At 36.8% G+C, this 72,089-nt stretch overlaps 3 protein-coding genes across 3 annotated transcripts; 1 reads left to right on the top strand and 2 right to left on the bottom strand.

Moving 5' to 3' along the window:
- Nucleotides 1-27,654: 27,654 nt before the first annotated feature.
- Nucleotides 27,655-33,351, bottom strand: LOC122416741 (uncharacterized). The gene is made up of 2 exons (XM_043429785.1): nucleotides 33,254-33,351; nucleotides 27,655-29,589 (listed from the first exon to the last, which is right to left on the bottom strand). The coding sequence occupies exon 2, from the start codon at nucleotides 29,587-29,589 to the stop codon at nucleotides 27,655-27,657; it is 1,935 nt and encodes a 644-aa protein (XP_043285720.1). The 5' UTR covers nucleotides 33,254-33,351.
- Nucleotides 33,352-34,203: 852 nt separating this feature from the next.
- On the top strand, nucleotides 34,204-34,629 carry LOC122416740 (homeobox protein 6-like). Its single transcript, XM_043429784.1, has one exon. The coding sequence runs from the start codon at nucleotides 34,204-34,206 to the stop codon at nucleotides 34,627-34,629; it is 426 nt and encodes a 141-aa protein (XP_043285719.1).
- Nucleotides 34,630-67,700: 33,071 nt separating this feature from the next.
- Nucleotides 67,701-68,840, bottom strand: LOC122416739 (uncharacterized). The gene is made up of 3 exons (XM_043429783.1): nucleotides 68,557-68,840; nucleotides 68,064-68,470; nucleotides 67,701-67,720 (listed from the first exon to the last, which is right to left on the bottom strand). The coding sequence occupies exons 1-3, from the start codon at nucleotides 68,802-68,804 to the stop codon at nucleotides 67,701-67,703; spliced, it is 675 nt and encodes a 224-aa protein (XP_043285718.1). The 5' UTR covers nucleotides 68,805-68,840.
- Nucleotides 68,841-72,089: the final 3,249 nt, after the last annotated feature.

Raw genomic sequence — 72,089 nt, 5'->3', positions numbered from 1 at the left:
ATGAATATATTTTTGAGGGAAAAAAAAAAATGTTGCACATATGAGTATAGAAATTTACTTACCGATCAAAAATATATTTTTTATGATTCTTGCTGTTCAGTTGGCTGCTCACTAAGTGGGATAGATCTTTAATCAGTGTAAAGTGGCCTTCCTCGTTTTCAATGTACAACAAATTGACGTGTCTCCCTCTTTTCCACTTGGTAATGTAAAGAGTTGCAATACCACTTTTCGTTATACCATACACATTTATCGAGACATCGTTCAATTGTTCAAATTTTTTTATTTGATTCAGTGTCATCGGAAAGTCAATGTCCTGAAGATTCAGAATCGTCGAGTAGTGGGGATACGAACTTTGACGATCAGCATGCTGTTCAGCTGGGTGGAGAGCGGCAACCACAGCCCATGCAAAACATGCGTTGTCATTTGATTTAACGTTGACAACGGCTCTCTTCAACATTATTTTTCGCGGTAATCGAATGTGACGTCCCGCACGCATTGGATTATATTTAACAGTTTGGGAGCGATTTTCAATTCCGTAATTTTCATGGATTATCATGGGATTTTGGGGTAATACCATACGATGCGGCAAGAGGAATAATTCAAACTATCTTACGCGGCGCTCATACCATCTCCGCTACAGTCTCATGAGGTTGATTGCGGCGTACTCAACGATTGTGCTGTTCGACTACCGAGCGAAAACGACAAATGGTTGGAATTCACGAACGCCAATCGTAAGGAGCGTCTCCCTTCACGATAGTGCAGTGCGTGAAGTAGATGATGTGATGGTTGTTGACATTTCGGAAGACAGTGTCGAAGTTTGTGAGGACAACAATCCTGTAAATTATCATGTGCGTGATGAAGGACACGATGTGATGGTTATTGACATCTCCAACGATGATGACGACGATGTCGGAATTGTCAATAACGACATAAACGATATGCCGGATGAGGATGACGATTTCGCATATCATGGTGGTGGTGGTGGTGATGATATTGAACTCGAGGACAATGTTGAGGACGATGAAGTCCTGGACATGCTCGATGAAATGGAGCGCGACTTTCAATATTACGGTCAGGACGTGGAGTTCCACGAGATCGAGCCGGCGGAGGGTAATCCACCTAACGACGGTTTCGAGTCAGATTCCTCCGTCGATGAAGGAGAATCGACTCAACGGCTGCTGTCACGACCGACGGCGTTGGCCATGGTACCGTCAGACCAGGTCTGCAGAATAAAATCTTATTATGCAGACCGTATGCAGAATCGCATTTGTGTCGATTGTTTCATACGGGACCCGGAAACCTATGGGCGTGCTGTGGCCCACTTTGAACACCACGGCGGGCCCTACGAGGTCTTGGGAGACCTCTGGTGTTACAACTGTGATCGGCCGCTCACACTCTTCATCGCGTATAATACATGCGGAGTGTGTAAAAAATAATGGTGAGTAGTTTTGATCATTACCCTTTTTTTTCGCAATGAAAAAAAAAAAAAAAAACAGAAAATTAAGAATTTGGGTTTTTTTCTTTGTGTTTCAGGAAATGGAGCGACATAGAGTTAAAAAAAAATATATGTTTATCTGTAAATTGTATTATAATGTTAAAATAGAGTAAATAGTATTTTCAATCTATATATTTAATTAATTTACTAATGCAAACGTTCATTCCATGGAAATTTATTGTAAAAAAATTCTAGTTTTTGATAAATTTTGTCAAGCGTATGCAATATTAAAAACAATATTTCCCAACTCCGATTTTCCTTCTCTTTTACACCCATTCATTCATCTCTCTTCTCCACCCCCGCTTGGTGATCCCTCTACAAACTCCCCCACTACAGACCCTGCCACCACCACTGCGGATCATTTTTCCCATCTCTCTCACATTCATCTTCCATCTCTCTCCTGACGGTCCCCTCTACAGACCCCTCGCCCGCTGCAGACCCTACCCCCCGCTGCAGACCCCGCGCTCCCCCGTTCCCGCACCCCCCTGAGATCCCTGGCTTAGAACCGGCCTAGCCCCTATACTGTCGACCTTGTGTTTTTTAATAAAATCGAGTCCCAATATTCCGTCTGTTTTGATTGGAACGTCGTTATCGACGACGAAAAATTCATGAAGAATTTTGACGGCGGGCGTTTCGATCTCGAGTATGACTTTACACAGAGCGTTGAAGGCTTGTCCTCCGACGCCAGTCAGTTCGACGGTTTCGTCGATTATTTCGGTATCTTCTTTTAGGGCGCCCCTTTTAATTATGCTGCATTGGGCTCCCGTATCAGCTTTCAAAAGGAGAGCTGAATTTATAGCGTGCGGTGACGTGATATAAAAATCGCTAGCCATTCCCCAGGAACCGAAAGAATTTATTTCGAGTTTTATTCGCGTTTGGTTTGCCTGAGGTGTGGGTGAGCCTGTGGCTCGCTCGGCCTCCAAACAGCTGACGTGCGCGTTCTTTCGTTCGGCCGTACGTGCAAGGAGACTGAGGTTCAACGACCCTATCGTTTTCTTTTCTTCCGCGTTACCTGACTGATTTTGAGACTGATTTTTATTTTGATTATTTGGATTATTATTTGGACCGTTATTTGGTCTATTACTTTGATAACCTCTGTTTTTACCCCTGCTTCCTTGATTTTCGCGATTATTTTGATTATTATTATTTCTTCTGTTTCCTTGATTTCTATTTTGGTTACTCCGATTATTTCCTCTTTGATCGCCGTTTTTATTTTTCCTGTTCCAGCAGTCATCATAGACATGACCTGGTTTTTTGCAATAATTACAGAAGACTGAATTTATGCTTTTATTTTGGTTAAACTGATTGTAGTTACCATTATTACCGTTATAACCGTTTTTATTCCCTGAGCTTCTACAGTCGCGCGCAATGTGACCCTTCTTATTACACTTACTGCAAATAGTCGTATTTCCAGGTTCTCTACGAGTTCCCTGTTGTATCTTTTCTTCGTCGATCGCGGCTGTGATAGCTTCGTTGAGGGTTGGATATGCCCTAGCTTTAATAATTGTTTGATATTCGCGTTTGAGACCTTGAGTGAAACTCGAAAGGGCTACTTCGCGTATGTGTTTTTCTACCGCCATTTGTTCGATCATTGTCGAGTGCTTTTTTGTACTTGCATCAATTAATTCCATCATTGTGTCTTCTACTCTTCTTCCGAATTCTTTTACTGATTCGTTAAATTTCTGTCGACAAGAATACAGCTCTGTTTGAAGGGCTCCTACGGTTCTCGTACCGGAGAATATTTCTAACATAACGGATTTAAACGTTTCAAAATTTGGAATATTTTTATATCGTACTTCTGCTCGAGCTTTACCAGTTAATTTAGTAGTTAACACTGATTCCAGGAGAATCTCTTGGTCCTCCTCTAAAATATGTTTGTTGACGTGAGCAAAAGAATCTACAAGTTCTCGCGCTTCTTCCGGTTTTGAACCGTCGAATCGAGGAATTAAACTACGCGCTTCTTTAAGAGACATTGAGCCTCGAAGTCTGTTAGTTCGCGAGTGATTTGGCGGGGAATTTTGAGAATTATTTCCTCTATTATTTTCGCCATTATTTCCAGGATTATTATTTCGACTATTTCCAGGATTTCCGGAATTCTGATTATCTCCCGTTGTGTCTAAATTTACTGTTTCAACTATTGTTGATACTAAAGGATTTGTTGTTTCTACTACCGAATTTTCCGACGTATTTTCCGCGTCTAAATAATCGTCTTCCGATGTCGGAGATCGATTTAAAGATTGGGCGATACTTCGACGCCTTCTACTTTGCGAGGTGATTTCGTTTTTTCTTTCGCGATTGTAGTCGAGTTTATCGTCGAAAAATGAATTGAGCGAACGCGAAATAGTGCTTACGCCCGGTAATTTGAGACGTTCAGCGTACTCGTCGTCTGACATATAAATTTTTATATACGATCTGGCTTTGGCGGATTACAATGTTATTTAATAATGTTCCGTCACTTACAGTAAGATGATCGCTAACATGATGTTCGGATTTGTTGTCGTGTTGAATTTCTTCCGTTCCAGCTCCAGTCGTATTTTGGGTTGAATCTTGACGTAGATCGGTCTGCCTTGGATGCGATGATCGGTGATCGAACGTCCGTTCGATATATCAACTTTTCTAGAATTATCGGTCCTCAGCAATTTGAATCCCTTCCGTTTGACTATCGTAGACGTGTCGGATTTCTCGAGTAGTGGCTATCCCACCGCTGTCACCAATGTTGGTGTCCGCGAAGACCGTCGCGAAGGGACGAGTTATCAAGGACGAGTATTTAAGGGATTTAGGCCAAAAGAGCTGAACTCCAACTCGATACTTTTACAACAAGTTAACAATAAGTTTATTTAAGAAGTTACAAATTCGAGGTTTTATTGCCTCGAGACCGATCGTTACAATTCTCGTCAAAGACTGTCGAATTTTGGTTGGTTGGTAAATTTATAGACTTGGGGGTTTTTCCCCCTCTCGCGACAATATGGCGTGATATTCTTTCTCGAAGTTTCGGTGATGACATCGAGGGTCGATGCGCTCGTTCGGGAACGTCGATATTTCGCCGTCGATGCATTTATGCTGAGAACGCTTAATTTATATACTCTTTATTTTAGGAGTGCGATGTACGGGCACAACAACAGATTGAACTTGAAAGAGCAAAAGTCACGTCTGAACCAATTTATGCAGAGGACGAAGGAGAAAAAGCGAAAAATAAGGTAACTATAAAAAATTAGTCTAGAAAATTGAACTTGGTTTAAAAATATTATGATAAAAAAAAAGGGGAAATAAGAAAAACGTAAATAAATGTTAAACATACGGATTCTTTATTCGATGAATTATAAAAAACCATAATTTTTATTTACTTTCAGATGACAAAAATTAAAAATAAGAACATTCAACGCGTTAAGAAACTTGCTGACTCACGGGCCAAGAAATGCCAGAAAACACGAGAAAAAGCTAATAGAAATGGAGCAATATTTCTATTCATTGGTTTCACGAAACATTCAAACTATTCACGTTTTATGATGAAAAAAATTATTTCCATCTCGACTCACGAATACAATCGACGAGTCAAGTCTTCAAAGCCGAAGATTCACCTGTGTTAAAGAAGGTAAAACGCAATTTGTAAGATCATACAATTTTGCTTTATTTTGAATAATGTTGAACAATATTTATTGTTAAGTTTTCTCTTTACAGATGGGCAAAGCCCAGGTGATTTAGGATTGAATCCAAAATGTATCAAACGAGAAGGGATATAATAAGTGGACGACCGGCTGATCTGTCTCCCCACAAATGAAAATTGTAATTAATAATGATAATAATTAAAATACAAAGAAGTTTAAATAAATTATGATTATTGTATAGCCACTAATAATAAAAAAAAGTGTAATACAACTCTAGCGGATTCATCAAATAAAAAACATGAAAAGGATGAAAATATTTGAATCGTCGTTCAATCTTTTCATTCCGGAAGCACTTTTGGCGAGAAAATCAATAAATCTCTAATTAAATTAATAAATCTTCAGAACTATCAATAAATCCCTGGGTAAAATTATGCAATTGGGTGGAAAATTATTTTCATACAACGGCGGAGTTCAATCTTCACATTCAGTGGATCTTGAATCACCCATTTCAAAATGACTTTTGATAGAAAAATTAATAAATCTCGCATGAAATTAATAAATCTTCAGAACTATCAATAAATCCCAGGGTGAAATGATACGATTGAGTTGAAACTTTTTTCCATTCAACAATGGAGCTGGGATCAGCCATTTTAAAATGACTTTTGACCGTAAAAATAATAAATCCGGCATGAAATTAATAAATCTTGAGAACTATCAATAAATCCCAGGGTGAAATGATACGATTGAGTTGAAACTTTTTTCCATTCAACAATGGAGCTGGGATCAGCCATTTTAAAATGACTTTTGACCGTAAAAATAATAAATCCGGCATGAAATTAATAAATCTTGAGAACTATCAATAAATCCCAGGGTGTAATGAGGCATTTGAGTTGGAACGATTTTCCATACAACGGCGGAGTTCAATCTTAGCATTTCAGAAAGACTTTTGGCAGAAAAATTAATAAATCCCGCATGGAATTAATAAATCTTCAGAACTATCAATAAATCAACTAGTAGAGTAGCCAGAAAACTTGATACAGCTACTTCAAGATTTTTTAACATTAGAGGTTATTGTACCAATGCATTAGAGACTGAGAACATGAGTTTTAGTACGTTGAACCAATTGTTAGCCCTGAAAAGGGCCGTTGAATAAATTTTAATCATAAAAGTTTATTTTTATGATATCCATTGTCCCTTCACTGACGGCGTGCTTGGCTGATTTGCCCAGTGATAAGAGACGACGACGAACAGCAGCTTTGTATAAATTTAAGTACGTTGAACTAATTATTAGCCTTGAAAAGTGCCGTGGGATAAATTTTAATCGTAAAAGTTTATTGAGAGCTGCTTTTTTTTGTGATATCCATGGTCCCTTCACCAGCGGCGTGCTTGGCTGATTCACCCAGTGACAAGAGACTACGAATAGCAGATTCGTATAAATTTGAGTACGCTCAACGCATTATTTGCCTTTAGAAGGGCTTTTAAATAAATTTTAATTCGTAAAAATTTATTGAGAGTCGCTATATTTTATGAGAGCCTTGCATCCTTCAACAACGGCGTGTTTACCTCGTTCACCCGGTATTATGAGACGTACAGCCGTGTGAATTTCCCGACACGTAATCGTCGAACGTTTATTGATTCTAACCAAGTTTGCCGCTTCCCCAACAATGCGTTCAAACATATCAGTGACAAAACTGTTCATGTTTTCCATTCCTTTATTCGAAATAATGGCTTTGGGATGAATTTTTTTCAAAACCTTGATGGACCAACTTTCCTTCCTCGCCTTTTTCTTCGGTTTATTCGTGGTGGTGACAGGTTTCTCAGCCTTATCGACTTTCTTCGGTTTACCAGCAGAGCCCATTTTCGGGGGAATGATGACTTGATTAGTGCGTTAATAAATGATCTTTCGTAGTTCGGTGTTAAAAGTACAATATTGAGCGAAGAGAGTAGCGCCGTATTTATACGAGACGGTCTCTCATCCAGCGCAACCAATCGTAGAGCGAGTAGGATAATCCGCCGACCGAACCTTTCCGTGGGGATATTACGATATCTGTGGCCCCAAGTTTTGGCCATGTAGTCTTCATATTTGGCCCGAAATAAGACTTTTTTCAAGAGTAAAAAAAATCGAAATTCGGCTTTTAAGGGGGTGAAACAGAGATTTTAAATTTTTTCTAAGAGAAAGTATTTTTTGGCAGATTTCCTTGAAATTCGACGTTTATATTCTAGAATATATGAGTAATTTAAAAAGTGTTCGGTAGTTATTTGGAACTTATCGAAGGTGTTGCAGACCCACCCAACAATTCCGCACACACATCGAAGGTGCTTCAGACCCACCCAACAATTCCGCACACACATCGAAGGTGCTCCAAACCCACCCAACGATTTGGCACACATATCGAAGGTGCTTCAGACCCACCCAACAATTCCGCACACACATCGAAGGTGCTCCAAACCCACCCAACGATTCCGCACACACATCAAAGGTGCTTCAAACCCACCCAACGATTCCGCACACACATCGAAGGTGCTTCAAACCCACCCAACGATTCCGCACACACATCGAAGGTGCTGCAGACCCACCCAACGATTCCGCACACACATCGAAGGTGCTTCAAACCCACCCAACGATTCCACACACACATCGAAGGTGCTTCAAACCCACCCAACGATTCCGCACATACATTGAAAGTGCTCAAAACTCGCCCAATGATTCCGCACACACATCGAAGGTGCTCTGTGCGCGTCGTCGCGAGTTGGCTACCGCCACACAAAAATGGTGATAAAAATTTTAAATAGTATATTACGACCCTAGGCCCGAAAGTTGGATTTCCTGGCCGCGTGTGATATAAAGGCCGAGGCGAAGCCGACGCGGCCAGGGCATCCAGCATTCGGGGCGTGGGTCGCCCCGATAGCCAAACGTGGCGTTGAAAAGAGCCGAACGCCAAGATGGCGCTAGAGTAGCGTCATATTTTGCAATTCTGTGGCGTTAGAAACGCGATGGTTGCCGGACCATATGTCTGCGTTCTTTGCGTTACAACGTGGCGTTAGCGCGTGGCGCATTAATTGCACAAAGATGGCGTTACTCAGAGCAGTCGTTCGAACAGCATTCTAGCGTTAGGTTGTGGCGCAAATCTGGCGTTAGTTTTGACCAGCATTCTAGCATTAGTTTGTGGCGTAAATCTGACGTTACTTTTGACCAGCATTCTAGCGTCAGGTCGTGGCGCAAATCTGGCGTTGTATTTTAACAACATTCTAGCGTGAGATTTCATAAATATCTCGGATTCATTTTTAACAAAAATTTAACTACTTAAACCTGATAAATTACGAGAATGTGAGGTGAGAAGGAGATAACAATACGCGTTCAATATTGATCTCGGATTCGTTTTTAACAAAAATTTAACTACTCAAACCTGATAAATTACGAAATGTGAGGAGAGAGGGAGATAACAATACGCATTAAATATTGATCTTGGATTCGTTTATAACAAAAATTTAACTACTGAAATGTGATAAATTACGAGAGTGTGAGGTGAGAAAAGAAGATAACAATAAGCGTTAAATATTGATCTCGGATTCGTTTTTAATAAAAATTTAACTACTGAAACGTGATAAATTACAAGAGTGTGAGGTGAGAAGAAGATACCAATACGCGTTAAAGATTGATACAGAAATCTGCGTGTCAAAGTATTAATAAAAAAATTTGCAAATGCATTATTTGCAAATTCATTAGTAGTTTATTTAAAACGACGCCGGCTGAAATTCATAAAATTGAGGAGTGGGGAATTTTTGCTTCATTCTAGAAATGCGAGGCATCCGAAGAACTGAAAAACAGTACCGGCAATGCCTTTCGAGAGTAACCGAAAAATGTTACAAAGGTGTTTGAACATTTCGCAACAAAGTTCAGCACTTTCTCGTGCGTCAAAAACTCGTAAGAATTTTTGACAGGGTACGTGGTGGTCGGCCAGAAGCCAGACAACTCAAGCGAATCAGCGTCGACAATATATAACCTGTAGGGGTACGATGCGCGTACGAGAAACGCCTCTACTCTGCGCGGTGCTGCGGCCGAAAAACGAAGCTCGACGTCCGTGCTCGCTCCACCGCCTCCATCGCAAGTGAAGCATCATTGCGCTAGATTTGCGCACTCACGTGGCGTTCGCCTATAACGTCACGTTGGTGCAATTTTGCCGCAATTTCATTTTTTTCGACCGTCATGGATGAAGCATATCGACTTTTTCGTGATTTCACCGTGACGTGCAAACCAGGCTAAATGATGATTTTATATTTAAAAAATCCAGAAACCCGTGAGCTCGTTTATAATGCTCTTCTTTCCTTTCCAATCTTTTTCATTATCATCTTTTCCAAAACGATAACATATTTTCAAAATAATATTTTTTATGGTTAAGGTTCATTCGTTTCGGCATGTCTCCCTCAATGATACTTTGCAGAATTGTGTCAACAAACGTAACTGACACGTGAGAATTAAAAAAAAAAATGCACGTTTCTCACCAAGGATCGAACATGGATCATCGTACGTCACGAAGCTCACACGCTACGACCTGCGTTATCTGAGCAATTGGGTGAGTGCAAACACTTTCGAATATATGACTTTTAATTTTAATTGCATTATTCGTGATTATCTTACCAGTAAGAACGAGAACAACGAATCTGTTTCGTTTTCGAAGTTGACAAAATTATTATTCAAATTATTTCAAATATTTCGTTATATATCGATGCCAATAATTTTAATAATTACTCTTTGAGGGTTCTATATATTTACCTTTCGAACTTTCCATTCGATAAGTCAATATTATTTTTTGGCCTCTTTAAAAAATATGACATTTCCACGTTTTTTCATAAAAATTTCACGCAAAATTCTTATGAAATATACACTTGCATTGTAAAAAAAAAAATCATCTCGAAACTTGTGGACAAGATATAACTCCTCGTAAATTTTTTTATAGAAATTTTTATGGTGCATAATCCCCCAAAACATAGGGTAATGGGAAACGTTGTTGTGCCATTATCAGATTCATTTTCAATTGGTTTTTTATCGTCTTGTCAGTTGATATTGTACAAATCCTGTCAGATTTTTACAATGTTTGCAAAGAATGAAGTCTTCACGGGCATTTTCATCGAAAAGTCGTACATATGGGAAATTTTTTACCAATATTGATATTTTGTCAGAAATTTCCTTTTATTATAAAACGAAGTCCCAGCATCGAGGAAAAATTGAAAAATTTCTCTTCGAGGGTAACGTAAAATCCCAAACTTTACAATTTTATGAATTTCTCACGATTGTTTTTTAATATCTCGAAAACCATTTTAGTAACAAAATTGGAATTGAGTCTATAAATTGTGTAAAAAATATAATACTGAATTTTCATTTTTATGATTTCGCGAATTCAAAAATTCTGCAAATTCATTATTGTTTGAAAATTTCTTGCACAATATTTTTTTTCCATAGCCCCAAATACCCCCTTCGAAATAGACCCAATCCCATTTTTGTCACTAGAATAGTTTTCTTGGTATTCAGAAAACAACCTTGAAAAATTCGTAAAATTGTAAACATTGAAATTTCGCATAACCTTCGAAAAACCAATTTTCAATTTTTTCTTTTTGGCAGGACTTTCTTTTATAAAGGAAGGAAACGTCCGACAAAAAATCAGCCAATTCGGAAGAGATCGATTCCAATCATTAATATATAGATTTGACACGGAAATGCCAGTTCACCACGTAGTATTAATTCTAAATTACCGAATAGTCGACGATTAATTTAAAGGTGTCCACTAATTTTATTCCAGTCAACGGCCACATTTTTTTCTATTTGCTTTCGGTTTTGTATGGATATTAAATAAAATGTTATAGCAAACAATGCCAGACCGCAACAATGATACCCATTTTCGACAACCTCATGATGAAAATAATTGGTCGTTATGCCATTGTATAAACGGAATATGCCAGCAACGCAGAGCATTGTCGAATTTCCCAACATTCTCGATAACGATATTTAATTTCGAACATACTTCTTCCTCTTTTCAAGACAGTTCGAAAGTATTATTTGAAAGTATGGAGCATTCCATATCAAATTTATCTATGACATGAATTTGCATCTGCAATTTCGTTGCAATTAGGATATGTTTCAGTACTCATCAAGAAACACTTCTGTGATTTTTGTTCTTTTTTTATTTTTCTGGTCGATAGTTGCTGAGATTGTTTTTTTCAAATTCGACGATTTTTATTCCAATCATCCATAAAATTTCAAAAAATTGATCCATTTGGACGGTCTTTTCATCTTTATTGTTGCAATATGTTATTTGAAAAAAATCTTTCCTCATGACGTCGTCGTTTTTTTAATTCAATTTTGTGTTGAAACTCTATTTTCAAGCATGTGTGGCTTCTTCCATTTTTTTTTATCTCAACAAAATATTTACTCAATTCCGAATTTTTTAGGCTTATTCTCATCGCGGGCCAATTACTTTTACTATTTTTTCCGTTTTTTTCAAATATTCGAAAATTCTTTATTTTGTTAATGGAAACACATATGTTCATCAATTTTTTTTGTCGTTCAAATAGTAGATGTATTTATTCTTCATCGAAAATTAATAATCGCTTTACTATAATGGATTTTTCTCCGTTCAGAAAGACTCAATTGAATTTCCGAGTCCTACTCAGTGGCTTTACCCGTATATGTCAGGATTGTAGTTTGTTTGTTTTTCTTAATATATATTTCTCAAATATTTTCTTCGATAATGAAGTATGAAACAAAATACTCTGCAGTCTTTATATTTATGAGCAAGAACAGTAAAGGGAATTAAAAAAATTGCATTGTGTAATTCACCACAGAGATGAATTCATCAAAGTAAAGCAATTTTTAGCCACCGATGACGAGCAATTATATATACTATTTCAACGACAAAGAAGGAGTTAATAAATATTAGTATTTTGAATAAAAATTTTTTCATGGAAATTTATTTATTTTCCAATAACCTCGTGTGGTACCTTCATAATACTTTCCACAGTATTTCCAAGAAAATGAAGATTTTTTGAATATTTCATAAATGCGCATAAAATAATAGAAATAGTCGGCCCACCATATATGATACTAGGTCTAAAAATTCTCGAAATAAATCGAGTTTTCGGAGTAAAAAAAAATTTTGAAGTACCCGCAGGTGCTTAAGAACGGGGTTTCAACCCAAAATTGGATAAAAAACGAAGATGATTCCAGAAAATACTTGTTTCAATTTTTTTTTTGAAAACTACATCTTATAACGAAGAATTAAAACATTAAAACAGCCAAATCAATCAATTTTTCATAATGTTAAGGACAATTAAATAAAAAATAAAACTTGAAAAAATCGATAACTCAGAAAATACCGACCAAAAAATTGCAAAAAAAACATGAGTGTTTTGTAATGGGTACTACAACATGTGCTCATTGCAACGAAGTCACAAATGCAAATATATTGCACAGGGAAATCTTATAATAAGGAGTGCCTCATATCATTGTACACATCAGCAAAGTGTACACCTTATTGTAACAGAGAGTACAATACCCTACATAACGAGATTAATTTTCAGAAATCTCCCTACTCCTAATCGCGTTGGTTGGCATTACTTTTGCGATATGAGCAAGCGGGCTCGCGAAAATTCCGAACCGCAAATAGTGACACTTCAAGTCTCTCTGTCGTGCCATCTTACGCTAATCCACAATTAGTCCCTGTCTCTTTCTGTGTGTGTGTTTGTGTGTGTTACAAGTACCGGACAGTGTGAATTCTTGGACATACATTGAATTTTTCATTCATCAAAAATGAGGTAAGTACAACGTTCTTCTCACGTAATAGAAAACGACAGGCATAGCTGTCAATGTACGTGTTCAAAGACTCTATCGATTCTCTTGATCGCAAGAGTTTCACACTGTTATTTACACTCGAAATCAATTCGTTGGAAATATCTCGAATTTTATATACCACTACACTGAGAAAAAAAAGTAATTGATCCAAAAAAATATAGCATACAATTCAATAAAATCAGTAATTCAATAGCGCCACCAAAATGTAAGATCGTTACAATCATAATGAATATAAAGCCAAATGTAGTTCATTAATTTTCATATTTTTTTCATTAAATAGCAGATGTTCTTGTCCGAGTACTTGATATTATTAATCGAACAAAATAATTGCTCATAAGGACAGAATATGTTTTCGGTACGATAACGCTGAGCACTGAAACAAACGTATATTAGATTGAATCAAATAAATATCTATTTCAAATGAATAAATATGAAGTTCACACTATATTTGTATATACTTCGATCAATTATCAAATCGCATAAATAGAATAAGTGAGATAATTTTAAAAAAAAATTGATTGTATAACAATCAAAATGTGATTGGATTGAAAAATATGATGTAATTCATTGATATATCTATGTGGTTACATCAACCAAACGGGCTTTATTATATCAACTATTACGTGTTCAAGTTTAACTATAAATTTGATCAATTTCAACACGCATTTTCATTTATGGCATTCGGTGAGTTTGAATTACTAATTTTTTTTTTCAGTGTATAAGTTCTAAAAAAAAAAATTGATTGTAACAATCGATTTGTGATTGGGTTGAAAAAATATTAAGTAATCTATATAAATCGAATTATGTAGTTACATTAACCAAATCGGTTTCATTAGATCAACTATTGCGTGTTCAAAGTGCACGACAAAATTATCCATTTTCGTGGTTTAATGATATTAATGTTTATCTAGAGACGCGGCAGCGTCTTTATGTAGTATAACAGTAACAACTATACAATTTAACATTTTCAATTGATAACACATTCAATTTTTGTGATGAATAATGCTATCAAAAAATTGATGACTTTGTTTATCAAATGAATTAATTCAATGAAAACATTTATTAGATCCGAAAAACAATATATTTCAAGCCCGATTAGAGCTATTTACTTGGCTGAATCATGCATGTGTTGTTATTCCAACAACATATTTTTTTATCACGTGTTCGAATTTAAAATCACATACTTTTTGAAACAACTCAATATTTTATTAATTCATCTACATATGTTATTCAATAGACAAAATGTCTGGTTGAATCAATGAAAATTTTTAATATCATCGTGCTATCGACAGTAATTACATTTGCTTTGAAGCAATATTTAATTCATTTCGATCGAAAAACCTTTGTTTGAATGAATCAATTTTTTTTTTTTCAATAACATCAATGTTATTGAATCAACATTATTTTTTTCTCAGTGTATAAGCCGTTAAATCTCAATTGTGACACATCTCAGCTCCAAAATATCTCTCTCCCCCCATTTCCATACTCAGACACATTTCTATTCGTACGGAAACAATTGAAAAGCAAAGAGCTCGATACTATGATAAACTGTCCACGGTCGATAAAATGAAATATCTATAAATTTTGATGATCGGAACGGGGAAAATTGACGTGTAAGTATATCGTAGTGATACATTTGTGTAGTAGACATTTGTGTATAATTTTGCAAGGATCATCCGTGCTAATCTCACTTGCAACAATATTTTTCCTGTTTTTTTGAGATTTAATGCAAACGAGTGAGATTATTAGACGACGGATCTGGTTCCCATGCATCGAAATACGTGAACCATCCATAAAAAAACTTTAAAAAAAATTTTCTTTAAAAATTGTCAAAAAAATTATTTTATAAAAAAAAAATACAGTACAATTCGAAAAAAAATTCACAAATCTAGAAAAAACATTATGTTTAAAAAAAAAATATTCTGTATCTATTTTTTAAAGTTCAAAAAAATCAAATAACAAGTAAAAAATAAAAAACCGAAAAATCGCGTTTGAAATCATTATGCAAACCGATGCCTCATCCTTCTTATTTGATTCGAACAGCTAAATCAATTGAAAAAAATTCCATCTAATTTACGTGCAGCATTAAAATTTATTACATCAATTCGAGGCCAAGTATTTTCTAATGAATTGAAAAAAGTTACCACTTGAGTTACGTACAGCACTAAAATTTATGATATCAATCAGTGGACAAGTATTTTATTAGTAACTCCAAATTTTGACATTATTAAAATGTTCTAAGAAGCTTTTAAATCCAAAAAAAATCACATGAAAGCTAGTCATTCGTTACTCTATGGTGGCAAAGACTTATAAGAAAATCGATTTTTCTCAGACTTTCAGGATCCTTTGGTATTATTCACAAAATTCAACGTCGATTGGATCGATACAAATTATGTTTAAATATGTGTTAAAAGTACTTGTCCGGCCCATCACTTTCCGTTTAAATTGTTTATCCAAATAAAAATCAGGGCTTGTCTAGAACTGATGGTTCACAAGTCACAAGTATTCATGCAGAGGGAATTGAGAGAATTATCTTTACGTAATTTTTACTTAGTTGCACTAATTTAATAAAAAACGGAAACAAATTATTCCGCAATATACAAGGGATTTTATTCTGCATCGATAAATGAAACAAATTGTACATAATATATATGTTCATGCTTCCAAAATAACTCTCCAGTTTATATTCAATGATGTCAATTCTTACTTCCTACTTATTCTTCCAGCGAACGAATTCCATACGGACTAAGAACTAACCTCTACTATTATTAAAAGCATTAAACTAATAATGAATCGCATTTCAACAAATTTTTAACCAGATTCTGCCGTACAATTTCATTTTTTTATGATTGATTTTTTATTGAATGAATAGTGATGGGCCGGACAAGTACTTTTAACACATATTTAAACATAATTTGTATCGATCCAATCGACGTTGAATTTTGTGAATAATACCAAAGGATCCTGAAAGTCTGAGAAAAATCGATTTTCTTATAAGTCTTTGCCACCATAGAGTAACGAATGACTAGCTTTCATGTGATTTTTTTTGGATTTAAAAGCTTCTTAGAACATTTTAATAATGTCAAAATTTGGAGTTACTAATAAAATACTTGTCCACTGATTGATATCATAAATTTTAGTGCTGTACGTAACTCAAGTGGTAACTTTTTTCAATTCATTAGAAAATACTTGGCCTCGAATTGATATAATAAATTTTAATGCTGCACGTAAATTAGATGGAATTTTTTTCAATTGATTTAGCTGTTCGAATCAAATAAGAAGGATGAGGCATCGGTTTGCATAATGATTTCAAACGCGATTTTTCGGTTTTTTATTTTTTACTTGTTATTTGATTTTTTTGAACTTTAAAAAATAGATACAGAATATTTTTTTTTTAAACATAATGTTTTTTCTAGATTTGTGAATTTTTTTTCGAATTGTACTGTATTTTTTTTTTATAAAATAATTTTTTTGACAATTTTTAAAGAAAATTTTTTTTAAAGTTTTTTTATGGATGGATTTATTAGCAAACGAGGGACCATCAATGTACTTGTCCCAACCTTTTTTTTCCTAGGGGAAGTTTATGGTTTGATATCACGTATTTTTTCTCTAAAGTTCCTTATTTATGTTCAGTTGACTATAGGATTTTAGTTTAAATTTCTACGAATTATTTATGATTTTCGGCTTATAACGTTGGTTTTCACGAAAAAAGACCTATTTTTCGTCAAAATAGTACTGAAAATATTTCGTCACAGGTCTGTCCTTGGACTTTGAGGATTTTTTTCCATGTACTCTAATGTGTTTTATCAATTAGGAATCAAAGAGCACGGTCGAAAGCGGGTTGGAGGCTGCGATATGATTTTCGGCTTATATCGTTAGTTTCCACAAAAAAAAGACCTATTTTTCGTCAAAAATGTACTGCAAATATTTCTTCACAGGTCTGTTCTTGGACTTTGGCAATCTTTTTCCTTTAACTCTAATATGTTTTGTCAATTAGGAACCCAAGAGCACGGTGGAAAGCAGGTTGGAGGCCGAGATATGTTTTTCGGCTTGTAACTTTGGTTTCCACGAAAATAGACCTATTTTTCGTCAAAATTGTATTGGAACTATTTCGATAGAGGTTTGTTCTTGGACTTTGGTGATTTTTCTCCTTGTCTTCTAATATGTTTTGTCCATTGGGAACTCAAGAGCATGGAGCAATGCGTGTTGCGGCCCGAGATGTGATTTTCAGCTTATAACGTTAGAAAAAAGAAAGGAAAAGAGGAAAGATAGATCAAATTCAAGACTCAACAAATCCAACAGAATTGGCCATTTTTAAATGTCGCTTTTGCATTCTGAATCTAGACATTTTCGTGTCTTCCAAAACGTACCCCCGACGAAATATATTTCCAAAGTTTGCAAGTGGCCGCTGCGATCCAATTATCTACAGTTTGATAGTTGCCGAAAAAAGGCACCTGGAAACATTTATTATGTTAGAACTCAAAGAAGCAAAAAAAACTGAGCGTACTTAATTCAACAGAGCAACGGAATTCAAAGACGTTTAAGGTACCTGCATTGGTTGTGGAGGTAAACAATTTAATTTCAGGATAATTTAGAAATAAATTTAGAAATTCAGAAATTCAGCATAGAATTTAGAAAAAGGAAAATTAAGTTAATTAGTAAAGCTGAAGACTTTTGGGATGAATTTTTGAGATTATATGTTACGGTTGGAGTAAAAAATTTAAATGATGGGCACACATGCTGCGACACAAACATATGAAAGTTTGCAGGTATTCGCTCCATACCGCAGTATTGGCACACATGCTGCGCCACAAAAATATGAAAGTTTGAAGGTTTTCGCTCCATACCACAGTAATACATTTTCAATACTATTTGAAAAGAAACACCTTAAAACTTGCTGAACCAAGTTCCATTACATATTACCATAATCAAAGATAAGGGATGATCCGTAGCATATATATCTATCCACAGAAATTTCAGAGTTCGCAGGTATCTGCTGCGGTTCAATGTATCTGCGCAATGAGCTTCAAAGACAGCAATTTCAAATCTATCCATAAATGAGCAACTGAAGACTTTTATAATCAATTTTTTACTTCATATATATGTTACGGTTAGAGTCAAAATGTAAAATGAATGGCACAGTATATAAATTGTATAGTTTGCAGATTTTCGCTGTATTTCAATGATCCGAATCTACAGCATTATAATGAAAAGTTGTCAAAAGTCATGATGTCCCATTAAAATGACATAGCGCACATTGCATTCAGAAATTCTGTAAGTTTCTGGGGATGTTGGTAGGCATTATATTTGATCACATCCAAAACTGAGCAACTGTAGACTTATCGGAATGAATTTTTTTTATAATAATTCCATATTTGTAGTTAGTTTCCAAATTTATCACTCGACAGACCTAATGGGAAAAGAATAACTACCCAGTATACCAAGACCAGAAATTTTTTTGAAAATCTGATTTACAAAATGTGCAAATCAAGATTATGGTTAGAAACCTCTCGAATCATGTTACCACTATCATCATGAAGAAAGAGTAGAAAATCATAGGACACATATTAGGGAACGAATTAATAATATGTATCGATCCTCTGCAAACTGATGGGGTGAAAACAAGGATCGGAGAGGGCAGAGCCAAACTGAATATCAAGGAAAATATGGGAATGTTTATATATAATGTTGACACAAGAAATAAATTAGAAAACATTTATTCAAGTAAAGTTTCTAATATCATTCTAACAGTTCCGTGTGTTTTTGTTCTATTTATTCGTATGTATAACCTATTTACACATGATATATAACCACGCCAGTGACGATATATTCGCACTGGACAATATTTTGTAATCTGGTTTAATTGAAGGATTATTTCAGTCAACACTTATTTCCAATCGAACGAAATAATGAAATCTTGAAAAGTTTCATTGACATATGCATCGCGCATTTTTTATCAAGAGACGCGGTAGCGGCTCGACGCCAAGTATTAAAAGGAAAAACTGCAGCGCAAAAGAAAAGCCAGCGCGAGCCCTGCCGCTACTCTTATATACGCGAATATGCCGGTTTTATGACGTCACAGAATTTTCAAATGGCTCTCACAAATAAAGCATTTCATAAAAGAACTTGAAAATTTGTGACGATTTTTTGTCGATTTTTCTCTTTCCATTGGTCTTTGTTGCAAGTAAATCCGTCCAGTAGATCCTGAGATATGTAACGTTAGTGATTTAAAATCCATCTTTTCGGGATTTTCATTTTCTTAGAGAAAGAGGGGCGTAAGTTACGCTTGTTTACATTTGGACTTACGTCCTTTGCACGATTTCTTACTTTTGTCACACTCTACGTCACGCACTACGCTGAACGCGGCTACCCCCTCTCCTTCTGCGTCGTCGAGCGAGAGAGACAGAGAATGGGCGCACAGCGGGGGCAATACCAGCTCCTGGTTTGCGCATAAAATATGTATATAATTATATAATATATATTTTATTTATTAATATTAATTAATAATAAAATATTATTATAATAAATATTTTATTATAATTAATATATAATATAATATATATATTATATTATACAATATATAATATAAAATGATAATAATATAATAAAATAAAAAAATTGAATAATACGAATAACATTAAATAATAAATAATAAAAATAAAAAAAATATAAAATTCTGGTCGACGCCGCTGGATTTTTCGAGGATGTCTAGGGCGATAGCTCATGGGTTTTGGAGGACTAGGTTTAAGTACATTCTATCGCGATTTTCGATTTCTAGGTGGACGACCCCATAGTTTTTTATGTCCAGATATATTCCTCCATGGCTTTCGTCGTCTAGGTATGTTTTTTCATGGTTTTCGAGGTTTGGGTCGACGGCTCCTTAGTTTTCGATGTCCAGGTATGTTTCTCCATGGTTTTCATGGTTTCGGATAATTTCTCCATGGATTTCGATGTCTAGGTATATTCCTCCATGGTTTCTGATGTGCGAGTGTATTTCTCCATAGTATTTCTCTATAGTTCTTGATGTCTAGGTATATTCCTCCATGGTTTTCGCGATCGAGGTTGACGGCTCCACAGGTTTCGATGTCCAGGTATGTTTCTCCATGGTTTTCGTGGTCTCGAATAATTCCTCTATGGGTTTCGATGTCTAGGTATATTCCTCTATGGTTTCTGATGTGCAGGTGTATTTCTCCATAGTTTTTAATGTCCAGGTGTATTTCTCCATAGTTCTTGATGTCTAAGGTATATTTCTCCATGGTTTTCGTGGTCTAAGTATGTCTCTTCATGGTTTTCGCGGTCGAGGTCGACGGTTCCACAGTTTTCGATGTCTAGGTATGTTTCTCCACGATTTTCGTGGTCTAGGATAATTTCTCCATGGGTTTTGATGTCTAGGTATATTCCTTCATGGTTTTCAATGTCTAGACGTGTTCCTTCATGGTTTTCGTGGTCCAGATATATTCCTCCATGGTTTTCGATGTATGGATATGTTTCTCCATGGTTTTCGTGGTCTAGGTACATTCCTCCATAGTTTTCATGGTCTAGGTATATTCCTCCATGTTTTTCATCGTCCAGGTATATTCCTCCATGGTTTTCAATGTCTAGGCATGTTTCATCATGGTTTTCGTGGACTAGGTAGATTACTCCATGGTTTTCGTGGTCTAGGTAGATTCCTCCATGGTTTTCGTGGTCTAGGTATGTTTCTTCATGGCTTTCGCAGTCGAGGTCGACGGCTCCACAGTTTTCGATGTCCAGGTATGTTTCTCTCGGGTTTTCGTGGTCTAGGATAATTCCTCCATGGGTTTCGATGTCTAGGTATATTCCTCCATGGTTTTCAATGTCTAGGCATGTTTCTTCATGGTTTTCGTGGTCTAGGATAATTCCTCCATGGTTTTCAATGTCTAGGCATGTTTCTTCATGGTTTTCGTGGTCTAGGATAATTCCTCCATGGTTTTCAATGTCTAGGCATGTTTCTTCATGGTTTTCGTGGTCTAGGATAATTCCTCCATGGGATTTGATGTCTAGGTATATTCCTTCATAGTTTTCGATGTCTGGATATGTTCCTACATGGTTTTCGTGGTCCAGGTATATTCCTCCATGGTTTTCGATGTATAGATATGTTTCTCTATGGTTTTCGTGGTCTACGTAGATTCTTCCATGGTTTTCGTGGTCTAGGTATGTTTTTTCATGGTTTTCGCAGTCGAGGTCGACGGCTCCACAGTTTTCAATGACGAAGTATGAAGGACCACGAAAACCATGCTCCTTCATGGTTTTCGTGGTCCAGGTATATTCCTCCATGTTTTTCGTCGTCCAGGTATATTCCTCCATGGTTTTCAATGTCTAGGCATGTTTCATCATGGTTTTCGTGGTTCAGGTATATTCCTCCATGGTTTTCGATGTCTGGGTATGTTTCTCCATGGTTTTCGTGGTCTAAATTGATGGTTCCACAGTTTTCGATTGCTAGGTCTGAGTTTCCATAGTTTTTGTTCTCTAGGTATATTTCTTCATCATTTCCGTGATCTAGGTCGATGACTCGATACTTTTCGATGTCTAGGTATGTGTCTACATATTTTTCAATGTCTAGGTATATTCCTCCATGGTTTTGGATGTCCAGGTATATTTCTTCATAGTTTTAAATGTCTACGTATGTTCCTTCATGGTTTTCGTGGTCCAGGTATATTCCGTCATGGCTTTTGATGCTAGGTCAACAATTCCATAGTTTTCGATGTTTGGTTATGGTTCTCCATTTTTTTCGATGTCTACGTCGACAGCTCCATGGTTTTCGATGGCTAGGTATATTTCTCCATGGCTTTCGTCGTCCTGGTATGTTTTTTCATGCTTTTCGAGGTCTAGATCAACGGTTCCGTAGTTTTTAATGTCCAGGTATGTTTTCCCATTGTTTTCGTGGACTAGGTTGACGACTTCATAGTTTTCACTATCCCGGTCGATAGCTCCATAGTTTCCGACATTAAGGTGAATTTGTCTATGGTTCCCGATATGAAAGTCAACGGCTCCATAGTTTCCGATAGTGTGGTGAGTTTTTCTAAGGTTTTCGATATCTAGGTCGTCGGCTCTATAGTTTTCGATGTCTAGTTTGGCGACTATAGGGTTTTCGATGTCTAGGTGGATGCCTTCGTATTGTTCAATATATATTCGACAATTTTATATTTCCCGATATTTAGGTAAACGGTGCAATGGTTTACGATATATTTCGTCATAGTTATCGATAACTAGATCTGCGATTTAATAGTTTACATTGACGAGGCAGGTTCAGACGTTACAGAAGACCATGAAAAAATGTCACTGGACACCAATAACCATAAAGCTGTGGTCTTAGACATTGAATACCATGGAAACATCTCCTTGGACATTGCAAACCATTGACAGTATCCATGTCAACATGGAATCCATGAATGAGAAGAAGATAGTTTCAAAAATCATTTTTCCAAATAAACAAGTGGAGGTTTCAAAATAAGGAATAGAAAATGAAAATATCATCCCATTGCATAGGTATTTCCCAATCTTTCATTGGAAAATTCGAGTTGCTGAATGGATAATCAAAATCGTCACCATTATTGCTTGTAAAAGGTTTCAACTCACATGAACATAACCGCACAGTTTTCGTCCGTCTACATAGAAAAATTGGCTGTGTCGATTGCTTTTGGCACATAGAGAAAAGCACTCAACTTGAAACAAATCGTTTTAAAAATTTTCGTCCAAGACGAGGAATGTATTTTTTTTCTTAAGTAAATATTGTCACGCCTCTAAAAAATAAGCTAAATCAGAAAAAAAAATAATTGACAAAGTAAGAAAAGAACGCCAATTATTAAAAGGTCGCGACCGTAGTTTCCAATAATTTACTATATTTGCATTTTCAATAAAAAACTTCAAAATATAAAAAAAAAAATGAGATCGTTTTCTGAAGTTGACAAATATATTGAATGAAATACGATTCCTATATAGTTGTCACGTCTCGCAAAAAGAAGTGAAATCAGTAAATATTAAAACTTCAAAAAGTAAAAAAGGCACGCCAAGTATTAAAAGGTCGTGACCGTCGTTTTAAATGATTTTCTATATTCGCATTGTCAACGAATAAATTTAAAAAAATGTTTAACTGTGAAAAAATATGAGATCTATTGTAACATATACAGTGAATGAATTACGTTTCCTGTAGGAATTCTGAATTTTGGAAATAAAAAAAAATGAGATCATTTTCCAACGTAGCCAAGTACAGTGAATGAATTAAGGTTCTTGTGGAATTCATTCGTGTACACTTTTAGCCCTAATCCCTCACTTATTCTGAAAAATTTTCCAGCAAACGTCACAGAGCAACAAAGGTTTCTCGAATAATTCTGCAATTATTAAGAGATTATCATCTGCTTTTATGCTAGCTCGGGTTATAAACTTAAAACAGTTTACGCGTACAAGTGCATGCATTGTATCTATACGATGAACTGCACAAATTCATTTTCAACATTACACACAAGCTTGGCGTGCATGGTTTTCAATCGGAAGCTCGGCGAAGGAATGCCTCATCCGTCCATATATTTGAAGAAAACTTGATGATCCTCTCATGTAATTGTTTTTTAATTTGCCATCCCTTTTCCATCCAACTATTTTATTGAGTAGTCCGACGTGAGATCCCACGCTGTGTACACAAAGAAAAATATCTATTCTTGACTAGTTTGACTGATAAATTCATTACTCCAAATGTTTCGTATTCAACGCGTTTTCTTTTCTCAAATCAATGTTTACACAGCTTACTTCTTTGTTCATCCATTTCAATACTTGTGTAATTCATCCAATCATCTGCCCATTTGGTAAAAAAAAGAGTGTACGGACAAACGAGTGAAAGTGACGCGTGGATAAATTAAAATGCGTATGGGCATGAAAGAATGGCCGTATCTATCCGTACAAGATAAAGGCATATAAAGGGATTGATTGATTTCATTTCTTTATCCGTTCGTTTAATCGTTCAATTTTATCCACAAATTTCACCCATCTGTATTGTTTACCAAATCATTATATAACAGGGCCCCTCTTATTTTATTGGGGGATCGTTTTTTTTCACACTCGTTCATACAATTCTAATTAATTATTGTTTTTATAGTAAATTTGAACAATTGTCTCTTCCTGAGCTTCCGATTGAAAACCATGCACGCCAAGCTTGTGTGTAATGTTGAAAATGAATTTGTGCAGTTCATCGTATAGATACAATGCATGCACTTGTACGCGTAAACTGTTTTAAGTTTATAACCCGAGCTAGCATAAAAACAGATGATAATCTCTTAATAATTGCAGAATTATTCGAGAAACCTTTGTTGCTCTGTGACGTTTGCTGGAAAATTTTTCTGAATAAGTGAGGGATTAGGGCTAAAAGTGTACACGAATGAATTCCACAAGAACCTTAATTCATTCACTGTACTTGGCTACGTTGGAAAATGATCTCATTTTTTTTTATTTCCAAAATTCAGAATTCCTACAGGAAACGTAATTCATTCACTGTATATGTTACAATAGATCTCATATTTTTTCACAGTTAAACATTTTTTTAAATTTATTCGTTGACAATGCGAATATATTCTTTTTCACACACACATCACAGACTACATTTACGCGGCCGCTTTGATACCGATTTAATATATCATAAATTTTAACAAAATAAATAGTTATATGCACTTCTTTAGATGACGAAAATTATTTTTTTATTTATCCCGCACGCACTTCGTAATGTCGAAACTCTGTTCATGCGATCACAAACTGACACACGGTTTGTATATATATATGTATATCGATCGAATTTATGACTGCTGTTACCAGCTGTGCTGCGTCGTGTGCTACGTTATGAAGTTGACGTCAGATTTCCAATCATCAACAACTAATTTCAACAACCAATCACAACGTCTAAAAATGGATGTCGTCAGATCCAACCAATCAGAAACTCGATAGCATCAAAGTGCCTTTGATGGTGTTATACTATAATATACAGACACATAAATTTTTGAATGTGTTGGTAACTTTTGCATAATCTTGAGCCCGTGCAAAGTTTTTTCTCAGCAATTACGCCACCAATAATGCTGATTTTGGGCTCATTCGATAGAGAATTTCTCAATTAGCTGAAAGTTCAATTTACAAAGTCGTACATAACTCATAGGCTTCGCAATTAAAGAAAATCACATGCCAATTTTACCCCCACCACCGCGAATCGTTTTATTCAGAGAAAGTATAATCTCGGCGAGAGCCTCGGGCCAGCAGACGATAGGGCTGCCAATGTACTTGTCCCGAGACTCTACCGAGTCTCTTGATTACATGCATACTTGTCCCACATCTAAAAAAGTTTTCTCATATTTCTAACTGCGATTTTTTTGCTCATTTTTCCCATTCCTAACCCTTTTTTTCAAGTTCGATAAAATTTTAAGAAATACGGGCCCAAGACACTAGTTCACATTCACCACCCAAAATACCCAAGGAACATACTTCACGTGGATGAGTATAACTTTTTTCATACTCAAAATAGCGATTTTTCGGAATTCCCGACCATTGGCTTTATTCTGTAGAGTCTGTAGATTCGCCAAATTTTAAGTAAATGGCGAGAAACCGCTAAGAATCGTTGAAAATAACGGGAAATGCTATTTTAAATACGGAAATAGTTATATTGACCTAGGTCAAATACGTTTTTCGTGTATTTCGATGTACTGGATCTGAATCTGGAGTGTCATCAGCTTGTAGATTCTTGAATTTTATCAAATTGGAAATAACGAGTAAAATTTGCAAAAAATCACTTTTATTGGTATGAGGAAACTTTTTTAGAATTTGGTCGATTATGCATGTAATTCACATTATTCGATGTACAGGATCCAGATCCGTTGTCTAATAATCTCATTCGTGCATACATTTGTATTCAACCTCAAAAAAACAGGAAAAATGTTCTTGTAAGTAAGATTAGCACGCATGAGCCTTACAAAATTATATACAAATGCCTACAATAAATTCTACATGCAATGAATTGGCAAATGGAAAAAAATGGCACGAAAAACTGCATAGTGAATCTATCATAGACATGATTTCGCTCAATTTAGATTCAGGGCATTAAAATACGCGATATCCATAGAGATAGATGGACCGGTTCAAGAACAAATCACTTTTTTTTGCACGGGTGTGTTTGTCAAATCTTATAAATTCTTATTTTACAAAAATAATTACAAGAAATCCTTGGCAAGTTTATTTCTATTATGTTTTATGTAAATTTTAACATAATTATGCATGAAAAGAAGACTGTACGAGCTTTGAAATTACTGGAAAGCCGAGTAAAATTTTTTTTAAATATTTCTTAATATTTTCCAAAATTTAGAAGGAAAATACATATTGCAAATTGACGGTAGTGCACTCAACTTATGAAGCGATTAGAAATATTCGAACTATTCGAATAATATGATTCAAGTTGTCTGGAAGAATTTGTAAACTCGAACTATCGCACACCCTTACTGATTTTCATAACGATTCCTTTAAAGAGAACAGCCTTTTTTCAACCTTTTCAGTGACGTAATTTGAATTAAGAAATATCGTTAACATATGTGGGTGCTTTCTTCACATCTATTTTTGTTTTGTCGTTCCCCAAGCAAAATTTTGTTGAAAATGTTGAAAAAAATTCCCTTGAAATTTTAGTCGTTTATATTGACTTCAAATACTTTCCCAGCGCATGGAAATATTTTATATTGAAAACAAACGTTAACTTTGATTTCTTTTTCAAAAGTCTATATCTCAGCAACATTTTATGACATCATATTGCACCAAGACGTCATTTGCTCATGATTAAATTCACTACAAAAGTTTCCATCGTCACGCAGCTGTAATCTGTACCTGTAAGATTGTACGGGTCGCTAAATCTGATTTTTGCTGAAAATTTTCATTTTTCATTTTTCGACGTTATTTCACTAGTGAATGAATTTTTGCAAAAACAGTAAATGGCAAACTTGTGAAAAACTAATTTCCTGCAAAAAAAGTCCTACCAAACCGAATCGCCCAGTATGATATTTGTTGAAATATAAAACGTTGACTCTTTCGTTGTGTGAAATATTTGAAAATTGTCGAATCGAAATTTTTCATGAATACTGGTTTTTTCGATTTTTTATTACTACAGTTTCATGTAATTACCTTTTTGCCGTAGCCGAGTGAGTAGAAAAATGAACCAAAAAAATTGCCAAAGAAGAAAAATTGGATACAAGAAATTAAAACCACAAAAAATACAAAGCCAAAACATGACAAAAACGAATTACGACCGAAAAAATTGAAGACACAAAAATTGAAAAAAAAAACAAACGACAAAAAAAAATATAAACGTAAAAATTGAAACAAAAAAAATTCAGCCGTTGTACGTGACTTTTCACTTGACTTTCGAATACATGAGTATAAGATACAGGTAAATTACATGATATTAGGGTTATTAGGGAAAACTATAGGAGTAAGGATAAAGGGTTTGAAAGGAAAAATATCTTTTCGCTTTCAAGTTCATTACCGATGAGAATATTTTGCGAGTTTACAGATAAAATTGTTTTTACGGTAGAATTTGAAAAAAAAATAAATACAATCAATTTGAAAGATCGGTTGATAATGTATCGTATTGAATCACAATTCCACCTCTACATAGCTCCAAATCATTTTTTTACCATTCCTCATCGTTTATGTTTAAACAGAAAATGAGATTCGAATCGCTACTTATGAGTAGAATTGTTCGATTGATGTAGTGGGCACTTGTTTATTCTCGGTGTTGGAGAACTTTGGTATTTCTCCAGGTCCATTCCACGTTCGACGTCATCTGACACGTCTTCCTTGGGTTGCCGACCGAGATGAATTAACAAATTCGTTATCGAACTCCATACAGCTCCGAGCAGATAAATTGACCACCCGTATACTGTATGCAAAGCGTATCCATGTACGATGGTATCCACGATAAGCTTAATCGCTCGAAAAATGAGTAGAATTCCAATGAATCCGGCACTAGTGGTGCCGAATTGGATAAACCGCCCCCACGTGTGCTTCCATGCTGATTCCGCAATATGTTTTATCGAATTTTCGTCCAAAAGATTGACAAACCGTTCGCCTTGGTTTACGGTTGATTCGCCGTTGATACCTCGGACAATGTTATCGATCACTACCGGTTTCTCGAGGGGAAACATTATGCGTTGGCGTAAATTATCGGTATCCTCTTTCGTGTATATTCCACTGGCCGCGAGTGATGCCGGATTTGTATATTTCCATGTTTGTTTCGTGGTTGGCCTCATAATTTCAGGTGGCAAAGCTGCTTCCGGAATCGGTGTAAATTTATACCATGCATCTCCGAAAAGATAATAGGGTGGCAGTAATCGGTTGCACGTTGTCTGAGTTCCTTTATGCGACAAGATATGTGTACGTGGGGTAAGAAAAAAAGTTTCGTTTCCACGTGCAACTGGTAATTGATTATAGCATTCTTCAAGGCGCAATAAAGTTACTTCTACGGGAATGCACTTAACAATATGCACAACTTCGCCAGCCACAAGCGCCATATAGCCTGGTCCTTTCATCAGTCTAAATGCAAACTCGTCTGGAGCTTGACTCGCGATAGCTAAACTATTTTGTAAAATCTGCCTTTCTCTGTCGCATTGTCGTTTCAAAACATCATGGTATAGTGACTTCATTTGTTGCCTGATATGTCTTTCTACGTATAAAAATTTCGAATTGACGTACGCAAATATGTCCAAGTTAGCTACCGAAACTTTTCCATGAACAGCAAACGAGGTTCCCGGTGTCGTTTCAAATATAAACAGCTTAGGATGTTCGGTACTAACAACTTCATAACCGCAGATGTTATGAGTTTCTCTACTCGTCAATGCAAAAGTTACATCCGTTGTAGTTACGGAGTAAAGACTACGCGATACGTCCGAATCAACATCTCTTATCTTTTTCGCAATGCCATCGAAGAGAATTCCATAGCGATCAAATTTACAATTGTCGAGCGGTCGCGAATCCCAAAAAGTGTTTCCACCGTCAGCATCCTGGCAATTTGTTTCGAGCAGCGCGCATACAGTTCCGGAGCGTAAATAGATTTGGTTCGATTCCAAACTAACTTGAGCCATATAGTTTCGCAAGGAGATTTTTACGGTACCCTGTACAACCACGTTATTCCAAGATCCATAAGGGTCAGCATACGATGCCCCATAGCATGTCCCGTCGTTTTTCACGGAGCCAGCAAAAGTTATACTAGTCCTCGTTGTTCGATTGGGTTGTATTCCGGTTATAATCGTTTGCCCTATCATTGCTTTTCCGAATTTGTGCATGTCCTTGCATGCATCACGGCTTACCATTTCGATATATTCCAATTGCGCGTTATCCACGGTTGCAATATGAGAAGACATACCACAATAAAATATAACGCGAAAAATTTCGATTTTGCATTGCAACACTTCCGTTTCCGCGAATTCGTTGAGTTGCAATAATTCAATATATTGTTCATGGACTTCCACTTCTGGACTTGGTATGTTGCATTCTCCGACGGTCAACAACGATACAGTTGTAATATTCATTGCGCTCGATCCGCAATCGTATCCCACCATGGAAAAAACGGGATGGGCGAGAGCTGCGATCATCACCAGCGCGAGATAGGCCAACATCTATAAATGAAAAATAAACAATCAATGTAAAATAATCGTAGAAATCGGTATCGAGAACAAAAAAATATAGTTTTGCAAATGAAGTTGGTTGAAGGTTATCTTGCACCATTGAAAGTCTGAAAATAATGTTCAACTCCACAAATTATTACAAGGACCCGTTTGCAAGAAATACCTTTAAATTGTCAACAGTGAAAGTTAGGTTAAAAAATTTTGCAGTTTTTATGCAGAATTCAATAAAACCTTTTTCAATGTAGAGAATAAAGAATGTTGCAATCCATTGAAGTTAGAAAACCATGGTGCAAGGAAGGTACGAAAATATGTTCCGATAATATTTCAAAAATTGTTATATATGGGACATTCCATGCCAAGTCGGGCACTTTTCAAATTCCCATTTTTTATTTGATAGATTTTTTTTTCTCAAAAAGAACTCCGTCACAGGAACTCACCTGATTTATTTCAAATTTTTATCTGAACGTTTCTGTCAGCTACGAATTTTTAAAGAATATTGCAATTTTTTCATTTGACTATATAACTTTGTGAAAAATCAATTGAAACTAATGCATCAGGGGGTCAAAATCTTTGTTTTAGGATAACCTTTCATTTGATAATAGGTTAAAGATCATAAAGGAATCGATCCAAGAAAATTGATCTGTTTTGAGACACAATTTTCTTTTTTCACGGTGTTAGTCCCCCTCAATTTTCTTCGTAATTTTTTATAGAAAACGTTTATTTTTTTGATGAATTTTAAGCTTAGTTACATCGTGGGAAAATCCTTCGTTATATTTTTTTATAATTGTAACGATGGTTTCATTTCCAATTATATTGTAACGAGTGGAGATGAAGGAAGCAATGAAAAAAAGGAGGGTGCGAGGGGAGAAAGAAAAGAATGGGAGTGGAGAGACAACGAGGAAGGGAAGTAGACTTGTCTGCCAAAGTTACGAGTATATTTAATTATCGGAGTCCGGATTTCCACTTTTATTTGTAACAATATGCAAGGCGTTCATAAATTAATTGAAGCGAATGCATGAAAGACTTAAAACCTATGATTCAGAAAGTACTTTTACTCGAACATACGTGAGCAATTAAGTGCTCAAATTTTAACTGGTGTCTTTTTACACCAAAAAGAAACTTTTCATCCCATTGGCAATCAAAAACAAAAAAAATTTTTTGAATCACCCTAATATATATATTAGGGTGTGTCGTTTTAGGGCAATATTTTTTTTTTTCAATTGTCACATCAACAATTTTTAGTTCATGCTCAAAAACAAAGCCTCGCGCAAGGAGACTGTTGTTGAACAATATTTAGAGGTCCCTCATCGACCTTGAAGTTTTTCCATTTGATTAAAATTGAAAATTCGTTGATTTTCATTGTTTTAGATTCTTTCCAGCCTGGATCCATCCCACGACTTTTACCAAAACGAGTGATTTCTACATACTTATCGTTTTTCCTTCTTTATGCGCCGATCTCTTTGACGATGTATGATTCAATTCAATTAATTTTCTGAACGTAGAGTAGACTATGAGATATATCATTAAATCTATATTACCCTGTATCATGAAATCTTGACATAATATTTTCGAAACGAACGAATTTTTCACAAAAAAGAATCGTCGTGAACAGAATTTCTTCCATAATTGTTATATGAAATTTTTTCATACAAAATTGAGTTTGATCATTAATTACTCGAAAATAGTTGTTTTTTCAGAGTTCGATCAAGAAACTTTTTTTTGTATAGAGAAATTTTGTATAGAGAAAGCCGTGGGATGGATCCAGGCTGAAAAGGATCTAAAACAATGAAAATTAACGAATTTTCAATGTTAATCAAATGGGAAAACTTCAAGGTCGATGAGGGACCTCTAAATATTTTTCAACAACAGTCTCCTTGCGCGAGGCTTTGTTTTTGAGCATAAACTAAAAATTTTTGATGTGACAATTGAAAAAAAAAATATTTCCCTAAAACGACACACCCTAATATTGTATATACGAAAGCTGAAAGAATCAGCTTCAAGAAACTATGCGTAAATCTCAAAAATATTGAGCCGCTTACAAGTATTTTCATATTTGCCGAAAACTAAAATTTCCCCATGTCAATTAAACAGAAAATTCGAGTGAGATTAGCGACCTCTAACAAATGGATTAGAGGGCTCATTTTTGACAGGATTTTTTTTTCATCGAATACTACAATGTGAAAGGGTAAGAGCGAGAAAAGAAAAAATCAGATTTCTTTTTTGAAGCACCCTAATATATATATATTTGTTTTTATTGACTTTCACTGGTCTCACACTTTATGAATTTTTAAAAAATTTGAGATTAACAGGAAATTTTAGATGTGGTCGTTCAAATAACTTATTTTTTTTTTAGGCCATATCATCTTATAGGTTTTTAGTATATATAGGTGTATAAAATTCTCCAGCGAAGGGAGAATTTTCTAACTTTTACAAGTCAATAACTTGTAAAACATAGAAAATACAATCTGCCCACTATGGATGATGGCGAAGTTTCTATCGGTGGAAAATGACGAAATCGAAAATTTATCAGAATTGTCACGCTATCTTTTTTATTTCATAGATCAGTTCGAATGGTCATAGAAATGAGATGGACAAAGTTTGGCAGACTTTGAACTTCCGGAAAAAATTATTTAAGGGGGTTGAATGATTGAGTAATTTTTATCACTCGCCCTATGGTTTACGCTATTTTTTTTTATTTCACACAAGGTTAGAACACCTCAAGCTGCAGTTACTATGAAATAAAAAAGATAGCGTGACAATTTTGAAAAATTTTCGATTTCGTTGTTTTCCAACGATGGAAGCTTCACCATCATCACTATGGGTGATGGCTCGAAAATTTTAAAATCTCAAAATTTTCCCTAGGGGAAAAACAGTTGGGACAAATACATACATTGTCGATCCCTTGTCACCTGATCATATCACGATAAATGTAAAACAAAAATTCATAAAAAAAAATTATTTAACCAACTTTAAGTAATTTCAAGACAACCACTCGAAAAAAATTTCACAAATCATAAAAAAATATTATATTTAAAAAATTTCAAATGCTAAAATGACCCGATGGATAAATAATTAGCGGAGAAAATAGGAAAAAGAACCTAAAAAAATGCTGGTTTAAACATTGATCTCAAGCGAAATTGAAGAAAAGATAAAAATTAAATTCTCATTTTTTTTATTATATCTATCGCTTGTCGAAAAAAGATATGCCGAATTTTGTCAAAAAAAAATCATTCCCAACACCCCGTTGATGAAGGTTGAATTTTCGATACAGCCGTCTCAAAAACTCGTAATATAAAACGCATGAACATCACGGCAATTGAGAAAAAAATCGATATTCTTGCTTGCTCCATTTTTTTCTACAATTTTTTTCGAATTCTCGTTAGTATCTGCATATAGAAAAAAGATTCGCGTTGTGTTGCGGGTTGATATGTTAGATTTTCGTGGGAAAATTATTTCGCCAAAATTGGATTCGTAAAAAAGTTTTGAGAGCCTCCAATAACGTTCAAATGTTTCTTTATTTATTTTTTTTAAGAATTTTGGGTAAAAATTGAGATATTAAAAAGTGAGTTACGGCTCATGGAAAGTTGAAAATTAAGACGATCAAACAGTAGGAATTTAGTAAATAACATTGATTATTGGGTTTTTTTGCTCTTACCTTTGAACGGAAATTCAAATCGATAACTTCACTGATGGCGATGAATGTTGGTGGCGATAGCTGGTGTCTCGTAGCTGTTGACCCAAAGTTTCCAATCACAATCACTATATCAAAACTTGAAATGAAGATTATAAAATGAAGGCCGGGAATGCAATCAACTTTTCGCTCAGACGACACCTTGAAGAATAGCGCTCTCGATATTTTTGAAGTGACCCGTATAGAGTAATTTTTAACCGATCAGGGTGGGAGTGAAAGTAGGAACCTCTTGGATTACTTGTCAAAATGGTGAGGGCCTACTCCGGTCCTCATTGGTTCAGAAAACAGTAGAAGGGTGTGTGTAGTCAAATTGTATTTTCCTGAAATGGGATTGGTTCTTAAAAATTGGTGCTCCGTAGCATTTTCGTAAAGTTTGGCAGATAAAATGCTGATGAACTCTTGAAAGATTCGAAAATTTGAACATAATCGTATGAATAACCGTATGAATAAACAATGAAAAATAGTACTTTTTTGGGAGCGTTTTATAAAGTTTCAAATGAATTATTCTTGAAAGTACGAGGGACCTTTTAATATTTTTTTTATAAAATTTTGATTCACAAATAGTTCTTCGAAACAAAACAACATATTTTTCCCGGAGCAAATTAAAATTTTTGTAAAAAATTTTTAAATGCATTCATTTAAAACCTGATGAAGCTCGTATAATTTTATGAAAAACAAACACACATGATTAAATCAATCAGGATCGGCCATTTAGGAGTAAAAAATAAGTTAATTAGCAAACAATCCAGATAGTAGATGACAAGATCATAATTGCCGAATTAAGCAAAAAAACAACCATTCTTAAGTGTTCTTTTTCATTGATCGATGATATTACTTATTTATTCTCTTTTAGCACGAATCCCTCCTCCTCTCGCCCATCGCGGACCACCCAACCCCCTGGGTGGTTCTCGCAAATGGTGGTGCAGGCCTCAACATCTTCCGATGAAATCGAGGAGAGAAAGAGGCCATCGCAGCTCAGTCTTCAGACTCAGCTGGAAAACTTAAAAAAAATAATGGAAGAACACACAGACGATTTGGGAGAGACACAAACGGGACAAAATAACAATGGGACAGAAAATAACAACGGGACAGAGAATAACAACGGGACAGACGATACAAATAACAATAACGACGGGACAGAATACAATAATGACGGAACAGACGCTGACAATTTGGGCGGAACAGGACATGACAACAACGGGACAGAAGACCGAAATGACTCTGAAAACGAGACAGAACGAGACCGTGACGTTGACAATGAAAGGGGACACAGGCAACCAGCGGCGGAATCCGTCGACAAAAAAATAAAAAAGTTGTCGAAGGAAGTCAGGTATGATTAACTGTGGGGATATTACGATATCTGTGGCCCCAAGTTTTGGCCATGCAGTCTTTATATTTCACCGAAAAAATAAGACTTTTTTGTGGAGTAAAAAAGATCGAAATTCGGCTTTTAAGGATTTTGCACCCATTTCAAAAAATATATTACTTTTTTCGTGATCTCGCACTAAAAATTATCGTAATCTCCAGTTTTTCATTGAAAACGATAGAAATGTTCATGCGAGCCTTTATGTATTGTCGATTGGACATTTTCCGACGTATCATTAATTTAGACAAATAATCAGTGTTGGAACGTATCGAAAAATGTTGTAAAGTACACGAATAGCTGAAAAGTTTTCTCTGATTGCGTACTATTGGCGAGAAAATATTGGAGTAAAATCGATCATAGCCGGAGTAACAGTCATGGAATATTGTTAATTGATGTTATCCAGAAAATGTACTAATAAGTTTGATGGGTTTGTTTCTCTGTCTCATATGAATATAGTCAAACAATCATAAGTAGATTGCTGGAAATTTGAAAAGTGCTTGAAGTAAAGTTTTATAATACAGAGCTTGAGCAGCACACGATCGCCCGGACGCCGGCTCGGCTAGACACTTATAAATACAAGGTGAGGCTATTATTTGCAAACGAGGTGTTTTCAAATTTAATTGTTTCATTAATCTTATGGAAAATCTATTACAAGAAACCAAAGATTGTCGGTCTTGCAACGTATTGGGTAATAAAATACATTTATTTTTCGGCCAATTCATGGAGACTGTTTTAATTTTCAAGCCTACCGACAGACAGTTTATTCAAAACAAAAATAAAGATTTCGTTATCCTCATTATTCGCCATGGAAAAAAAATTCCCCGAGACTAAGGGAAAATGTGTTCTGGAAATACTTCTCTTTCAAATTTTACCCCAATCGTATAATAAAAGCTTTTAACAAATAAGGTTTTTGAAAGGGCATTAGAACTGCTTATGGCGGTTTTCCCCGACGCGGTTCAAACTCAGTTAAATTTTTCTCATATAGTTTCGAGCTAGGATAGACCGGGTTTAAAATCAGATTAATGTTGGAGAAAACGGACATTAGACTTGCATATCAACTCTGATTAACCGTTGCAGGTCTACCGCTCGGCGACCTTATTGTACTGCTTAAACAGTATGAATGGCGTATAAAGCAATTTACCCCAAACCTTCTTTTTGTAACCATTTCCTCTTCTGAATTTTTTCGGGACATGTTGAATCAGACCATTACTTCGCCATGAATAAAATTGAAATCAACATTAAATGGAATATCTAACTATGTGGAGTTTAATTAATAGATTTTTTTCATAGTACCAATGTCAATAACGAGTAGAAGCAAAATTACGAAGAAAAAATCAATCTTTTGATTCATTTCTTGTACTTTTCAAATCTGCTCGCAGCACGATTAAGGAGCTACATATATCAGTGTAACCCATGAAAAATTTGGCGATTTTCAGGATTTTTTTTAAAAGAAAGTACTATATAGAATGTTTTGAAGTTTTTTGAACATAATAAGGTATATTTTCAGCTGTATTTTCAGATTTTTTTTTTTACAAAAATATTGAAAAATAACGGAGTTGTGCTGTCTTCGGAGGTGCCAAAAAAAAAGTTCCCCAACTAACTGACATGTTTCCAGCCGAATGAGTAGTTAAAACAAAAAAATTCAAAAAGGTTATTAAAGTTGGGGTATTACGATTTTTTAAAAATATAAAAAATTAACAAAATGGCGTAGTTTTGAAAAAAAGTGTCGTTTTTTGGAGTAAAAAAATGGTCGTTTCTTTAATGCCAAATTGACAATTTTCAACCAATCAAAAAGATCGTAGGTCATTGTATAGTAAATATATTCAAGAATACTCAGTTTCAATTTGAAGTCGATTAGTCGATATCTCGTTGAGTTAACATGTCAGCAATTTTGAAAAATGTCGTTTTGAGAAAAACGCGTTTGAAGTTCCAGTTAGCGACTAATACCTGCGAGCGGTCGCTCTTTAGAACGCTGCCATTCAAAAACTATTCAAGATGCGACTTTGCCGCTTTCACAGGATATTTTTGAAAGTAAAAACTATCGAATAATCCAAAAAAAACGATTTGAAAGTGTCACACTGGTATAGCTTCTTAATAATTTTCTTACGTTCTGGGCACAACAATCAAGTCATATCGAAAAACTACCGCAAGACGTTGATATCTACATTATTAATTGTGCCGACAACTTTGCAAGAACATTTCAGGAAATCCGTTTGAGAGCACCAATCTAATGTTGAAGAATTATAACCAGAGCGTTCCCACCATGAATTCCCGTTCAATTGGAAACAGCATATATATTCTTTTGTTTCCTGGCCAATACGAAAAGAAAATTTGACTCTTCACCCCTACCCTAGTCATTCAAAAATTACTCCAGGTAGATGAAATCCTGAGCAGCTTTCTTCGGTATTTTCATCGAGCAAACAGTTGGACGAAACACCTCTAAGCTTTGCGATCTTTGTGAAAAATATCAATTAAGAATTGTGATTATCATCATTCGATCGACCGCTACCACAATATTTCGCCACCAACATTGATCACCGAGTCAAATTGCAGTAAAAAGGTAAGAAACATGAATTCAGCATTATGTATGTGATCTACGATAAAAGTTCCGTTATTACTGAACGGACGATCGATACGGAGCATTCCGTGCCAACGCAAGTGACGGTGAAAATTCAATTTCTATTTTGGTTTACATTTTATTATCTAGAGTAGCGGCAGCGACTCTGAGACAAGTACATTTATGTTATGACAAGTCGCTGCCAAAGAGTCTTTACCAGAGCGATAGCGTTTCGAATTGTTTTCAAAAATTTTCAAATCTTTTCATACTCTGTGAGAAAGAGGCTTTTCAATTGTTTGTTTTTTAATTTTTTTGTCAAACCGTTCGCGAAATATGGATAATAAAAAATTGTAGTGTTTTTTTTTTCAATGCCCATAACTCGTTCGAAAATACATGAAATTTATTATTATTCCAAACTTGTGTGTTTTCTATACAAAACAATATCATCGAATTGTTTTACTCGATTTCCTTTATTTGCTTTTCCGAAATCTTTCTCTTGTCCGTTTGGATCGTTCGATTTTTTTTTTAATTGTCATAAACTTCACTTCTCATTAAACGGATTTTGAGCCCGTCGTAAGAAAATAATCCTTTCTGTCTATTCTGTAATTTCCAAGAATATAGAATGTCAATTTTTTCCCATTTGGAACTTTGAATATGACTTTCATATCTTGCAAAAAGAAAAATCAATAAAAAATTGTAAATCAAAGCAATAATCAATTTTAGAAAAAATGAACCTACAAGTGCTTCAAGCTCTCAATCGAATATTGATGAAAAAAAATTTTTTTTTCAATAACTGTTACTCCACGGTGTTTAAAAATCCCATAAAATAAAAAATACTAACAAGGAAAGGTACTTTAGTGTCCGCCTCCGATTTTGATAATTTTTTTCTATGTTATAGTCCATCCAAAAATAAGAGACACGTATTTTTTTTTATCGGCCGAAAGTTATTTTTAAGGGGTGAAATCAACCCTCAAAGTTGGGCATGTTTTGCGTCTGGTAGAGTGTTTCATATAGAAGCACTCAACCGATCGAAACGAAACCAATTGCAAAATGTTCGGCATGTCAAATAACCCATATGACATGTCCAACTTCTTATGCACCCTTACGGCAAAGGGATGAACCACCCCCGAATATTCAGAATTTTTTCGTATAACAAAAACTTACAATCCGATTTTAATAAAACAAACGCCATTTTGCAGAGCAAAAAAAAATAAAATCGACGTGTTTTCGGGTTTTCCTCAGATCAAAAAAATTAAGGGGGTAAAACACCCTTAAAATGTCAAATTTTGTTTTGAGCACTGGCCCCTTCCAATTTTAGTATTCTTTTCATAGAATGTAGCTTATCAAAAAATAAGAAACACGTATTTTTTTTATCGGCCGAAATTTATTTTCAAGGGGTAAAATCAACACCCAAAGTTGGGGATGTTTTGCATCTGGTAGAGTGTTTCATATGGAAGCACTCAACCGATCGAAACAAAACCCATTGCAAAATGTTCTGCATGTCAAATAACCTATATGGCATGTCTAACTTCTTATGCACCCTTACTGCAAAGGGGTGAACCACCCCCGAATATTCAGAATTTTTTCGTATAAAAAAAACTTACAGACCGATTTTAATAAAAGAAACGCCATTTTTCAGAGCAAAAAAAATAAAATGTACGTGTTTTTTGGTTTTTCTCGTATCAAAAAAATTAAGGGGGTAAACCAGTCCTAAAATCTTGAATTTCACTTTGCGCATCGAAATGTTTACATTCAATTCATATGGTTCCTTTATCATTGCGTATCGACTTATATGTTAAATAATATTTATTTCACATATTCATTGGCTGACATCATAATCGTATAGAGAATCGAATACTTTGACATGCTTTACGTGAGAAGTGTTAGTTTTCGTTCTATTTATATAAGTTTCTATTTTGAACGATTTACGAAAACAGAATAAAACTCAAATATCGAGAGTCGCATCGACAATTCCCCGCCCAGAATGCAAACAAAGCTGACTCAAACCTTGCCATATTCTTATTCATATCAAGAACCGCTATAGCGGCTCGTAGCCAAGTATTCTTAAAAAAGCCAGCTGGCTCAGCCTAATGCTTGAGAGATATCCGAAAAACAAAAAAAATCTGTTTTTGTGATGATGTCAGATTAAGCCACCCATATCATTTAGCACAGACGATAGAATTTTTATATAGGAATAATAAGTTTCACTTCGTACTTCCATCTCAATTGTCATTCCTACATTCATTTATTGATCATAATTTGAACAGTAATGATATTCTTCGAAAAAATGTTTGAAACACAAGGACTTTTTACACCATGAACATCTTATTACGGCTACATTTGTACACCCTTTCATTTCACATTGAGTTTGGGATGACATACCGAAAGCAAATTCAATGGGGTTTTCGAAATGCTCAGGTCGTTCTTCAATATACCCACTTTTGAACCAGGCATATCGAAATAAATTTTTGTACCTCGGAGATGATAATTGATTATGTACTAGAGACTGCAGTTTGATTATATTATTTCGTAAATGTAGATTCAAATCATAATCAAGTAACATGACACTGTCGGAAAAATGTCTGACATAATTTTTCCAAATTCTAAATCCGAAAACATCAAGGGGCTGAATATTTCCCGTCGTCCCTTTTGGTATAATCATTGTAACAATCTCTTTATTATGCGGTGTAGCTTCGTCGACAACTCTGGGACAATGTCCACTCCAAGAGTCAATCAAAAGGACACTTTTCTCACCGACGTTTGGGAAAAACACTTCTTGAAGCCATGTTTTGAAATGTTCTGTAAACAAATGCATTTAATATAAGTAGCAGATCTATTTTTCACAATCAAAGTATCATATATGTACAAACGTACCTGATGTTGCCTTGCCAGATTTCGATACACTTATGAAGACATTGGAAGGTTGAAAAATGGTTTGCTCTACGATCGGTCCCAACCGTCCAGAAGGCTCTTTCAAAATTATAAGAAGTGGTGACAGCAATTTTCCTTCCGCGGAAATTGTTGGCTGTATGGTATAACTATGAGTCGTCGCTGAAACGAATTGTACAAGGCATTCCACTTGTTTCGTACCTTCATCTGCTAAAGTTCGTCCTGAATGTATTTCTAATTGGAATCCACTTTGATCGGAATTATAAATGTTTTTCAAGCCATATTCCTTAATTTTTAAGTGAACTTCAGACACGAATTTATGAGCAAGGTTTTGTAATTCTTTCTTGGATTCGACGGTCTTCCTCGTTATGAATCTATTAACTTTTCTACTTGTTATTCGATGCACTTTTTTAAATTTTTTAATCCATGTTGGGGATGCGCTGAAACGCACATCTTCGTGTCCGATTAATTTTTTAGCCTGTAACGCCCACCTTTGCAGATCGATATCGTGCACAATGAGTCCTGCGTCTATGGCGCTTTTGAAATTATTAATTGTATATTCAGAAATACGCGACAATTTCTCCTTGTAAGTACCGCCTTTATTCAGTTGATGAGCCCAGCGTCTCAACTGGCGCGCCGACTTGACAAGTTTGAAACTCTTTTGAACTGTTTCTATTTTCCTATTTCGTTTCGTTTTAGCACTTCTCCAAAATTCTACCGCTTTTTGTTTGTACTCATGGCTCAAATCTTCTTCATCGTCAGTACACGTTTCAAGGCTTAATGGAGATTCTCCAAGACCCCATTCGATGTCATTATCTTCGACAGGTTCTACTATGACATCTTTAAAAGGTTCTTGAAAATCTAATGTCGTATCTTCCACGATTTCTAACTGATTGAACTCTGCCATAGAAGCCTTCAGAATTCTCTCGAAACTTTCTTTCAATTCCACTTCATTATTGTTAACAGGACTGTCAGGAATGTTCATTACTTCAAATGTAAGAAGCAACAGTCTTATTACGTTCATTGGGTTGATAGACATGTTAATGACAATACGTTATTCACAATAGCGGACACGGTAGTGACAGATCAACAATCAAACAGCAACTAAACTTCTGGAGTAATATAAAGTCAGTTTTAGCTTCTTCATCTTGAGTGGGTGGCTTAATCTGACATCATCACAAAAACAAATTTTTTTTTGTTTTTCGGATATCTCTCAAGCATTAGGCTGAACGAGCTGGCTTTTTTAAGAATACTTGGCTACGAGCCGCTATAGCGATTCTTGATATGAATAAGAATATGGCAAGGCTTGAGTCAGCTTTGTTTGCATTCTGGGCGGGGAATTGTCGATGCGACTCTCGATATTTGAGTTTTATTTTGTTTTCGTAAATCGTTCAAAATAGAAACTTATATAAATAGAACGAAAACTAACACTTCTCACGTAATGCATGTCAAAGTATTCGATTCTCTATACGATTATGATGTCAGCCAATGAATATGTGAAATAAATATTATTTAACATATAAGTCGATACGCAATGATAAAGGAACCATATGTTGTGCCCGCGAAAACCGTCTCGGAGGGATGAGTGATCGTGGACGAGGTATTTAAAGGTTTATTGCCAATAAATGAGTTGAACTCCAGCTCAATACTTTAAAACAGGTTAACAATGGGTTTATTAGATAGAGTTTTACAAAGTCAAAGTTTATTTGCCTTGAGACCAAATGATTGACGTGTTACTGGAATTTTGGCTGACTCTCGCAGACTGCCTGATTCGGGCAGTGTCAAGTGTTTTTGTACATTCGTCGATTTCCTCTAAAATGGTATCAATTTACCCCTACTATTGGATATTCGTTCTCGATCGTTCTCGGGCGATCGGTGGCGTGACGCTCCGTCAGCATTCTCAGGGTGTGCACTTCTTGGGGTCGATAGACTCCAGCGTGAGTTTTGAGAATCGCGAATTAGCAATTCTACTGAATTAGCTTAGTTGCTGAATCTTTATGTACTGCCAATTTTGGTGTTACCATGGGCACAACACATATGAATTGAATGTAAACATTTCGATGCGCAAAGTGAAATTCAAGATTTTAGGACTGGTTTACCCCCTTAATTTTTTTGATCCGAGGAAAACCAAAAAACACGTCCATTTTATTTTTTTTGTTCTGAAAAATGGCGTTTCTTTTATTAAAATCGGTCTGTAAGTTTTTTTTATACGAAAAAATTCTGAATATTCGGGGGTGGTTCACCCCTTTGCAGTAAGGGTGCATAAGAAGTTGGACATGCCACATAGGTTATTTGACATGCAGAACATTTTGCAATGGGTTTTGTTTCGATCGGTTGAGTGCTTCTATATGAAACACTCTACCAGATGCAAAACATCCCCAACTTTGGGTGTTGATTTCACCCCTTGAAAATAAATTTCGGCCGATAAAAAAAATACGTGTTTCTTATTTTTTGATAAGCTACATTCTATGAAAAGAATACTAAAATTGGAAGGGGCCAGTGCTCAAAACAAAATTTGACATTTTAAGGGTGTTTTACCCCCTTAATTTTTTTGATCTGAGGAAAACCCGAAAACACGTCGATTTTATTTTTTTTTGCTCTGCAAAATGGCGTTTGTTTTATTAAAATCGGATTGTAAGTTTTTGTTATACGAAAAAATTCTGAATATTCGGGGGTGGTTCATCCCTTTGCCGTAAGGGTGCATAAGAAGTTGGACATGTCATATGGGTTATTTGACATGCCGAACATTTTGCAATTGGTTTCGTTTCGATCGGTTGAGTGCTTCTATATGAAACACTCTACCAGACGCAAAACATGCCCAACTTTGAGGGTTGATTTCACCCCTTAAAAATAACTTTCGGCCGATAAAAAAAAATACGTGTCTCTTATTTTTGGATGGACTATAACATAGAAAAAAATTATCAAAATCGGAGGCGGACACTAAAGTACCTTTCCTTGTAAGAATCAGTGTTTTGTATTCACAATTTGGGGAAATTTTTAAAAATAAAATAACAAGTGTCTTTCTTTGAGAAAAAAAATATTTTTTCATATTTTGTCCTGAAACAGATGTTCCACTTAATGAATTCAGAATAAATTTTTTTCAAAAAGGTCATAAAGATACGCACATTTTCGTTTTCCATAAATGTAATTATGTCAAGATTTATCAAAAATACAGTCATTTGAATGAAAAAATGTTAAAAATGATGATCAACGAGAAAAACGGCGATTTTTTTCTTTGCCACTCGGTGAATGTTTTTCGATGAAGTGACTCGATTTTTTAAATATTTGTAGAATTTTTTTTTCCGTGGCTGAAGTGACATGGAATGCCCCATATATATGTTTACCCTGAGTTCAGTGCGGACATGAAAAAACAGTCGAGCGTCGAATAATTATGAATTGGTTTGGTAAATTGAAATCAGTCGACTCCCAGAGGATCCCGTCTCACTGAAAAATATGGCACTCAAAACTTCTAACAAGGAACATCACTTTGGTGTCCCCCTCCGATTTTCTTGAAACTGCTGTATGTGAAAGAGCATTCGAAAGTAAGAGACACGTATTTTTTTTTATCGGCGGAAAAACGGTTTTAAGGGGTGAAACCACCCTTGAAAGTAAGGCATGTCAGGGGGTGATTTTGCAGTTTCACCAACAAGCACTCAACTGATTTTGATAAAACCAAAACCAAAATGTTTCTTATCTGAAGTGATAAAAAGTTTACCCTGTGCACGAAAAAAAAAAAAACAGGGGGTTAACCACCCTTACATTCTTATGTTTCTCACGCCACAATGAAAAGGAACGAATATGATGGAATGAAACGGGTTCTATTTTTATGAAAACATGAAAATAAAGTTCACGTGTTTTTGAATTTTTGCAAAATAGCAGTCTTAAGGGGGTAAACTACCCCTTTTTTGAATTTTCGTACTGTATGTGGCTTATTTCTGTTTTGCATGTTTTTGCTGATTCGAAATATTATAATAATTTCGAATCAAGATTTTCTGAGGTATCGAAGTCAATACAAGACTCTGAAAGGGTGAATCTTCCCCACTCGATTTTCCTCTTTATTCGCTATTTCAAAATTTCTCCCTGCATTTCGTGCAATTTGGTTGCTCTGCATCGAAATTACGAATTTAATAATTTTAGGAATGTATAATAATCGTATTGACCTCAATTTTGGCGGGGCAAGGGAAGGAGGAGGGGAGCCATTTGATATTTACTACGATTCAACTTTGAAGTCTGAATAAGTTCCATGCTGTTGATCTTGTTTACTAACTAACATTTTTTTAAATCAAACTTCAATACACATTAACAATTCATTAACCGTCTCATAGTATACAATCGGATTTTATTAGATAAGTACATATATCGAAATAAAATATAATAAAACCTATGATTTCCAGCAATTATGGCTCATACGTTGTACAATAATGATATTCATCAAAAAAATGTTTCAAACACAAAGATTTTTTGCACCATGCACATTTTATAATCGCTATATTATTGCAACCAGGTATTTCAGTGTGTTTTTGATTGACCGAACCCAAAATCAACAGGATTTTCGAAATATTCCGGTTTTTCCGTTATATAATTACTTTTAAACCATGAATATTTGAAAAGATTGATATAGCGTGGAGATGACAATTGATTGTGGGCCAAAGATTGTAGTTTGATTATATTATTCCTCAAATGTAAATTTATATCAGCATCCACTAATAGAACACTATCTGAAAAATGTCATACAAAATTTTTCCATATCCTAAATCCAAATACATCAAGCGGTTGAATTTTTCCAATTGTACCTTTTGGGATAATCATTGTGATGATTATTTTATCATAAGGGGTGGCTTCACGTACAACTTTGGGGCAGTGTCTACTCCAGGAATCAATCAGTAATACGTTGTCACTTCCAACATTCGGAAAAAAAACTTTTTCCATCCAAATTTTAAAATGATCTGTAAACATATAACAAATTATATATTTATAACTATATTTTGGAAAAAGTTGATGCACCCTTAACGATAATATGCACCGGAAGTAAGTTTCCCAGATTTTGATGCTGTTACTATGACGTTATCTGGCTTAAACAATTCGTTCGTTACTCTTGGTCCAAATTCACCTTTTGCCTCCTTTAATACTATGAATAGTGGAGAAAGTAGTTTCCCGTTGGCATTTATTGTTGGCTGAATCGTGTAGCTATGGGTCGTTGAAGACACTGATTATACAACACATTCAACTTTTTTCGATCCTTCCATCGCTAAAGTTCGTGCTGAATGGATTTCCAGTTGAAAACCGCTTTGGTCCGAATTATATACATTGCTTGACCCATACTTTTCTATTAGTAATTTAACATCTTGAACAAATTTGTCCGCATTTGTTTGCAGAAGCGCTTCTTCCTCCACAATTTTTCTCGTTATAAATTTATTAATTTTTCTGGAAACAATGCGATGCGATTTCTTAAATTTCCATAGCCAGTTATGAGAGGCTATGAATCGTATATCTTCATGGCCTATTTCTTTCTGTGCCTGTGGAGCCCACTTTCGAAGGTCAATATCATGAACAATGACACCAGCGTCTACAGCAGTTTTCATATTCCGTAATGTGTATTCAGAAATTCGAGCTAGTTTTTCTTTATATGTACCACCCTTGTTCAGTTGTTGTGCCCAGCGTCGTAACTGCCGTATGGATTTTACAGATTTGTATTTTTGTTTGACGGTTTCAACACTGTAATTCATTTTTTACAAGATCTCCAATATTCAACAGTTTTTTTTTTATAATCATAGCTCAGCTCATCGTCACTAGAACAAGCGTCGGAATCGACATCATCATCCTTTTACCATATGATATCTTCAACAGCAATTGCTTCGAACTCTTTAAATGGTTCTTGAAAATCAAGAGTTTCTTCCTGTGTCATCTCGATCCCGTTGTAATCTTGCATAGAATCGATTAAAATTTTTTCGAAATTCTCCTTCATCTCTATTTCTGCATTATTAACAGGAGTTTGTGCAATGTTCATAGCCTCAAATGTAGCCAGTAACAATTTGATAACGTTGATTGGGTTGACTTTCATGCTGGTAAAAGTAGTAGGCGCAATACACCAAAAGCACAGAAAAAGCACGCACGATTTGGAGCTCACTCAAATGTGCACTAGTACAATGCTAATGGTTACCGCCTTCGAAAATAAGTATCGGAAGAAAAAAATATTTATTAATCTCACGATGCCTGATAACGTTTTTATCTGATGCATGACTCAAGAATATTCGGAATGACTAATGTCATTCGGTGTGTGAGAATGCCAAAAGTATCAGGTGATCATAACTACTTGATAACATTTTTATCTAGCACAAACACCGGGGTCATATGTCTACGCCTCTATTTTTCCGCCAAAGTTAAGAAAGTGTTTTATAGAGATATTTTTATCTGTAGCATAGTACCTATTCATTTACGTGCAGTTTACAAGCTTTCTATGATCACCGAAAAAGTAGTTGTGGGAACTCTCCCCCCCCCCCTCCCCCCCCCGCCAAACCGCCGCCATCCAGGTCAATACGAGTTTTATATGTTCCTAAAATTATTAAATTCGTAATTTCGATGCAGAGCAACCAAATTGTACGAAATGCAGGGAGAAATTTTGAAATAGCGAATAAAGAGGAAAATCGAGTGGGGAAGATTCACCCTTTCAGAGTCTTGTATTGACTTCGATACCTCAGAAAATCTTGATTCGAAATTATTATAATATTTCGAAAACATGCAAAACATGCAAAACAGAAATAAGCCACATACAGTACGAAAATTCAAAAAAGGGGTAGTTTACCCCCTTAAGACTGCTATTTTGCAAAAATGCAAAAACACGTGAACTTTATTTTCATGTTTTCATGGAAATAGAATCCGTTTCATTCCATCATATTCGTTCCTTTTCATTGTGGCGTGAGAAATATAAGAATGTAAGGGTGGTTAACCCCCTGTTTTTTTTTTTTTTTTCGTGCACAGGGTGAACTTTTCATCACTTCAGATAAGAAACATTTTGGTTTTGGTTTTATCAAAATCAGTTGAGTGCTTGTTGGTGAAACTGCAAAATCACCCCCTGACATGCCTTACTTTCAAGGGTGGTTTCACCCCTTAAAACCGTTTTTCCGCCGATAAAAAAAAATACGTGTCTCTTACTTTCGAATGCTCTTTCACATACAGCAGTTTCAAGAAAATCGGAGGGGGACACCAAAGTGATGTTCCTTGTAAGTGCAATTACTAAAATACCAATCATCTGGAAATGCCTGAATTTTGCACACCGAAGTATCTATCAATGTATACCATTGGGAACGAACACTTTAAAAATCGCAACGATACGAATGTTTAAAGAAGCGTTGTTTTTTAGATTTGCTCCCATTTTCTCTGCTAATTATTCATTAATCAGGTCGTTTCTGCATTCATTCTCTTGACATTTTCATTCTCAACATTTCGTATTATGATTTATTTTTCATAGCTTTGTGGGTTTTTTGTTTTACGAGCAAAAAACCGAAAAAAATGCATTTTTCATTAATTTGTTGATGAGAAAAAAAGAATTGCTAATTTTGCGTCTAATATTGATCATTTCATATACGGGGACCTTTCATTACTTATTACTTTCGTCAAAATCTGATGATCTTAGAACCCCGTTTGTTGGCCCGTTGTCCGCCTGTGCGAATTGCTCCGAACAGAAAATGCAAGGTTTTCATTTTTGTACGATCTTTTTTTTGCCATGCGTCCGTTTGGCTTGCCTCGAGGATCTCGAGACCGCTGCTATATAAAACCTACAAAAGCGTTTCGGAGTCCACTCTTGTACATGTATATATATTAGGGTGTGCGAAAAAAAACGATATTTTTTTTCCTTTGCATCCAGCCGAAAAAGGTAATTCAAGGTAAAAAAAAAAAAGAAATTTGATATCGACAGCATTATGAAAATTTTTTTTCTAACGATCCAACTTCAAAGGGTGATAGCATCGGAATGGCTACTCCGAGCTGTACGTACATATGGACTTTTTTTGTAGGGGAATCGATTTTCTATAAAAATATATCATTGTCGTTACTGTGCGATTTTTTCTGAAAAGTTATGACACAATGATCATAGGTCTCAATCATTTCCTGGGTTATTCTTATGGAAAATCTTTAAACGCAAAGCACCATTCGAAAAATTTTTTGGTGAGCTCTCCTTCTGGGATTCTTTTTTTTCACCTTGAATTACCTTTTTCGGCTGGATGCAAAGGAAAAAAAATATCGTTTTTTTTCGCACACCCTAATATTATATACACATATTATATATAAATGTTTCAATTTAACTAACGGCGTTTTAAAGAAGAAAAAGTTACCTTTATATATATCCCTTTCCAAGTGTAATTAGGATTTTTTTATAGATGCGTATTTTCTGGAATGGTTGGAAATTTTTCTCGCTAAATTTCCTCTGATAACCTGATTCAAAGGAGCAACAACTTTAATTTCGTTAGTAAAGGCGTTTCATGTTATTTTTACCGCAGAGTTACCGTATTTTTGCCTGAAGAATATCATTTCTGGAAAATGTAGTAAAACTGGAAAATTTTAAAATATCAGTTAATTTTTCAAAGAGGAATTATCATAAGGATAAACTAGAAAACCATTGGGACCTCTGATCATCGTATCATAACTATCCAGGAAAAAAAAACGTGCAAAAATTCAATAATACGTTTTCATAGATAATCGATTTCTCTGCAATAAAGAATTATCTCGGAGAAAACGTTCTAATGCTATCACTGTTTGAAGTTGAATCGAAAATAATACACAAATACTTGGTGAAAGTACGAAAACATTCACATTTATCTTCCAGTAATTCGATTCACCCTGAGTTTCTGGTAATGTTAGTAAGAAAACACACGTTTTTTGAATCGACTAATTTTTTTTTATTCAACTTCAAGTGGTCGCTAATGGAAAACGGGTATATCTTGAAGATTGAACAAAAAGTATACGGAATTATCAAGAAAACCCTTATTCGATGACTTTGTTGATTTTTTCTCACGATGCAGAAAATGCTTCACGGCAAATTATCAGGAGTTTTTTTTTGTCAAATGAAAAATATGACTTCGACAGAGTTTGGGAAAAAAAAATTTTTCAACACAAGTCCTTGTTTTATAGGGAAATCAATTTTCTATAAAATCATATGATTGAATTTTTGGGTGATTTTTTCCTAAAGAACTGATTATCCTTTTTCCTGAATTTTTCCTAAAGATACAATGATCGGAAGTCACCATACTTTTCTGGATTATTTTTATGGAAAATCTTCAAATACGGTACCCCGTTCGAAATGATTTTATAGTGTGCTCTGTTACTGGAATTTCTTTTTTCACCTTTGTTCAACTTATTCTGTTATATCAAAAATTATTCTGCAAATAAAAAAAATACCATTTTTTTCCGCACTCCCTAATTGTGTGTGTGCGTGCGTGCGCGCGTGCGTGTGTGTGTATGTGTGTGTGTATTTGAGTACTCGAAAAAAAAAAAAATTTCCTATCAGCTGAGTAGTTTCGAGAAGGTAAAAAAAAATCTCCCGCAAGGGTATCTCCATTATTTGATTGTACGAGACGCTCAACGAATTTTCGTTTTTTTCATTTAATTAACACTTCAAAATGGTTTTTCGTTTTCTTCGAATAAAATGATTCGTAAAGGTTTTCTTGCAATTCCGACGCACGTATCTAGTTGTATGCAGCTGTTGTTGTATGTCACTGAATCTTAGTGTAATTCAAATTTTATAAAATTTTTAAGAAAAATCTTAAAACTTGTTTATAAATCGAGAACTCGAATGAAAAAAGACTATCTTTTAATATACTTGAATTCAAACCTCATGGTTGTCGAGTTGCAGACTCCAATCTGTAGAGTTTCGACTAGAAATGACGTAGAAAAAAAATTCGAACAAAAATTGTAGTCGCCCAAAACATTCTTAAGTATATTTTTTCTATTTTAAAAATTTCACTTCAACTTTGAATTTTTCGAACTTAGCCGTATTTTCCCAACATGGTCTTTTTCATGCGAAAATAAGAAAATCCTGAGAGAAAAAATTGCACAAGACTTTTTCCAAAATGAAATTGAAGCTCTTGCTTTCTCTTGCAAAGTGGTGATGAAAAACAATTAGCGAGAAAAATTTCCAAAAACCATGCCTCCGATTATCTGGAAACCATATCTAGAAACCGACCGGAAAACGGCTATTTTCAAAAAAATATGCCAAATAAAAAAAATCACAAAAAATGTTTGGAAAATGAGATCTGAAGGTATATTTGTCCTCTTCAAAACGCCGTTTACTAAATTGATATTTGTTGATTTATCAAAAAGCTATGAAACTTGATGCGGCTCGAATTTTTGTCTGGTGAGTAGTAAGGCTATATCAGTTCTAACTCAGGGATCTCAGGGGGGAGCGGGGACGGGGGAGCGCGGGGACCGTTGCGGGGCTGCATGGTATGTGGAGGGGGAAGGTTCTCGGACAGCGGGGGTGCGGCGGCACTTTGATGACAAAAGATTGCCGCACTTCTCGAATGACTGATTTATGTTTCCGGTGTGATCATCAGATTGCATTGGACGGAATTTTCTTTTGAAAAAGTGACCTGCTCTTTTCGAAAATGATCTCAATTATCGGACCAAAGCACTACTCTAATGACAAATTTATGTGTCCTACATATTTTTGCATTCCTGAGATGGTGCCAGTTTCCATGAGATTTCTTTTTCAAAATGCCCCTCCCCCGACTTTTCACTTGAGACTTGTATCTTTGAAAAAATATATTGTTATTCCGAGAATTGCACGTCACACGACGTCTAATGATAAATGTCCAGTGTTACATATCTCTACATTCCTGAGACGGCGCAAGATCCGACGAGATTTCTTTTTCAAAATGCACCTGCCCTTCCCCGAACTTTTGACTTGAGAGTTGTTTGAATGTTTTCCGAGAAAAAAAAAATTTTCACATCGAACGCTTATTCTGAAAGTAAACGTTGCGATGGAAAGGTGTGCTAGTATGTATGCTATCCATCCAGCAAAAGATCCATCGACATTAACGGAAAATGAACTTGAGTCATTGCCGAAGGCTTTGCTTTTAAAGTACTATAGTAATTCTATTCCTACGTTATGGGATCGTTTACCCAAGTATTTGCAGTGTGATGCTGATGTGCAATCATATCAATTGTGTTTCGATCATTTCAATCAACCCTGGGTGCGAACTCATGTTGATTCAGCTAGACCCAGACGTAGAAATTGTGAAAAGTGCTCGATTATGGAACGACTTGTAAACATCTATGGGACTTTACGGATAAAAAATCCCTGTGAAATGACATCGGAGGAGCTCCAAATTATATCTCCAACCATCTTCAAGGAATACTTTGGTGAATATACAGATATTCTGTGGGATCGTTTACCCGAATACTACAAATCCGATAGTGAGATTGCATTATTACGTCGTTGCGTTGAACATTGGAATGTATCATCGATGGACGACCATATTGACGGTCCTGCTCCACAACGTCGAAATTGTAGGAAATGCTGTGAACGTGTTTGAACAAGTTTAGAATGCACGTGTTCATAACGTCGGCGGAATCAAAGAGCCTGTACAGAAAAAAGGACCACCGGAAGAGATTGCATCGATTCCAATATAGATCACGTTTGAACCTGTTTGAAAGTGTGTGGAAGGGGATGGTTCAGTTTTGGGGTAGGGATAGATGGAAAAACTACAAATAGCAGAGTCCAAAAGAAAAAAGCATCACTTCACGTCTTCGTAAAGTTGAGTCAAGACTTGCTCTTTAAAGAAAATCTCAAAAAACTATATCCATAATGGAGTTCTCCGCCATCAACAATATCATTGCAAAGTCAGAGTATCTCCCCGCCAAGAAGCTGAAAGAACTCCAAGTCAACGAGGAATATCTCATCTCGGACGTGAGGACAGCAAACACCAAATGGGGAAAAAGATACGTCGCCGAAATCGGGAATGAATTCACCGTATTCCTGCCACCGCGAGTTGTCAAGGCATTCAACCAGAATCCAGCGGTATTCGAGAAACTTCTGGAAAAGGCTCATTGTGGACAACTATACATGAAATATCTCGGTGGTGATTGGAACGCTATTGAATTTTCTCAAAGAGATTTCTAATATTCTCAACGCAAAAATGTATATATCTGAATCACCGATGAAATGTATGTTGAAGGAGGAGGAGGAGGAGGAATATTGTATAAATAAAATTACACATTTATGAAAAAATTGTTTTGTTTATTCCAAGATCCCTCTATTACATAATGCATGATATACGTATAACCAGCTTTGCAAAGATTTTACATTCTTCGTTGCACAATTAAATTTCGATTCGTTGATGTGGTGGTGATGGTCGCATTTCGATGGACTTTTCGGCAGTTTTTTCAACGATGGGCAGTCCAAAGTCTCCAAATCGACAATCTCCGTTGACAGATCCAAAAAGTTCGTCAGCCATAAAGACTTTTCGCCGCCTTTTACGAAGATGGTATGAGCGCCGCGTAAGATAGTTTGAATTATTCCTCTTGCAGCATCGTATGGTATTACACCAAAATCCCATGGCAATCCATGAAAATTACGTTCCAGCCATTTGTTTGTCGTTTTATACTTTGTCGGCAGAGAATCCCATGCATACGGTGGTGCGAAGAAAAGTGTGAGAGGTTCAGCATTCTTCACGTCCGCACGAATGATTGAAATTTCTTTGAGTATAAACTCATTGATGGGTCCTTTGAAGCCTTGTAGATCGATGACAAAATCCATGATGACTGTTGGCCGAAGAAGTTGATGGTACGGTTTTATACCAATTTTCTCACCCCACCACTCACAGGATTGTATTCAACGAAGCGATCGTGTAGAATAAGGCAGTATGCGCATGTTTGTGCTGGAATATTTGTGCTTGTTTCAAATTCGAGGCGCACATCAACAGGTCCAGACTTGAGAGAATCGTTCTGCTTCGAGCAGTCAATCACAATGAGAGGTGCAAATTTGAGAAAATCCGCTTTTGTAAGCCATGGTTCGGCCTCCTTATTGTAGTACATCGGTTGAAAGTTTGTATACATATCGTAGAGTACTGCATACTGATTTTGTTCTATATTCAAATTCATATTACCATAAGGATAACATTGTGAATTCAAGTATAATTTTACATCAGTAACGTTGCAATGATCAAAATTACTCGCATTTTGCCTCTTATTATTCTTTCGTCCTGTTTGGAATGCCAGGATCACATATCGAGGTTTTTCCAGCTGCGTTGATGTCTTGACTGACCACACGTGTTTCGATGTCGCCGGTAACATTGGATATTCATACAATTCCCACGTACGAAAACTCATTGGAATTGGGGTATCTTTGGCGATGAATTTCAGCAATTGAATTTTCCGTTTATCCGCCACGGTGACGTATGGAACGAGCCATTCAATTTTCCGTAGTGTAATTTTATAATCTTCAGCGGCTGGTTGAACTATGGCATTATCATCGGAACGTGATCTAGTCAAAATCAATTCGTGCTTTGCATTCACCACCATTTTTCGATAATCTTCAGCAAATCCCAGCAGCATGCTCAGTGGTATGCATACGTCAAAGTTGCCTGCTACGTCTACAATTTGTTTAGTCTCCTCAACATCGAGCCAACCGGTGTTCTCAAGCATTGCACTTCTCGCCGACGAATGAGATGTATATCCTTTGATGAGAGATGTGATTCCCACATTTTTATTACGATCGATTTCAACTGCGTTAAGTTCATAACGCACCTCCTCGAATAAATGACAAATGGCATTGTTGACGAGGCTCGTTGCAGCTAACGCTGCACCATCCGCCTTTGTCAGTTTGCCGCAAATGTGAATTGAACTTTTACTCGGTAGAATTGATAAATCTTGATGCTGGATTGAAATACGTATTTCATCACTATTGTTGTATGTTGACGATGCGTATGGTTGATGAGCATGAACCTCATAATGTATGATGGATTCGTCAAACATGACGGGTGTCTGGATGTTTACGATTTCTTCCTCCATTGCAGGCAGCAGATGCACAACGAGCAAAGCAGATAATTTCTCACACGCGAACTCCACGAATTTTGAGACCCAAACTCTTCAATAGCAGAAGGTTTTGAGGTGTTAGCTCTTTGAGCGTTGATCGACGACTGCTTTCGCGATCCCATGTTGGCTTATTAATATTGCCAATACGATGATTATAAATTATGCCCATTGAGATTTTATATGAAGTCTTATGGTGATGACTTCACCGCGGAAATTGATCAAATCTCCGTCTTGATCGACAATACGAAGCTGTATATTGTCAATGCGACGAGTTGTGATTGGTAGATAAATGACGCTCGACGGTACTTCGATGATTTTATAGCCGGCCGGTACAGATGGGAAAAATTCGTGAATTGTATGAACTTTTCGCCCGTTGATGTATGCACCAGTGGTTATGTTACACTCGACTCGAATGGCGTTCACTTTGAGAATGGATACGGGTAGATCGGACACATGTCTTTTATTGGGCTCCAATCGACGCGACGTAAAACCCAGCAAAGGTCCAATCGAATTTTTGGATGTAAAATCAATCGATTGATTACACTCAATTTCACTGCGTAGCGTATAATTATTCGGCTTAAGCTGAATTTGTATGTTTTTAGATGCCAACTCAGTTTTCAAATATTTTTCAATATCTTCAATTTCATAGCTGCCCGTTGGAATGGTCACCACATGATTTCCAACGTGAAATTCATTGCAACCAATGTCGATATTTGGAATCGAATTGAATGTGAGCAGCTCGACGAGTCCAAGAGTATAATTTTTGTCGGGCGATAGTTCGATGGATGGAAAAAATTGTGCCTCGAGTATGGAGGATGATCCAGTAGTGGTGATCGTCAAACTATCATCCATGATGCTCACAGATTTAGAACTAAACACGCAGCTCCATAGTCCTCATTTATATAGTGCATAATTGTCTCGTCGATTTAGTTGTCCACACAAAAATTTCAAGCATAAATGCCCGCATATTATTGTATCGTATTCCTGATACTTTTTATAATTGTATTTCACGCTACCAACATTGAAGTATCTCATGAGTTCGGGTGGAGGCGGGAGATTACCGAAGCTGTCAAAGTATGTGACTCGTTGACCATTCTTTTTATATGCAACCCAGTGTGTCCCAGGGCCCACATTTTCATCCAAATTCACGATTGCTGATTCTTGCTTGTGTGGTCCATTTTCAGGCAAAGTGTCACGCATGAAAACCCCACGAAAGTTACGAATTTTCATGGCTCTCGCATACTTTAGCAGATCGATGTCGGTGAGTGGTTGATGTGGTAGCGTGATTATACGTTTTTTGTCCCGAGGTAAAGACCCAAACCCTGTTTGTATGGTTTCAGATGTAAACCTTTACCCAAAGCGATGGCCTCGAGTGTTCGGTTGTGACGTTTACTTTCCTCCAATTCCTTTTTAGCCGCTTGAGCAGCATTTACAGCTTTGACTATTGCAGCACTTCCACCAGACAGTGCACCAACGGCGCTAAGGCCGGCAAAGATGGGTACGAGGAAGGGCAATAAACCGCCGATTTTGCGAGGTACAGGTAGAACCCGAGGCGTGCGTACTTTAACACCTTTAACACTGGCACGCGCACCTTTCAATGCTGACATGACGATTTCACGGGGGTCACCACTACGAACCATGGCTTTCTTTGCAGCACTGATGATCTTTTTCAGGCAAACACTTTTTTTGGTCTTTTTCGTCACTCCTTTCATACCTAGACCAAATTTCTTTTTCGCCTTCATAATGTTTGTCACGGCCCAAGCACTTGCTCTTTCACCAAGACTTGCGTCTTTCGAGGTTACACGTTGCCAGGCTTGTTCAGCCAAAATTTTATCCGCCAGATGTCGTGCTTCCAAGTTTTCACGATTTTTCGAATATGCGATATCGTGTTCGTTACACGCAGCGTCCAGCGCGTTTATACCAGGATCACCACGAGCAAGACGTTTGATCAATTTCGTACCGGGTCCACAATATTGATATCCCGGTAGATGTAGTTCCACGGGGAGATTGTTGATTATACTGTTTACCAAACCTTTACCAGGTTTATCATGTACAATCATCACTCCGCAGTGGTTACAATTCGACTGACTATTCCAACATTATAAAGTTGCATTTATATGATTTTTTCAATCAGTCGCATGCGAGATGAAGTCGAAGAAACAAGTTTCGAGCGGTCAACTCCCCATAATAAATTTCGATGAATTTATTGTTGGAGCGGGTAGTGTGAAGAAGCGTCATGGAAACTTACTACCTAACAGCATTCGAGCCGTATTTTGTGGCCCCTCGAATTGTGGAAAAACGAATGCCTTACTCACGCTCCTAATACATCCAAATGGTTTGAGATTTGAGAATATATATCTATACTCGAAATCTTTGAAGCAGCCTAAATACCGATTGCTCGAGCAAATGCTTAAACCTGTGGAAGGAGTGGAATTTTTTCAATTTAACGAGCATGAACAAGTTGTGGCACCTAGTGAAGCTCGCCCAAACTCCATATTCATCTTTGACGATATAGCGTGTGAGAAACAGGACAACGTGAGAGCATTTTTTTCCATGGGAAGACACGAGATTGTGGATAGTTTTTATCTCTGTCAGACGTATACTCGTATTCCGAAACATCTCGTGAGAGACAATGCAAATTTTATAGTGCTATTCAAACAAGATGATATGAACCTCAAGCATGTATATAATGATCATGTCAATACGGATATGACTTATGCAAGTTTCAAAAAAATGTGTGTCAAGTGTTGGAAATCGGACAAGTATGGATTCATCACGATTGACAAGGATAGTGAGTTGAATGCTGGAAGATATAGAAGAGGATTTGATTCTTTCCTCACTATCGATGATGATGATGATGATGATGATAAATAATTGTTCCCCTGGATTTTACAAGACAGTCTAAAGTCTGACTTACTCGTGTCAACATGAAGCGCAAAGAACTTTCAAAGGAGACGGCTGTATTGAGTGAACTTGCCAAGGCGAGTGATGCAATCAGACGAAAACATCGAATGTTGAAAAGTGGACGTGATAGTGCTCAGCAGAAAATGCAAGATGTGTTTAAACCGATTGTTGAACCATTAGAAGAACTAGTTTCATATACGAAAAAACCTAAAATTAAGAATGAACGTGTAAATGTTAAAATGGAGGAAGAGGAGGAGGAGCAGGAGGAGAAGAAGGAAGAGTCTCCAAATTTCGGAGAAAATAGCATGAAGCAAGATATTTCTTTCAAAGATGATATTTGGCATGATGCAATTACTGATGAGAATGTCGGTGTACCCTTAACTAAAAATAGTGATAATGATATTCATGAAGATAATAATGATGATGATGAGGACGATGATAACTTGGAATCATCTGGAGATGTTGATAATTTGATACGTGAATATCTGGGCTTACTGCGTAGTAATAACAAAACAAGATTAGATGGCGTGTATGGAGTACGAAATCTCGCTCAAAACAGATTAATGATTGGTGATTCACCAATTCATTTCGAACTCGATCATATAGTGGTTGGAGATGAAAAGTATCCCAAAAGTATTGGCTTGGTGGAACTGTTGTTTAAAAAAGAGCCCGAACTCAAATATCTAACACCAAATGACTTGGAGAAATATCAGAAAATTATCATCACAACGAATGCTCATAAAAAATTTTATAAACGCACGGGTGCGGTACGTCAGGATAAAAATAGTAAATTTAAAAATTATATATCCCAAATGCTCGGTAGCAACGATAAGAAAGGTGGTGCTCTGCCTCAGTATAAGGTAGCACGAAAGCATACCTCTGTCGACTATGTTCATTGGGATGATCCAAATGAGCTGGTAGATCGTCTTCGCTTATTGCTCGCATCGCAAGCTGCTGGAAATTCATCACATTCGAATGAAATTATATCGACTATCGAGGAGTTGCGTGAAGCTGAAATCATTTATTAACATGTGATGGCTTGCTTTCATCCACATTCCCAACATGAGCGTCGATGTGTTTGGACGAAAGTTGAGTAGACGTGGTGCAGGTCCTCCGGGTAAACCAGGTGCTGGATTCAAAATTACATCGGACGGTCATTACGACTTGGAACGAAAACGACTGAGCAACGTTGGCGAGCCAGTAAATGCTCGAGATGTTGTAACACTCGGTGCATTCAGCAAACACATTCATTCTATAACTCATAGTGTGACTCATACAACGAATCAAAAGTGTGAATCGAATGTGGCGGCTGCAGAAAAGCGTGTGAGAACCGAGCTCGCCCATCTCCGTGAAGAAATTGATAATATAAAGAGAGAAATCTCAGAACTTCATGATGATATGAAGTTTTTACGAGATCATCTAATGATAAGTCAGTGAAAAATCCTCCAGACTCTTATCTTCTGCAATTGATGAGGACTGTGGGGGGGAGAAGAAAAAATGAGTGAAAAGAAGCTTGCGGTGGTTGAAGAACTGCATAAGCCAGCTCGGCGGAATTATCCACGTCGACATCAAGAGACGCGGTAGCGGCTCGACGCCAAGTATTAAAAGGAAAAACTGCAGCGCAAAAGAAAAGCCAGCGCGAGCCCTGCCGCTACTCTTATATACGCGAATATGCCGGTTTTATGACGTCACAGAATTTTCAAATGGCTCTCACAAAAAAACCATTTCATAAAAGAACTTGAAAATTTGTGACGATTTTTTTTCGATTTTTCTCTTTCCATTGGTCTTTGTTGCAAGTAAATCCGTCCAGTAGATCCTGAGATATGTAACGTTAGTGATTTAAAATCCATCATTTCGGGATTTTCATTTTCTTAGAGACAGAGGGGCGTAAGTTACGCTTGTTTACATTTGGACTTACGTCCTTTGCACGATTTCTTACTTTTGTCACACTCTACGTCACGCACTACGCTGAACGCGGCTACCCCCTCTCCTTCTGCGTCGCCGAGCGAGAGAGACAGAGAATGGGCGCACAGCGGGGGCAATACCAGCTCCTGGTTTGCACATAAAATATGTATATAATTATATAATATATATTTTATTTATTAATATTAATTAATAATAAAATATTATTATAATAAATATTTTATTATAATTAATATATAATATAATATATATATTATATTATACTATAATATAAAATGATAATAATACAATAAAATGAAAAAATTGAATAATACGAATAACATTAAATAATAAATAATAAAACTAAAAAAATATAAAATTCTGGTCGACGCCGCTGGATTATTCGAGGATGTCTAGGGCTCATGGGTTTTGGAGGACTAGGTTTAGGTACATTCTATCGCGATTTTCGATTTCTAGGTGGACGACCCCATAGTTTTTTATGTCCAGATATATTCCTCCATGGCTTTCGTCGTCAAGGTATGTTTTTTCATGGTTTTCGAGGTCTGGGTCGACGGCTCCTTAGTTTTCGATGTTCAGGTATGTTTCTCCATGGTTTTCATGGTTTCGGATAATTCCTCCATGGATTTCGATGTCTAGGTATATTCCTCCATGGTTTCTGATGTGCGAGTGTATTTCTCCGTAGTTTTTCATGGCCACGTGTATTTCTCTATAGTTCTTGATGTCTAGGTATATTCCTCCATGGTTTTCGCGATCGAGGTTGACGGCTCCACAGGTTTCGATGTCCAGGTATGTTTCTCCATGGTTTTCGTGGTCTCGGATAATTCCTCTATGGGTTTCGATGTCTAGGTATATTCCTCTATGGTTTCTGATGTGCAGGTGTATTTCTCCATAGTTTTTAATGTCCAGGTGTATTTCTCCAAAGTTCTTGATGTCTAAGGTATATTTCTCCATGGTTTTCGTGGTCTAAGTATGTCTCTTCATGGTTTTCGCGGTCGAGGTCGACGGTTCCACAGTTTTCGATGTCTAGGTATGTTTCTCCATGATTTTCGTGGTCTAGGATAATTTCTCCATGGGTTTTGATGTCTAGGTATATTCCTTCATGGTTTTCAATGTCTAAACGTGTTCCTTCATGGTTTTCGTGGTCCAGGTATATTCCTCCATGGTTTTCGATGTATGGATATTTTTCTCCATGGTTTTCGTGGTCTAGGTACAATCCTCCATGGTTTTCGTGGTCTAGGTACAATCCTCCATGGTTTTCGTGGTCTAGGTACGTTTCTTCATGGTTTTCAATGTCTAGGCATGTTTCTTCATGGTTTTCGTCATCCAGGTATATTCCTCCATGGTTGTCTCGGTGTAAGTAGATTCCTCCATGGTTTTCGTGGTCTAGGTATGTTTCTTCATGGTGTTCGTAGTCGCGGTCGACGGATCCACAGTTTTCGATGTCCAGGTATGTTTCTCTCGGGTTTTCGTGGTCGAGGATAATTCCTCCATGGGTTTCGATGTCTAGGTATATTCCTCCATAGTTTTCAATGTCTAGGCATGTTTCTTCATGGTTTTCGCGGTCGAGGTCGACGGCTCCATAGTTTTCGATGTCCAAGTATGCTTCTCCATGGTTTTCGTGGTCTAGGATAATTCCTCCATGGGTTTTGATGTCTAGGTATATTCCTTCATGGTTTTCGATGTATGGATATGTTTCTCCATGGTTTTCGTGGTCTAGTTATGTTTCTTCATGGTTTTCGCAGTCGAGGTCGACGGCTCCACAGTGTTCGATGTCCAGGTATGTTTCTCTCGGGTTTTCGTGGTCGAGGATAATTTCTCCATGGGTTTCGATGTCTAGGTATATTCCTCTATGGCTTTCGTGGTCTGGATATGTTTCTTCATGGTTTTCGCAATCGAGGTCGACGGCTCCACAGTTTTCGAAGTCCAGGTATGTTTCTCTCGGGTTTTCATGGTCGAGGATAATTCCTCCATGGGTTTCGATGTCTAGGTATATTCCTCCATGGTTTTCTATGTCTAGGCATGTTTAATCATGGTTTTCGCGGTCAAGGTCGACGGCGCCACAGTTTTCGATGTTCAAGTATGCTTCTGCATGGTTTTCGTGGTCTAGGATAATTCCTCCATGGGTTTTGATGTCTAGGTATATTCCTTCTTGCTTTTAAATGTCTGGACATGTTCCTTCATGGTTTTCGTGGTCCAGGTATATTCCTCCATGGTTTTCGATGTATGGATATGTTTCTCCATGGTTTTCGTGGTCTAGGTACATTCCTCCATAGTTTTCGTGGTCTAGGTAGATTCCTCCATGGTTTTCGTGGTCTAGGTATGTTTTTTCATGGCTTTCGCAGTCGAGGTCGACGGCTCCAGAGTTTTCGATGTCCAGGTATATTTCTCTCGGGTTTTGGTGGTCTAGGATAATTGCTCCATGGGTTTCGATGTCTAGGTATATTCCTCCATGGTTTTCAATGTCTAGGCATGTTTCTTCATGGTTTTCGTGGTCTAGGATAATTCCTCCATGAGTTTTGATGTCTAGGTATATTCCTTCATGGTTTTCGATCTCTGGATATGTTCCTACATGTTTTTCGTCGTCCAGGTATATTCCTCCATGGTTTTCAATGTCTAGGCATGTTTCATCATGGTTTTCGTGGTTCAGGTATATTCCTCCATGGTTTTCGATGTCTGGGTATGTTTCTCCATGGTTTTCGTGGTCTAAGTTGATGGTTCCACAGTTTTCGATGGCTAGGTCTGAGTTTCCATAGTTTTTGTTCTCTAGGTATATTTCTTCATCATTTCCGTGATCTAGGTCGATGACTTCATCCTTTTCGATGTCTAGGTATGTGTCTACATATTTTTCAGTGTCTAGGTATATTCCTCCATGGTTTTGGATGTCCAGGTATATTTCTTCATAGTTTTAAATGTCTACGTATGTTCCTTCATAGTTTTCGTGGTCCAGGTATATTCCGTCATGGCTTTTGATGCTAGGTCAACAATTCCATAGTTTTCGATGTTTGGTTATGGTTTTCCATGGTTTTCATGGTCTAGGTCGACGGTTCCATTGTTTTTGATGTCTACGTCGACAGCTCCATGGTTTTCGATGGCTAGGTATATTTCTCCATGGCTTTCGTCGTCCTGGTATGTTTTTTCATGCTTTTCGAGGTCTAGATCAACGGCTCCGTAGTTTTCAATGTCCAGGTATGTTTTCCCATTGTTTTCGTGGATTAGGTTGACGACTTCATAGTTTTCACTATCCCGGTCGATAGCTCCATAGTTTCCGATGTTAAGGTGAATTTGTCCATGGTTCCCGATATGAAAGTCAACGGCTCCATAGTTTCCGATAGTGTGGTGAGTTTTTCTAAGGTTGTCGATATCTAGGTCGTCGGCTCTATAGTTTTCGATGTCTAGTTTGGCGACTATAGGGTTTTCGATGTCTAGGTGGATGCCTTCGTATTTTTCAATATATATTCGACAATTTTATATTTCCCGATATTTAGGTAAACGGTGCAATGGTTTACGATATATTTCCTCATAGTTATCGATATCTAGATCTGCGATTTAATAGTTTACATTGACGAGGCAGGTTCAGACGTTACAGAAGAATGATTACATGAAAAAATATCACTGGACACCAATAACCATAAAGCTGTGGTCTTAGACATTGAATACCATGGAAACATCTCCTTGGACACTGCAAACCATTGACAGTATCCATGTCAACATGGAATCCATGAATGAGAAGAAGATAGTTTCAAAAATCATTTTTCCAAGTAAACAAGTGGAGCTTTTCAAAAAAAGGAATAGAAAATGAAAATATCATCCCATTGCATAGGAATTTCCCAATCTTTCATTGGAAAATTCGATTTGCTGAATGCATAATCAAAATCGTCACCATTATTGCTTGTAAAAGGTTTCAACTCACATGAACATAACCGCACAGTTTTCGTCCGTCTACATAGAAAAATTGGCTGTGTCGATTGCTTTTGGCACATAGAGAAAAGCACTCAACTTGAAACAAATCGTTTTAAAAATTTTCGTCGAAGACGAGGAATGTATTTTTTTTCTTAAGTAAATATTGTCACGCCTCTAAAAAATAAGCTAAATCAGAAAAAAAATAATTGACAAAGTAAAAAAAGAACGCCAATTATTAAAAGGTCGCGACCGTAGTTTCCAATAATTTTCTATATTTGCATTATCAATAAAAAATTTCAGAATATAAAAAAAAATGAGATCGTTTTCTGAAGTTGACAAATATAGTGAATGAAATACGATTCCTATATAGTTGTCACGTCTCGCAAAAAGAAGTGAAATCAGTAAATATTAAAACTTCAAAAAGTAAAAAAGGCACGCCAAGTATTAAAAGGTCGTGACCGTCGTTTTAAATGATTTTCTATATTCGCATTGTCAATAAATAAATTTAAAAAAATGTTTAACTGTGAAAAAATATGAGATCTATTGTAACATATACAGTGAATGAATTACGTTTCCTGTAGGAATTCTGAATTTTGGAAATAAAAAAAAATGAGATCATTTTCTAACGTAGCCAAGTACAGTGAATGAATTAAGGTTCTTGTGGAATTCATTCGTGTACACTTTTAGCCCTAATCCCTCACTTATTCAGAAAAATTTTCCAGCAAACGTCACAGAGCAACAAAGGTTTCTCGAATGATTCTGCAATTATTAAGAGATTATCATCTGTTTTTATGCTAGCTCGGGTTATAAACTTAAAACAGTTTACGCGTACAAGTGCATGCATTGTATCTATATGATGAACTGCACAAATTCATTTTCAACATTACACACAAGCTTGGCGTGCATGGTTTTCAATCGGAAGCTCGGCGAAGGAATGCCTCATCGGTCCATATATTTGAAGAAAACTTGATGATCCTCTCATGTAATTGTTTTTTAATTTGCCATCCCTTTTCCATTCAACTATTTTATTGAGTAGTCCGACGTGAGATCCCACGCTGTGTACACAAAGAAAAATATCTATTCTTGACTAGTTTGACTGATAAATTCATTACTCCAAATGTTTCGTATTCAACGCGTTTTCTTTTCTCAAATCAATGTTTACACAGCTTACTTCTTTGTTCATCCATTTCAATACTTGTGTAATTCATCCAATCATCTGCCCATTTGGTAAAAAAAAGAGTGTACGGACAAACGAGTGAAAGTGACGCGTGGATAAATTAAAATGCGTATGGGCATGAAAGAATGGCCGTATCTATCCGTACAAGATAAAGGCATATAAAGGGATTGATTGATTTCATTTCTTTATCCGTTCGTTTAATCGTTCAATTTTATCCACAAATTTCACCCATCTGTATTGTTTACCAAATCATTATATAACAGGGCCCCTCTTATTTTATTGGGGGATCGGTTTTTTTCACACTCGTTCATACAATTCTAATTAATTATTGTTTTCATAGTAAATTTGAACAATTGTCTCTTCCCGAGCTTCCGATTGAAAACCATGCACGCCAAGCTTGTGTGTAATGTTGATAATGAATTTGTGCAGTTCATCGTATAGATACAATGCATGCACTTGTACGCGTAAACTGTTTTAAGTTTATAACCCGAGCTAGCATAAAAACAGATGATAATCTCTTAATAATTGCAGAATCATTCGAGAAACCTTTGTTGCTCTGTGACGTTTGCTGGAAAATTTTTCTGAATAAGTGAGGGATTAGGGCTAAAAGTGTACACGAATGAATTCCACAAGAACCTTAATTCATTCACTGTACTTGGCTACGTTAGAAAATGATCTCATTTTTTTTTATTTCCAAAATTTGTGGATATACGCGGCCGGGATGAGACTTGGCAAGCTGATCTTGTAGATATGTCTGCATATGCACAACACAACTCCAACCATAAATTTCTCCTCACCGTCATCGATATATTCTCCAAATTCGCCTGGGCCGCACCGTTGAAGAGTAAAAGTGGAAAAGATGTGAGTGCTGCAATGGAGACGATTCTCAGCAAAGGGCGCATACCGAAAAATCTTCACGTCGATCAAGGAAAAGAATTTTATAATACTGACTTTAAGGCTTTGATGAAAAAGTATAATGTACACTTGTATTCTACATTTAGTAATTTGAAAGCATCAATTTGTGAGCGCTTCAATCGTACACTTAAGAATAAAATGTGGATTCAATTTAGTTTTCGCGGAAACTGGAAATGGATCGATATTCTCGATACATTAATTATAAAATATAATGATACATTACATCGTACGATAAAAATGAAACCGAAAGATGTGAACACTGCGAATGAAAAACGCCTGTTGCGTAATGTATACAATAGATCAGAAGTTGGAAACCAAGCAAAATTTAAAATCGGTGATAAAGTACGCATAAGTAAATTTAAGAATGTATTCGAAAAAGGTTATACACCAAACTGGACAACGGAAATATTTACAATATATCGAGTTAGAAAAACTAATCCAGTTACTTATAATATAAAAGATCATCAAGATGAACCCATCGCAGGTAGTTTCTATGAGCAAGAGCTGCTTCGAGCAAAATATCCCGACATATATCTTATTGAAAAAGTATTGAAGAAACGTGGTAGTCAGTTGTTCGTAAAATGGCTAGGTTTCGACAAAACACACAATAGTTGGATAAGTAAAAATGATTTGTAAACAATAAAGATAGAAAATTCAAAAGTCTGAGTGATTTTTACGACCTTTCCCCAACTCCGCATGAAAAGCAGATTAAAGAAAAAGAATGACAGATTTTCACAAAAAATTTTTATTTTACATAAATTACAACATATATTTACAAATTTACAAGTTTTTGAGGAAAAGTCCTCTCGCACAAAATTTTTTTTATTTCATATCAATGTTGAGAACAAGTTCTCACTCTCACAATTTTTTTTTTTTCGCATTCAATGTACAAATATTCTCGCAATCTCTAACATTCACAAGCACACATTCGTATTTACAATGATCTATGCCTCCATAGCTTCTGGAAATTCGGGAATATTGTAATGGCCCCATGGTAACGTGTCTACCGTTCCAGGTATAACATATCGCTTGTCATCGTGTGGACTTAGAGCAATTTTTGTCTCCGTGATGGTATAGACATTGTGTAATGTCGAGCGAATTGAAGATTGAGAACGCTTCATTTCGATCTGCTCATTGAGACATTTCACGTAATCTTCGAATGTTATGGTCCTCGCCACAACATTACTTTTTACTCCTTTTGCTTTTTTAACATCGTTCTCACCCTCAACTCGCGTCGCATACATCTTCGATCTAAGTCCAACGAATTCGGTCATTATGGCCCCATTGTTCTCATCTTTCATGAGACCCGGGATCTTTTTGTTGACTAGCGGTATACCATAAACGTTGTCATGGGGATAGTCACTGGTGTCATATTTGTCGAGATTACATTTCATGTCCTCGTACACATCTTCACATTCAATGTGGTAAATTAAACTATCAGTATCCGTATACATGACTTTACATTTATTTTGATACGACGGCATCATGAACTCGTGATGGAATTCATATAAACAAGTTTTTGAAATATCTAAAATAGACATGCCAACATATATCGGTTTATTGAATTTGACTTGTAGATTTCGCAACTCTACAGCGATTAAATTTTCCGCAAAGATACTTCGACTGTGAAAGTTAGGTTTAGCAATCATAGCCTCTGCTCCGTATCGACCTGCCCATTCCGTTAACAGTTTAACTTGGACGTGACTACGAACATCCTCCATGGTTTTTCCAAACACGGCATTATTCATTAATTTGAATAGATTTTTTTCAAAATCATTTTTCGCACGTGTACGAAACTGTGTATTCAAATCAATGTATGTTTTGAGCCAGGAAGATTGCTTAAACTTCAAGACTCTATGAATTTTAGTGATTGTCAAACCATGTTTCAAACACTGCTGCAATGCACGATAGTGGATGACATATCGTTTTTTCGCATTCACCGTGGCAAGAAGCTTCTCTTGCTTCGCGCCCGGAGGTTTGTCATGCGTTGGACAAAATGGCAAATCACTATGTGCATCGTGCAAGTGTTTCGGATATTCCAGATCAACCTCAAGAATATAGCCAATTTCAGATTCAAATGGATGAGACTCGATGTTGAAGTTGGCAAGGTCTTCAATCCATTCGAAATCTGCATACGGCAGTGGTTGACTCATTGCCCAACCATACAAATTGTTCACATCAAAATACATCAAGTATGACGATGGAATAGATGGGTCATACGAGTTCATGTACTTGTTATTGGCACGGGCATGTCTTTTGGAGCATTGACTAAGACCACCTCGGATACCTCTCTCCACAAACAATACCATGTCGATGTCTGTGAGCAATTCAAACTTTACTTTTGTATATTTCATCATGGCATCCCAGGTATATCCGGGGAGAGTGTAGTAAAACGCAGGGTCAAGACCATAACTTTTCAGGCAAGTATCGCGAAAATTCTCAAAGATATCGGCTAATAGTAATACGTCAGTCTTCAAGTATAAATCGCTGTATTCGCCGAGCGTTCGCGTTGAAAATCGTTCCCACACATTTTTCGCATGTGCATACTCCTTCTCGGAAACTGTTGAATCAGTTAAAGAGCTGTAAAATGCTTCCCGCGGTGGAAGCTCCGTTTCATCCAACTTTTCGAAACTGTCAATATACTCGTACGGGAAGACACCTTTCCGTGTTAATAAATGAAAATGGTCTACATCTTGGAATTGCGACTTTAACGTCGCGAGTTTATCTACAGTTAAAAAGGATGCTAATTTGTCTAGGCTCGTATTGAGAAATCTGAGTGAGTCAATGAAACGCAATTTTATATTTTTCCGCGTGTCTTTGCCTGTTTGAACCGTTTTCGAGAAGGAGATGTACTTTTCTTTTGTTATTGGGAGCAAGTCGATTTTCCCCGCGAACGCAGTTGCTACTTCTTTAATTATAAAATGTGCATCATAACCGGATAAATTGTGGAAAACTATTGGCATGAAAAACGAATTCTGATAGTTTAAATTACAATTTGAATGAGCCGGACCTCTGAATTGCCCTGTCAGGTGGCAATGATCGCGAACACGCTCGTCACCCTCGACAAAAGGTTTCTCACAAATATGGCACTCTTTTTCTTCCCGAAATTTCCTCCACTCTTGCGGAGACAATTCTTTCATCGGAACGTTCGTAAGAAGAATCTTTTCTACGCGCAAAGCTAATTGTTTAAGTTCTTCTACGAACCATTCCACGCAGTCCTCACCTCGGCGTTCGTGGTATCCCGAAAGCGAATCATCGTAGGAGCACTTTACATAATATCCAACGCTGAAGACGCGATGATGTTGGCTCTTATTTTTCTCCCTTTCTTCAGCGCTGGTCTTCTCCAAGATGCATTCGAGGTCGGCGTATACCACGAACGGGAGACGCTCCTTCCGATTGGCATTGGTAAACTCCAACCATTTGTCGTTCTCAGCTGGTAGTCGAACGGCACAATCGTTGATAACGCCACAATCCACCTCATGGAACTGCAGCTTATCAATGGTTGGGAAGTAATGAAGGCATCTATAACAATAAAAAATTTCAAATATTTACAGTATATTATCATAATCGTAAAGAAATGTATACAGTTGTATATTAAAAATACTTACCGATCACAGATGTATTTCTTGTGCCCATCAGAATTGAGCTGTGAGTTGACGAGCCGGGATAAATTCTTGATCCACGCGAAGTGTCCAATTCCACATCCCGACACGTCTTCGATGTAAAGCAAGTTGAAGTGTCGCTCTTTCTTCTCCTTGCTCACGCGGACTGGTAGAATGACTTCCTCCTTCTCGCTATAGACATTGATTGAGAGATTATTCATCTTCTCAAATTTCCCAATCTGGTCCAACGTCATAGGGAAGTTGATGCCTTGGAAGTTGAATATCGTTGAATAATGCGGGTAAGAGGATGTGCGATCGCTGTTTTTTTCTGCTGGATGAAGTGCAGCAGTCATAGCCCATCCAAAACACGCATCATCCGCCGATTTCACATTTACCACCGCTCTTTTCAACTGTATACGTTTCGCCAATGAAACGTGACATCCCGCCCGCAAAGCGTTGTACTTGTTGATGTTCACAGTTAAATTTGTTATTAATGTTAATGTCCAGCCACTGTCACTCTCCTGGAACTCCTCGAGCGATCTCAGAGTCGGCTCCACGACTCGCTTCCGATACCACTCACTCAAGTCCGATGTTGTGAAAAGTTCAACATTTCCCGTGTTGACACTTTTATTTGCCCGCTTATCGCCCACGGTAAACTCTCCGTTAAACGAAGTGTTCACTTTTATACTATTATATTTGCAAATATGAGCCTGCACTTGTTCTTCAACAAGCTCATACGCATCCAATAGAAACTTTCGTGGGTCGATATGATCACGATTAATCACAGCACCGGTTGACAAGCGATTTTCAAATGCGCTGTCAATTTCACGCCATGTTAATCCATGATCATTTAATCCTCCGCCCCAATGTATGAAGCGTTGGCGTGTTGCCTGCTTCAAACATTCGAGACGCAAGATTTGCGAAGTGACCGAGTGGTGATATCCCAGTCGCGGTCGTATCGATCGAACTTGCTCCTCCAGCGATTCGATGAGGGTATCACACTGGTGTTCCCACACCAAAAATTGCTCCAACGTCCGCAGGAGAGTTGCTTGCATACGCAGCAATTGCTCGGTAGCGATGTCGACGGTGAGAGACATGATGCGCTGAACGAAATTTGACTCGAAATGTAACTGTTACGTCGTCTCAACAGAGTCTGAACCTTCCTCAAAATTGTTTCATTTTATATACGCGTTTTTTCGTTTCTGAGGTGGGGATGAGTAGGAGGGAGGAAAAATCTTGACTTTTCTGGAAACTCGAATGTGGTACCCAGGTTCTAATCGAGGAAGTGCGGTTGACTTCAAAAATCCCTTCTTGCGCCTTTGAGAAATGCCTCTGCAGGTTAAAAATGTGCAACACCGGACACATAAATCTGTCATTGAGCGAGTGCATCTCTGTAAAGATTTCTAGTCCAATGTGAACATTTTTTTTCTCGGAAAACATTCTTCTAAACATCTCTCAAGTCAAAAGTTGGAGGGAAGGGCAGGTGCATTTTTAAAGAAATCTCATCACCATCTCACGAATGTAAAAATATGTAATATGGGACACATAAATTTCTCATTAGGGGTCTCCGTCACGGATTCCAATAATTGAGAGCACTTTTCTTCTCAACTGACTTTTCTTAAAACTCCGCAGGAAACATAAATCAGTCATTCGAGGGGGGGGGGGGGGGGGGGGGGCATCCACGAGTTCTTTTTATTCCTGAAAATATACTTTGTCTATGCAATGCCGCAAACAGGACCGCTGCATCCCCTCTCCCCCTCTTTGTTACCCTGAGAACCTCCACACACCATGCAGCCCCCGCAATGCGCTTCCCCGTTGTCGCACTCCCCCTAAGAGCCCATCGATTAAAACTGGTTTTGAAAACAGAAATCTTGTCGGAACTTGCACCACCTCAAGAATACAAAAAAATGTAACACAAAACACATAAATTTGTCATTAGTGTGACATGCAAACATCGTAGATCACGGAGTCCGATAATTGAGATCATCTTTGGAAAGAGCACAAAATTTCGTCCAATACAATCTGATACCGGAAACATAAATCAGTCATTGGTGGGTGTTCAGAAAAGGGCATAGTTCGCCGTTCTCTCGTGGGAGGCCCTCAGTCGACGGTCGGTCTCTCGCTTGAGCTCGGCGGTGCTGTGCACCTCTGCGCGCGCTCCCCTCCCTCGTGCTTCGCGTGCCGGTAGTTGCCGGCGCCTTCCTCTCTCTCTTCTACTCGGGACGTTGCGCAAGACGCCACGTGCTTCTGTCTTTTCTAAATTCCTTTCGTGTCTTCTACCATCAAAATTTCTTGAAGTGTCCGGCTTAATTTCGCGATTTACGCCCGTAAAATTGAAACGTGTACTTTTATTGTGTTCCGGCGGTATTTCACTTCTTTTTCATATCGGAATTAGAATTGTTAACGGCTCACTTCTAGAACGCTTTTCCGCCATATTGGCCACCCACGGATTCTTCGAGACGCTTCGATTGTGTACTCTTCGATTCGAATAAACTGTGATATTTTTACGCTATTTTTTACACAAACATTCTTCGTTTCGAATTCTTTCGTTTTCTTTCACCCGGCCATACAATTTCATCCACGACTCCTTCTCACAAACCAGGAATTCTGCTCAAAAAATTACATGGTCCTTCGAGCCGGATAGTGAAGTGGGAATTCGTAGTTTTTTTTGTATTGGAACTTCGGTATGTGCTTCGGGTGAACTTCATGTGGAAATCTGTCGGACTTGTGAGGCTAAAAAACTCGGTGCCTTCAAGGGATTCAGTGCAGTGAAAATTCTCGTGACTGCGGCACGTGGTCGCGCGCGCGTGAGCTCGGTATCGACCTCCGCTTTGTGCGGATCTTCGTAGCGCTGTCTCCGTCTTTCATACAAAGCCTCCAGAACGTGCTTCGCTCTCTTCTGTCACTTGGCAACAAGTCTCTCGCCGGAACACTTCAATCCTTCACCGGGTAAGGCATCGGAGCTCCGTGACGTCACCGCTCTGGTTTCTCACTTCGCGAGAGAGCATCAAGTAGTAAGTACTGACCACTCTCGCACAATTTCAGTGCTTCAGCTATCGGTTCTTTTCGATCGAGCCCACTGATTCACCGGAGCGATCAATGATTGACTCTCTCTAAAGACTTTTGTTGAACATTTTTGGAAATTTTGCGCGAGTGTTTCGCCGCGGCATTTCGGACACTTCCGCGAGTGATTCCGCGCGATTTTCAAAAAATTTTCTCGGTTCAATTTTCAGACTTTTGTTTTCGCGATTGTTTCGCCTCGCTATTTTTCGAACTTTTTTCGCGAGTGATTTCACCGCGATATTTGGACGCTTCGCGAGTGACTTCGCCGCGCTTTTTTGGACGCTTCGCGAGTGATTTCGCCGCGCTTTTTTGGACGCTTCGCGAGTGATTTCGCCGCGCTTTTTTGGACGCTTCGCGAGTGATTTCGCCGCGCTTTTTTGGACGCTTCGCGAGTGATTTCGCCGCGCTTTTTTGGACGCTTTGCGAGTGATTTCGCCGCGCTTTTTGGACGCTTTGCGAGTGATTTCGCAGCGCTA

This window comes from Venturia canescens, chromosome 10, assembly GCF_019457755.1.
Source record: "Venturia canescens isolate UGA chromosome 10, ASM1945775v1, whole genome shotgun sequence".
Lineage (NCBI taxonomy): Eukaryota > Metazoa > Arthropoda > Insecta > Hymenoptera > Ichneumonidae > Venturia > Venturia canescens.
This window is presented reverse-complemented; position numbering and strand designations above follow the sequence as displayed.

Excerpts from the sequence above, each read along its gene's own strand:
- LOC122416741 (XM_043429785.1), bottom strand. The coding sequence starts at position 29,589 with ATGTTGGCCTATCTCGCGCTGGTGATGATCGCAGCTCTCGCCCATCCC.
- LOC122416740 (XM_043429784.1), top strand. The coding sequence starts at position 34,204 with ATGGTGGTGCAGGCCTCAACATCTTCCGATGAAATCGAGGAGAGAAAG.
- LOC122416739 (XM_043429783.1), bottom strand. The coding sequence starts at position 68,804 with ATGACGTTGGACCAGATTGGGAAATTTGAGAAGATGAATAATCTCTCA. Across the intron at positions 68,471-68,556 it reads AAGAAATACATCTGTGATCG|ATGCCTTCATTACTTCCCAA; the intron begins GTAAGTATTTTT and ends TTATTGTTATAG. Across the intron at positions 67,721-68,063 it reads AGAATTGTCTCCGCAAGAGT|ATTTCTCAATACGAGCCTAG; the intron begins GGAGGAAATTTC and ends TGACTCACTCAG.